At 36.0% G+C, this 60,948-nt stretch overlaps 1 long non-coding RNA gene across 1 annotated transcript; it reads right to left on the reverse strand.

Annotated features, from left to right (window-relative positions):
• Window positions 1–30,307: 30,307 nt before the first annotated feature.
• Window positions 30,308–48,321, reverse strand: LOC137850269 (uncharacterized). Its single transcript, XR_011092418.1, has 3 exons — window positions 47,920–48,321; window positions 45,906–46,060; window positions 30,308–31,893 (listed from the first exon to the last, which is right to left on the reverse strand). It is a non-coding gene; the product is annotated as an uncharacterized lncRNA (long non-coding RNA).
• Window positions 48,322–60,948: the final 12,627 nt, after the last annotated feature.

Here is a 60,948-nt window from a genome sequence, read left to right on the forward strand (position 1 = left end):
TGAAAAGAAAACTAACTGCAGGATTGAGTTCTACATTTTTCTGGGCCAAATCTTGATCTTATGGAATGCTAAGCTTGCTGTCACTGATCCAACAAAATAATTAGGCCCAGAAATTACAACCATGGGTTAGCCTCAAGGATGAGAGGGTTGTTTCATTGGATTCAGCTGGACAGTTACGGTGTTAGAGTCCAAAACTACTTGTTCTGCTGGAATGAGTCCAGAGCACTTAGCATATTGTTAGATAGACACTTAAATGAGCCACAGATTGATCTTGTCCTCAGGTTTAGGGCTGTGCAACTCATTTATTAGCATAGGCTGAAGTGGTGGCAGATAATTACAGAGAAGTTACTGCAATGAACTCTGTACATTGCATGTGTGACAAGACACAAGGAGGAGCAGGATTCCCAAAGTCTGTTGGCAGAAACCTGGCATAGAGGTAGTTAGGCCAGAAAATGTCAGACCACACCCTTCTCAGTGAGAACAGCACATCCATACAAAAGTATTTCAGCTGTCTGCTGAAAGAAGTATTAAGTACCATCTGTTGCTTACCTAGCAGAGAAAGTAAAGATTAAACAATTTCTTTCTTATGATTTTATATGTATCTTGTATTCAATTAGTCATTCTCTCTAAGAAATATACAGCATGTACATTCTCAATTGCTAACGATACTTTATTTATTTAAACAGGAAGTAGAATAAGAATGACAGGGAATAATTAAAATAGCTCAGAATTTAAATGGTAAATGGACAAGCTAGTGATGAAGTATATCTGATTCAGACTTCAAGAGTTTGCAAAGACATATATCATAGAATAGAATCATAGAGTGGCTTGGGTTGGAAGGGACCTTAAAGATCATCTAGTTCCAACCTCCCCACCATGGGCAGGGATGTTTTACAGAATAATTTTTTTTCATTATGTTCTATAGTTCTATTCACACTTCTTTGGGTATTTGAAAAGAATTGCATTTTTTCACATCTCTTCATTGATGCATTTTCTACTCTCATAATTACTCTCAAGATCTTTTCTTGAGCTTCTGTGGTGGTTTTACTCAGGTGGGCAGCCGAGCTCCACCACAACCCCTCAGTGGTAACAAGGAAAGGGGAAGGATCTAAAAAGTGTTAAGGTTGTTGTGGTTATGGCCATCTCATTAATTCTACTCAATATTATGCCTATGGTATAAGGCATATGATGCTACTATGAATATTTTGTCCCTTCCACCTTTCAAGTTTTCTTCTCCCTTTGCACAGAAGTTGAAGAATATCCTTCCTTACTTGCCTCTTTTTTTTTTTTTGTCTTTATTTCTTTTTCCTTCTTTTCCTCCTTTTTCCATATCTTATTTGAGTATATTATCCATTATACAAGATTAACTAAATACGTTTTGACTTAAGCTATCCAACTGTCTTATGTATTTGACTTTCAATATCCAACTGTATATCATTACAGCACAAATTATTGGGTTTTACAAGCACAAAAGAGTGTTGAACCATTAGGTCAATGTTCCCACAGATGCAGAACATTAGGTTACTGTTTCAAGAAAACATTGCCTACCATTCAGTAGTCTCAGACAGTTGTGTGTATATAAATTGGTAACCAGTGTTTGACTCGGTTTACAAAAGTAATCAAAATTGCTCATTCAGTCCATTTCCTGGCAACTACAGTGATTCAATAGTAGATTGTCTGCCTATAAGCAATCTATAAGCATTGTACTTTCCTCAAATTATTTGCACTGTCGAGATAAACTTCAAACTATAATAGGCATTTCATGAGATACCAAGAACTTACTCAGGTTTATTAGGTTAATCACAAGATACTATATTTTTATGGCTGTATATTCCAGGGCATCAAAAGGCTGACCCATTTTATGTCCTGCAGAGAAAAAGAGCTTCATACAGTTGTTTGTTTGTTTCTTTGTTTGTTTGTTTTCCATTAATCTACAAATCTCTTTCTCTGGGTAGATATAGGTAAAAGGTCCTGTAGAGACACACTTCCAGATGAAGCAGACAGCATTGTGAACTCATAGATGTTCATCAGGACACTTGTCTCCAGAATATTAAAACTCTGTAATTGTTCATGTTCTTAGGAAACATTGAACCTAACTATTGTGCTAACAAGCATTTTGGCGTGATGCTTGTTCAGAATAATTTCTGGCAGTTCTTCATGTATAATTAATTTTCAGTAGGTAATAGATAAGGATGCTTATGAACTATTCTTCTGAAATACACTTACCTTTCAAACACAACTTTAATAAAATGAAAACATTTTCATGAAGATGGACACGGTAGAAATCTGATGAAATTATAGCATAGTAATAGTAATTATCTGAAAAGGACGCCACAGTTTTGCCAATTTATAAGAAGAAAGTGATCAAAAGAAAACCTTTCTTTCTAGTATTTCTAGTATTGTTATCCAGATTAAGTAGGCAAGTTTGTTGATGGTACTAAACATGAAAAAAAAAAAAAAAAGAGAGAGAGAGAGAGAGAAAAAACAAAACAGAATGAATTACTGCTTCATTGCCATATATTGATTTCAAGAGCCACTTTCAATATGATGTACATAAGCCTTACATGCTCATTCTCTGATTTTCAACCTTGCCCAAATAAGGCTCATACACTGAAGCTGGAATGAAGGGACAGACCACTCGGGTAGAATACAGAAACATTGTCAGATAAAGCAAGGATTCCAAGGCCCGTTTAGAATGAAATTTAGCAAGAGACATCAAGGATAACAAGGATAGCATTTTTCAAATACATCAGCAGCAAATGGAAGACTAAGGAAAATGTGACTGTGCAGCTAAATGAGTCTGGTGCCTTGCTGACAGTGGATACAGAGAAGGTGGAGTCACTGAATGCCTTCTTTGCTTCAGTGTTCACTGCTAAGGCAAGCCCCCATGTGCTACCGAGCCTGGAAATAAGAGAGAAAACCTGGAGAGAGGAAAACTTTCCCCTGGTTGAAGAGGATTGGGTAAGAGGCTATTTAGGCAAACTAGACACCCACAAATCTATGGGCCCCAATTGGATGCATCCAAGTGTGCTGAGAAAACTGGCAAGCATTATTTCTAAGCTTCTGTCTATCATATTCCAAAGGTCTTGGAGAACAGGAGATGTGCCTGAGGACTGGACGAAAGCCAACATTACTCCAGTCTTTAAGAAGGGCAAGAAGGAAGACCCAGGAAACTACAAGCCAGTCAGCTTCAACTCCATCCCTGGAAAGGTGGTGGAGCATCTCATCCTTGAGGCCATCTCTAAGCATGTGGAGGAAAAGAAGGAGATCAGAAGCAGTCAACATGGATTCATCAAGGGGAAGTCATGTTTAACCAACCTGATAGCCTTCTACAGTGAGATGACTGGATGGATGGATGAGAGGACAGCAGTGGATCTTGTCTACCTTGACTTCAGCAAGGCTTTTGACACTGTCTCCCATAACATTCTCCTGGGCAAGTTCTGGAATTGTGGGATACATGAGTGGACAGTGGGGTGGATTGAGAACTGACTGGATGGCAGAGCTCAGAGGGTTGTGCTCAATGATGCCAAGTCTAGTTGGAGGCCTGTGGCTAGTGGTGTCCCGCAGGGGTCAGTACTAGGTCCAGTGCTATTCAATTTATTCATCAGTGACCTAGATGAAGGAACAGAGAGCATCTTCAACAAGTTTGCAGATAATACAAAGTTTGACAGAGTGGTTGACACACCAGAGGCCTGTGCAGCCATTCAGAGGGACCTGGACAGGCTGGAGAGCTGGGCAGAGAGGAACCTCATGAGGTTCAACAAGGACAAGTGCAGGGTCCTGCACCTAGGGAAGAACAACCCCAGGCACTAATACAGTTTGGGAGCTGACCTGCTGGAGAGCAGCTCTGCAGAGAAGGACCTGGGGTTTGTGATGGGCAAGTTAACCATGAGCCAGTAGTGCGCCCTTGTGGCCAAGAAGGCCAGGGCGATCCTAGCCTACATCAGGAGGAATGTGGACAGCAGTTTGACAGAGGTGATCTTCCCCCTCTACTCAGCACTGGTGAGGTCATACATGGAATATTGTGTCCCATTCTGGGCTCCCCAGCACAAGAGGGATGTAGAACTTCTAGAGATGGTCCAGTGTAGAGCAACAAAGAAGATTAAGGGATTGGAGCATCGGTTTTATGAGGGAAGACTAAGTGAGCTGGGCCTGTTTAGCCTAGAGAAGAGGAGATTTAGAGGGGATCTTATCAACCTCTATAAATACCTGAGGGGACAATGTGAAGTGGATGGGGTCAAACTTCTCAGTAGTGGCCCGTGATAGGACAACAAGTAATGGGTAGAAATTGAACCACAGGAGGTTTCAGTGCTATATGAGGATAAACTTTATGGTTCAGGTGACAGAGCATTAGAACAGGCTGCTTAGAGAGACTGTGGAGATATTCAAAACCCACCTGGATGCAATCCTGTGTAACATTCTGTAGGTAACCCTGCTTGAGTAGGGAGGTTGGACTAGATGATCTCTGGAGGTCCCTTTCAACCTCAACCATTCTGTGATTCTGTGAAAACAGTGTTCAAAACACACTTCTGTGTTATACAGTTAGTGTGGAAAACTGGGGGATTGAAAAGATCTGAAGGAAGGCAAAACTGTCAACAAGGTAAAGTCTATGTGTTAGACAGCTTTTCCAAATACCCTGAAATTCCAGCCCTAAACATACATATATATATATATATATATATATATATATATATATTTCGTCACAATAACATATAAAATCTATATTTTCTTACCTGCCTGCATAATTTAACCAGTCTTAATACTGTTCTTAAAATTCTGAGGTCCAGACTTTTCATTTCCTTTTTTTCTTTTTCTCTTAGTTCTCCACAATAAATCCAAGTTCCCATAAATAGTCCAGTGTTCAGTCTAGTTTTACCTGCATTTTACCAGGCTCAGCTGATCTGTTTGAGTCAGAGCTGAAACTATTTTCATGAGCAATTTCTTTAAAAAGACAAGGAAGTGAAATTAAAAAACTAAATTAATTTTCTCCATTGCCTGTTTCTTTTATCCCCAAATCATAAAAGCATAGAATCATAGTTTTGGATTGGAAAGGACCTCAACAATTGTCTAGTTCCACCCCTTCTGCCATGGGCCACCCACTAGACCAGGTTGCTCAGGGCCTCATCCAACCTGATCTTGAACACCTCCGGAGATGGAGCATCCACAACTACTCTGGGCAACCTGTTCCAGTGCCTCAACATCCTCTGAGTAAAGAATTTCCTTCTCACACCTAATTTAAATCTCCCCCCCCACTTTTTAGTTTTAAACAGTTCCCCCTTGCCCAAGCAAAAATTTTCTCTCCATCTTTTTTATCAGCCCCCTTTAAATATTGAAAAGCTGTAATAAGGTCACCCTGAAGCCTTCTCTTCTTCAGGATGAATATCCCCAGCTCTCTCAGCTTTTCTTCATAGGAGAAATGTACCCCTAAATAAATATATTATTCCCCCATTAAAAAAAAAAAAAAAAAGTCTTAAAATATAATTGTATCTAAAACTTTTCAACCAGATGATTAAGTGTGAAAGGAAATGAAACAAACAAACAAACAAACAGTAACAACAACAAAAACACTAATCTTTTGTTCCAGATTTTAGTAGTACTTCTACATAGTCCTTTGTAAAATGTGTTCTGCTTGCCATATCTGGGCTCACAGTTGTTTCAAAATAATAAATGTCTTAGACCACAGACTCTCGTTTTACTACAAATTTATTTGTGACTAGACAGACCATTATTGCAAGGAGAAACAAACAAAAAAACTCCTCTTTCCTAATACACCTGGTATGTGACCATACGGATCAGGAACCACAGAAATAGGAAAATACATAAAAATATAATTCTGTAGGCCTTACCCAAATGCCAGCGCTGGGATTGGGCCAGTTTCTGTTGGAAGTGGGCCTCCCTCCCTGCAGTTCCTTGTGCTTTGGAAGGAGTGCCAGCACATCATGACACTCCTACTAATGTTGCAAGAGGAGGAGGCTGTTGAATTGGAGACTCAGTGGCAATCAGGCAGCTGATGAAGTCTGCCATGTTCTTGTCTAAGCCCAGAAAAAAAGGTGTTGCCACTGCAAGTGACCTGCAGTCCTAAACCACCACATTGATCCTATATTTTCTTTCTTTCCTGAGCTCCATATCAGGCAGAGAAATATTGCCTTTCTCTTGTCCTTACTAAGACCAGCTAAGAAAAAATTATCTTAAGAATCAGAAGATTTTTTCATGACAAAAAATTATACTGTTTATTAATATTTTGCAAAGCTAAGTCAATCACCCAAATTCTGAACTTTAGACATTCCTGTTCTTATGTATCAGAAGGAAAACAACAACAACAGTAACAACTGCTGAAGAGCAAATATTTGAGAGTCCTATTTTCACTGATAAAAATCTTCAAAGATGCAGTCTGAATGAGAAAGAGTTTAGATGTCTGTTTAAATGAGTACCACACATATAGACTTATTGATAAAGGGTTTTTGAAGTTTGATTATTTAATAATCTTATTGACAGACAATAATGGTATGACTACACAGTCAGAGTCAGAACTTTGAGAAATTTTGTGAAATCCACTTTCTGATCAATTCTAATAACTTTCAAATAGAATAAAATATCACTAAAAAATCTAGATATGTTTTGAAATCCATGAATTGCATGCAGTAGTCTTTAATTATTTTAAAAATATTTTTGTTGTAAATTCTTTGCTAAGGAAGAGAAATCCAATGCTGGATTTCTGAAGAAGAAGGAAAAAAAAAAAAAAAAAAAAAAAAGGGTTATGGCCATCTCATTAATTCTACTCAATATTATGCCTATGGTATAAGGCATATGATGCTACTATGAATATTTTGTCCCTTCCACCTTTCAAGTTTTCTTCTCCCTTTGCACAGAAGTTGAAGAATATCCTTCCTTACTTGCCTCTTTTTTTTTTTTGCCTTTATTTCTTTTTCCTTCTTTTCCTCCTTTTTCCATATCTTATTTGAGTGTATTATCCATTATACAAGATTAACTAAATACGTTTTGACTTAAGCTATCCAACTGTCTTATGTATTTGACTTTCAATATCCAACTGTATATCATTACAGCACAAATTATTGGGTTTTACAAGCACAAAAGAGTGTTGAACCATTAGGTCAATGTTCCCACAGATGCAGAACATTAGGTTACTGTTTCAAGAAAACATTGCCTACCATTCAGTAGTCTCAGACAGTTGTGTGTACATAAATTGGTAACCAGTGTTTGACTCGGTTTACAAAAGTAATCAAAATTGCTCATTCAGTCCATTTCCTGGCAACTACAGTGATTCAATAGTGGATTGTCATTAGTAGATTGTTCATTAGTAGTTTATCTATTCAAACAAAATAAAATATCACTACAAAATCTAATCCAGTTATGTTTTGAAATCCATGAAGTGTACACAGTAGCTTTTTATTATTTTGGCAATATTTTTCTAAGAAATTCTTCACTGAGAAGTAGAAATTCAATGCTCAGAAGATGAAAAAAATAATCAAAAAAAAATCAGAAGCTCAGGTATTGTAAGACCTGTTGTGATATACGTTTTCTACAGGATTGTTCTATATTCTGTTTTTTTGTTTGCTTGTTTGTTTTGTTTTTCAGATCTGATTTTAAAACTGATAACAGAACATTAACTGCATAGAGACAGACTTTTCTACAATTTATTCAATACTATTATCAGGAAATATTCCTTTAAATGTATCAAGATCTCTTTTCCCTTTCTCAAGTGATAGTTCAATTTCATATGTGATTACAGTACTCCGTGTTCTATGACTACCCAAAACTATCCCTGTGCCCTCATACCTCCAATCTTCAAATAGTCAGGAAGTTATTATATATAATAATTATTGAGTTTGAGTGGGGTGACTGTGGCTACTTCAAACATCCAGTTGAAAGTAAAAAAGTTCATATAATTGTATTCTGCATTTATGAAGTTTATAATATCAACATATCTCTATGCATCTCAAAAACAAACAAAAAAACATGGTCATAACATTTTATTTAAGATATTTTCTCCTTTCAGTGTGCTCCATCTTACAAATGTATTATTCTCTAAATCTGTTTCTGGACATAGTTTCCTACTGTAGGCAAAGATATAAAAAAATGACTCAACTGACAAATAAGATTTTCCGTATCCACTCTTACATAATGAAACAAAAAATGTTGAAGTTTTTAATCTCCAAATTTAAAAGCTTGTTAATAGGGTTTCATTTTAGATCTTTGCTGAATGTCATGTGACTAGAAGGATCTTCTAAAAGTCTTTTCTTTACAGCCTTTGAACCACATATGCCCAACATGACTATTTAAAATCTTAATAGAGCACAAACACTGTTGCTGTAGTACATTCATCAGACTGGATATTAGGAAAAGGTTCTTCACTGAGAGGGTGCTTGGGCACTGGAACAGGCCCACCGGAGATATGGTCACATGCCAGCCTCTTGGAGTTCACGAAGAGTTTAGACAACACTCTCAGGCATGTAGTTTAATTTTTAGGTAGCCCTCTGTGGAGCCAGGAGTCATAGTCAATGACCTTTGTGTGTCCCTTCCAACTCAGGATGTTGTATGATTCTGTGATTCAGAAAGAATCAGGTCTGAAGACCTATCTGAGTTGAACCATCATCACTTCTTGAGGGGAACAACATTTCCATGCAACATTCTCCCACTCTCCCTTTTTTTCTTTTACAACCTTCTTACTATTTTTCTTTCCTCTCTGCCTCTCTCTCTCTCTTTTTTTTTTTTCTTTTTTTTTCCCAGTTAAATCACAGCCTTCATAGATCTTCTTTAATTCACTGAAACTGATGATTTGTACATCTTTATGTATGTAAGTTACAAGCACCAAACTCATTACATTTAAGTGTCGGAAGTTAAGCTTCAATGAATAAAACAGGCCAAGCACAATGGCTGATCTTAAACTAAACTGGTTAAACACTTCAAAACAGAGTGCATTATGCTTTTTGTGAAGCACTGTTCCTTGCAGGACTCCAGACTATGTTCATGCACTTCCTGAGAGAACACTAACAGACCTATGTGTTTTATTTTTTTTCCCCATTTCTTTTTTTTAAGATACTGCAAGAGCAACAAATTCTAAAATATTTCAACCTGTTCTGAAACTGGAAAAGCTAGGTTGACACATACAGACTTTAAATGAAAGGATAGTGTAACAGTCTGGGTGCTCAGAAGGCATGTGTTTAACACCCTGTTCCATTACATTTTCTGTGAGACTTGGCTTGTCTACATTTCATTCCCACCGCTTCAGAGTTGTACTTTCCATTCTTCCCAGGGGTATTGTTAAAGATTATAAGGCTGGTTGACTTTCTGGCAACTGCAACTCTGTCACAGTGCACAAATAAATAGGGAATGATTGTTCCTATCTCTGATCATTAGAACAAGTTTAGTCTATAACTGTCTTGACTATTTTGGAGTTCAAAAGCTATTACCATAGAAACATTTTTAATAACTTCCAAAGTGCACAAAATACACTAGAATTAGGTTAATTCTGTGGTTAGGCACTGCACATAATATGCAACTACCTGGGTCCCCATGGAGACTGCAAATATTGCACATTCTAAATAGGAGCTTAATCACCAGATCAAAGCACCATACCTGCCTATGATTTTTTTCCCCTTGTTTACAAAATGCCTTTATTATCTGCAATGTTTCTTTAAAAGGAGATTCTCAGTTTTAAAATGTTAGTGAAAACAATACTGCGTACAGAAACCCTTGGCACAGAAACTCTATCCCATATCTGGAAAATATTTATTATGCCTTAGGATTAAATAAAAGGTTCTTATTTTTCTACATTTTATATACCACTAAATACTTGCACCTGTGTGCAAGTGTCTTTATAGCATTTGTATATCAGGAAAACAAAAGGCTCTCTAATAAGAAGTGAAATCAGATTTAATTGAAGCACCTTTAAAGGCTTCCTTCCTCTCAATTTATACAAATGTATATGTAGGATACAACATACTTCTACACTTTTCCCCTCCCATTCTGTGATTTGTAGAATCCAGTTTCATCCAGTTTCTAGCAATGTGGATTTTCTTTTTTTTCTTGTAAAAGTTCTTCTACCAACTACAGAATCAGTTTAGTGAGGAACACAAAATGGCATCTTAAAAATTCTTCATGTACATGAAATGTACATGAAGAATGTCTTCATGACATTCTTGTCATGAAAATTCTTCATGTACATGAAATGTCTTCATGACAATCCATATGACTAATCTCACATTCAATTTCAGGTAAAATAGCAGAAAAAGTGTAACACGTGGCTGTATCAGTAAGTACAGAATATGTGCAGACTGCCTTGTTAAAAATGCTAAATTCTTAGACAAGACTTCAAATATTGAGAGTAACTATATTACTTGCAGGTTATACAATTACACTTAATAAAGCCTGAAACTCAAAACTTCATCTTGTAAACATGGCATATTACCTCCTTCCTTTTAATTTTATTTCATTAGCCTCATGATATGTAATATCAATATGAAAAGAGGCTTAAGGGCTTACCTTATCAGTCCTTCTGCTGTGCCAAAGAGTTGACATACAATTTCATACTATTTCACAAAATCACAGAGTGGTTAAGGCTGGAAGGGACCTCTGGAGGTCATCTGGTCTAACCCAACTCAAGCAGGAAAAACTAGAGTAGGTAAACCAGGACCATGTCCAGGTCAGTTTTGAAGAGCTTCAAGGATGAAGACTCCATAACCTCTGTGGGCAACCTGTTCCACTGCTCCATCACCCACACAGTGAAGTGCTTCCTGATTTCCATCAAGATAGTCTGCACTGCAAGGTGGGGAAGAGAATATTGTCATGTATACCTCATGGGATCTACAGCTTTTATCTGAAATGTTGGTAGACTGTTTTGATGGTTGAACATACATGAGGAACAGAACCCAGAACTCAAGTTTGAAGTTATGGGATGTGTAAATATTGAATTGCATTTCAATAACTATAATGACGTATTTAAATATTAACACACACACACACACACATATATATAAGATTTATTTATGAGAACAGCCCAGCTGCTGAGAAGACAAATTCCACTGTGTATCTCACCAAAGTTCTGCCACATTACATTGTCTATGTCAAACTAGTTATTCAAAGAGTAAACCTAGTTTTGAGCTCATGATTTGGAGGGCTGGAAGCAGGAGAGCCACTTGGAAAATGTTCAGTCTTCAAAGAGGTCACTTTTACACTGGTTACTTTCTATAAATGAGGGTATCCTTTTTTTCTAAATCTGTGCTGAGTTTACCGTCTCAGGCTGCAACTGTATGAAACCGTATTTTTTTCTTTTAATGAACTTGATTGAGATTTTCATGAAAATACTGGCCTGACAAGCCATAACAATGCAAAAATTTCCTAAGCTAGTGCACCACCCACTAAGAATATTGCTCTATATCTGAATCAGACATGAGTCAACGTCTAAATTACTTAGAAAGGGATAAGGTAGAGTAACAAAATAAAACTCATTCTTTTCAGTAACTAGAGAATTAAAGTAATATTTTAGATCACTGACATTTCGTTTTCAGTCTGTTGTGATCTCAAGGACTAGAGGATGTGGGGCAAAAAGTGTTATTTTTGTTTATTTCATATCATCAACCTTGGATAGCCAACACAGTTCCCATCATCAGTCAACAATGACTTTGAGGTTTTGTTGCCTCACCCATAGACCCGGGCAGGTGTAGACTAGAATGTTTGTTCTTACATTTAAAAATACTTCAGAAGATGATATTGGGCAATTACTGACTCTGGCCTGTAGCAGTCCACTCTGCCACCCATCTTGCTCTGACTTCGATGTGGCTGAACTCTGGTGGTGAAGAAGAAACATTGCTGTTTCTTTGATTCAGTTCTAATAATACAGTTTTTGTGCTTTATAAATACTTCAACAACAACAACAACAACAACAAAACTAAGTTTGATCCAGAAGAGTTCCTGATAGGAAACAGGACTAAGTTTGATCCAGAAGAGTTCCTGATAGGAAACAGGAACAGGAAATGAAAAAATAGATGTATATTCATAGTATTATTTTTCTGCCTTCTCTTCCTTTCTTTCTAGTGGTAAAGCATACTTTACCAGTCAAAAGCTGAGTTATATCAGAAGGTGTTACAGTATGAGATGAATTTTATCTTATTGCTCCCCACAGATAGGGGAACATCATTCCAATACTTCTCCTGGTTAACAAACTTCAATTGCTATGACATTGCTATGATGTTCAAGAGAAAAGTCAAAATGAAAAAAATATTTGTTTTACATATATTATATGTTACTGTGTATCTATTAAACAAATATTAATTATTAATTAAATTTAAACAAATAGTCAAAATAATTTTGATACATATTGCTTTATATAGCTCTTTACCTATTTTATCAGTTCTATCTTTCCTCAGTCTATATACAAGTCAGCTGTTGACATGCATAGTGGAAATATTAAGCAATATTTTCTTTCTTCCTCTGGAAATCAATTTTCTCTCATTTTAGAGATACTTAGCATTAAAGTTGTGTGACATAATTAGGAGGGATGAGAACTGGAGAAGAAATTAATTCATGTGTAATTAATGGTCTTGAATGTTAAGAAAAACAGGACAAATTGCATCGATGTGATACAGCAATTTACAGTAATTTAACAATAGACTAATATGATTTACTCTAAAATGAGGTTGGTCTTCAGTTGCAAGAGACAAAAGAAACAAGAGGTGAAAATTGTGGTTTCACCTGTGAAAGGTGAAATGAGAGGTTAACTGGATAGAGGGTAGGAAAAGAACTGTATGTTGTAAAAGTCACCAAGGAGATTTGATATAACATACCATACATGCTTTAGGAAATGTGAATGCAAAATGGAACCAGCACTGGAAGCAGTCAGTGAATTGGTCAGAGCAAAGAAGGATACATTTGTAAGAAGAAACAAAGACAGGCATATCAATGCTGTAAAGACTAGAATATATAATGCATATATAGGTTCTATATATAAATGCACAATAAATATACACATATGTATATACATATATTGTATATTACTTAGGTTCTAGATATAAGCAATGCATACCTTAAAGCTGTAAAACACAAAGGTTTACCACACTAAAGTATAACTCTATGTGAAAAACAAAACAAAACAAAACAACAACAAAACAAACAAACTAAAAAATATTAAAATAAGATTAGGAACTGCTTTCCCAGAACATTTTGTGGTAGAACAGAAGGGAGGAAACAACCGTTATTAAGATGACAATTGATGTGTTTATGATATGATCTTGATACATGGTTCCCTGATATAACAGATTACTAGGCACAATGACCACAATATTTGTAGCTGTCTGAGATGTTGACCTGACAATGCTGCTAAGCAACATCTTATGGCACATCTTATGCTTCATGACTACTTTGAATGCTGAATGGCCCCCTGCCAGACAAAGACTCAAGATTCAGTAAACATATTTCATCAGCCATTCAAAGGTACATAACTAAGCAGAAATGTCAAAGGAAGTGATAATGAAGGTCCATATTTTCATTCAGTCAAGAAATCATTAATGATCCAGGAAATCAAATTTAAATATCTTTACTAGATTACTTTACTCCATCCCAGATGAGACACAATAACTAACTGTCTAGAAGACCTTATTTGAAATGCAAGGTAAAACAGAGTAAACTTTAATACCTGTGATTGAAATATATAATAACGGAGCATACTATTTAACATTACTTTTAGAACTTTATTTCTTTCAAACCTACAATTGATTTAGCAAAATATAGGATTTATTTTTCTATAAATAACAGATAAATAAAAAAATATATATATTTCTGTATGACAATGACCTGCGTTAGCTTCACCTTAATATAAAATCACTGATGGAAGAAAAAAGAAAAAAAAGAAACAAGAAAAAAGAAAAAAAAAAAAGAAAAAAGAATAAATAAAAAAGGAAAAAAAAACTATACTTTCAAGTATATTAGGACTATAACTAAGTAGAATAGAAAAAACGTTAGTAAAAATATCTGTATATGTTACATATGTAGCATAACACTAATATAATATTAACATGTGAAGTAGATATGTTTGAAATCCCAGGTACCTGTTAAAGTCTTTTGTTACAGAGAAAACTGCAAAGGACCATGGTAGACCTACATAAAAAGATTCTCTTCATAGTTCTGGTCATCTTCAAGCTCAAACAAGGTTAAAGGTTAGCTGAAGGGAACACCACTGTCTATCACAGTGAACTGAAAAAAAAAATCCCAAGCACATGAAGTTTCTTCCCAAGAGTAAATGTTATTTTTAATTGGTGAAAAATAGAGCGTGCTAATTCTATCAAATCCGTGAATGAATTACATATGTGACTATGTTCACCTGATTAGGGTAATGATGAATTTGAGAAGGGAAATATAAACATCTAAAGAAAATTATTATTTGAACATGATTTGTGCAGCAAACTCTATAAGAACTGTACTCTATTAACATTGGAATATTTCTCATGTCAGTTTTTAAAACTCATGTATTGCTGAATTACTCTCCAAAATATCTTCTGCTGTTGTCCATAGCCTTCAAAAATTTATTTTATTTTATTTTATTTTATTTTATTTTATTTTATTTTATTTTATTTTATTTTATTTTATTTTATTTTATTTTTTTATTTTATTATTATTTGCCTAGCTACCAGCGAAAATATCTACATATCCTGTCCTATAACAAACGATTAGTACCTTTTTGTCTAATTTTTTTGCCTAATTGTAGTTAATTTTGTGTTCCAGTTCTCTTTGGTAGAGAAAAATAGATAAACTCTCTTTTCTTTCTTCTTTCTTTAAAAGAAGCAAGAGAAACTAAATAAATGCATATATAAATAAATAAAAAATACACACACACACATATATATATATATTTCCTGTGAGATTGATCAACATTGGCACAGGTAGCCCACAGAGTTGTTTCATCCTTGGACGTTGTCCTGGGAAACCTGCTGTAGGTGGCCTTTCTCGAGCTGGGGTGAGTTGGAGAAGAGAAGAGATACCTGTCAAAATTTTATGATTTTGTGATAATACTGTATATATATATATATATATATATATTTGATTGTCTAAATCTGTTGCAGTTTTAAAAAGCCACATGATCACAATGTTGCAGACTTTCATGCTAATATTTTCAGTCATGTTAAGAATTAGTCTTGTCCTACACTTAATAATATTATGCAAAAAATATGAGAAAAAGATATGCCTCAGTGATATTAGAGAAGAGAAGAGAAGAGAAGAGAAGAGAAGAGAAGAGAAGAGAAGAGAAGAGAAGAGAAGAGAAGAGAAGAGAAGAGAAGAGAAGAGAAGAGAAGAGAAGAGAAGAGAAGAGAGAGAAGAGAAGAGAAGAGAAGAGAAGAGAAGAGAAGAGAAGAGAAGAGAAGAGAAGAGAAGAGAAGAGAGAAGAGAGAAAATTAAAAATTAAAAATACTTTTAGTACTACATCATGAAAGTATACAATATATCTTAATGTCAACTTAATTCTTTTTATTTGAACTCAATCTAAGGTGTTATTGTCTAGGGTTTCTGAGCAACTCATTCTCTGAACTGCTTATTTAAGTCAATGTGCAAAAGGTTATTCATGCTTCAGTGCTTCTATATCAGCTTTTACTGAAAGGTTGTTTTCAGGTCTATTTTTATTATGTTTGCTGACTGATTAATATTTCACTTCTTAGCAGCAATTGAAAGAAAACTTGGGATGATAAAACAAATTAAACTGTAAGCCTTCATCATACTTGGATTGCTGCCCAAGAGTTATGTAAGTCAGACAAATAATCAACATGCAATATGGACTTTATCAACAGAGATTTTAGGTGAGTGTGTTATGGAAATAAATTTATGTTATTTTATTATTTATTTATTTTTAAACTACATAATAACAATAGTAATTTAATAACAATTTCAAAAGTAAGATCTACAACATCAAACATCAAATCAGATGATATCCTCTGATAATAACAGCATACGAATAGACTTATTTTCTTTAGCAAAAACAAGAACTTTATATGAATATGCCTAAGAAGTAGTGCATGCAGATGAATTGGCTGAACCTCACAATAATAGACCCCTGCATTCAAACTTTAAAGGCAGTTCTTGCATAATCAAACAATATATATACCGTAGTAAATACCAATAAGCAGTTCTACTTGCATTCAAAATGTGTTAGGTGGTCCACTTCATCGTGATATGCCGTTACAGTACAACACTTAAAATGCAGAATGGGACATAGCTTTAATTTGAATAGGGTAAGAAGAGAAGTGTACGTGGGTAAGGTGTACTGTGTGATTAGGAATATTCAGCCAGTCTGGGCAGTTGTCTTTAAGAGCAAGACAGAAATCTAATGTCTGATTAAATGTTCTGCTCCTGGGAAATCACATCCTGAAGACCAACTTTCACACACACACACAAACACACGCAAAAAAAAATAAAAATAAATAAAAATTAAAAAATAACAGGTAAATAAACAGAAAGTGACAGGTATGCTTTAAAATATTAAATGTATACACAGATAAGATCAATTCTACTATATCAACATATATTATGATATATGTTTAGAAACATATAAACAACTACAGATAAAGACTAATGTATGATTTTGAACTGCTGTTTCTCTCATACCAACATGAAGAAGCCTCTTTTTAGTGCAAGAAAATAGATTTTTTTCTCAAATGTTCCTTCAGTGAAAATGGCAATATGTATGTAGAACTGACACAAAAACCTCACCATACTGCTGGCAATCACTCATCAACTTAGCACATTGACATTCACATCAACTGCATTATCGCTGTTATTCTGGGCCTTATCTGTGTATTAGATGGTGCACTATACTATTGTATAGAAAGATGAGTATATCTAAGCAGTAATTATGTAAATGATTATGGAATTTTCCTTTGCCTGAGAAAGACATTAATATAGAAAACTGTGTGAAAGGAGCCTTTTGCTGTATGGAGGATGTCATAGAATAATAGAATCATAGAATAACCCGAGCTGGAAGGGACCCATAAGGATCATTGAATCCAACTCCTGGCACCACACAGGTCTACCCAAAATTTTAGACCATGTGACTAAGTGCACAGGCCAAATGCATCTTAAACGAGCTTGGTGCAGTGACTACTTCCCTGGGGAGCCTGTTCCAGTGTGCAACAACCCCCTCAGTGAAGAACCTCTTCCTGATGTCTAGCCTAAGCCTCCCCTGCCTCAGCTTGAAACCATTCCCGCAGGTCCTATCACTGGTCACTGAAGAGAATAGATCAGCGCCTTTCCCTCCACTCCCTCTCCTGAGGAAGTTATAGATCGCAATGAGGTCTTCTCTCAGCCTCCTCTTCTCCAGGCTGAACAGGCCCAGTGCCCTCAGCCACTCCTCATACGTCTTCCCCTCTAGGCCATTTACCATCTTTGTAGCCCTCCTCTGGACACTCTCCACCAGACATCATTTGTACTGTGGTGCCCAGAACTGCATGCAGTACTGGAGGTGAGGCTGCACCAATGCAGAGCAGAGTGGGACAATCACTTCCCTCGATCATCTAGCAATGCCGTGCTTGATGCACCCCAGGATATGGTTGGCCCTCCTGGCTGCCAGGGCACACTGCTGGCTCATATTCAGCTTGCTACCAAACACATCCCCCAGATCCCTCTCTGCAGGCTGCTCTTCAGCATCTTGTCGCCCAGCCTGTATGTAAAGCCAGGGTTTCCCCGTCCCAGGTGCAGGACCCTGCACTTGCTTTTGTTAATCTTCATGCGGTTGGTGATCGCTCAGCTCTCCAATTTGTCCAGTTCTCTCTGCAAGGCCTTTCTACCCTCAACAGAGTCCATAACTTCTCCAAGTTTAGTGTCATTGGCAAATTTGCTCAGAACACCTTCTAGTCCTACATCCAAATCATTTATAAAAACATTGAAGAGGACCGGCCCTAAAATGGAGCCCTGGGGGAACCCACTAGTGACCATCCACCAGCCTGATATGACCCCATTTACCACAACACTTTGATGCCTGGCCATCATCCAATTGCTCACCCATTGCACAATGTTTTTGTTTAGCTGTATACCAGACATTTTTAAATTTTGGACAACTGAAAAGTAAAAGCAATTTTAATAAGCTGAATGTAGGCCACAAATCCTTCCCATATTTATGAAACTGATCTGTGGCATATTTTGACCTGTTATTCAAGCTATCCTGATTCTTTTTGTTGTCATGTTAAGTGTCTTAAATGAATTAGAATGAACAATTTATGCCCATTTATTCTTTTGGTTTATTATGATTAAAACCACAATAATTTCTGGATTATAGTTAAAATACATTGTTTCTGTCTTGACAGGAGCTGACTTCATAAAATCTCCATAGTCTTTATATATATCTTCCTACTCAGTTTGTTGTTTTTTTTTTTGTTTTTTTTTTTTTTTTCTGTTTTGCTTATCCACAAGAGGATAGGTACACTATCACATTAAGATACCACATTTATAGTATTTTTATCAAGACATTTAAAAATGTATAACAATGAAAGGGACAATGTTAGATCCCTTCAGACTTACAATTAGTCACTGAAAAATGAATTGCACATACATATAAATTTGACATGCTGAATTAAAATGATGTTGATTGCATGTTTGGCAGACATACATAAGCTGTAATTCTTTGGATTCACTTTCCTGACATATTGTTCTATTTTATTATATAAAGTTTGGATGTGATGGCAAATCCTGCATATGTTACTCAAAGGACATATAGATTTATGTGCTACTATAAAAAGTAATGTGATTTTATCTCAATTTCTTCCCTAATCATTCCTAACTTCCCACTTTCCATTAGATTTTCCACTGAACATGAAATATTTCAGACAGCTATCTGCAGTAGCCTATTTCCAATACTGTGCTGATAAAAAGCAAATCAAATCCTCTGCATCCAAGTGCTTACTTTCCCTGAAAGACTGTAAAACTGTAATCTAATATCTAAAACACAAGCAGATATTTTTAAGTTTTTAGAATAACTTTTCCACTAAAATGAAGTCCATCATTTCCTGATTCAAAAAAATGAACTACACAGCTATATATTTGGGTAAAATATTTAATGCATTTTAACAGTACAAAAATAAAATAAAATAGTTTATCTCATTATGGACTTGGTGCATTCTGACTAATCTATTATTTTTCCAATAGTTATTGGAATATTCTAGGCACATTTTGGACTGCACTACTTCTGACAGCATGAAACTGAATCCTTGTAAAAATTAATGCTGTTGTTGAAAATGTTTTTGTATCATAAGGAGTAGAATTAGTGTTTCCAAATATCTACATTTGGGGGTGAAAACTAACATCTCAGGGTTCTTGAGAAATGCATGTTTTCAGTGGGCACAATTTAAATGAAAATCAATATTTCTAGGAACAGAATAACTCTAGAGGTAACAGAGTAAAATAATTATAATGATTAGCATTGGCAGGTTACATCTCTGATGAGCATCTACCCTAGAAAAAGTGTTCAGCATAACAGAATGAAATATAGGAGAAGTTCACAAAAAAACATTTCACTAGAAATACCTATTTAATAATGGGAAGCTCTGAAATCAGTGGTGAAAATCAATGGAAATCAGAGACTAAAGACTTTCTCTAATAACAGTTACTTGAAACCTCCTAGCACCCCTTACTGGCAGGATATTTTTCATAGCTATGAAGTAAACTAAGAAAAATAAATAAGCCTTTTAAACAGGAGCTCTACCTGAGGAAAGGCTACATAAACAGAATCTAAATAAGCTTGAAAGACAATCTCAGCTGATATAACCTAGCATAGATTGAGCAGTGCCACTTCAATTAACTGTTGAAGTTCTGGCACAGGGTGTTTAGTTTCCAGAATATGGTCTCAGCTTTGTAATTTAGAAACCAAACATGCCTTAGTTGAAACAAGACTTGAATGAGGATCCTTCTAGGGTTTATTCTGTTAGTATCAAGAATACTGAAAGACCCCAGTTCTAGGATAAGTCATTACCTGTGATTTCCTAAACTCATAGATTAAATGGAATATAAAGGGCCATTATGAATCATGCTGTTTGACCTCATGTTTAGCACATGTCAGAGAATTATGCCAGCAGAAGTACAGTGATGAGCAATTACTGTTGTTCTCTATTTAAATGTTTGTGATGCTTGAGCAGCTGAAGACTACAGATATCAAGGCATAAGAGAAGACACACTGAGGATGCAGAATATAATTTCTAGGATCTTCCTTTTCTACTGCGGCACAACAGAATTACAATGGCTTTGCTGTAAGACTGCATCTCCTGGGCAAAAGAAAAGGAATAATTTTTTCTGTTTATCTCCCTAGAGTCTTTATTAAAACACATATTTGGAAGACATTATGTTATTAGCTGATTAGTAATGCAGAAATAGTTTCTAACGGGAACTTGATTTTCACATATGCCAGTGATGAGCATTCATTATTCACTCCTTATGGTTTTGTTTTGTCTTTTTAGACAGTTACTTGACAGCAGTAATGTTTTCCTTTTGAGAAATTCTGACAATTTCTTTTGAAGAACTTTTCTGTAAGAAGCTGCTGTGCAGGGAGTCAAAGCAATGATGCGTTACAGAAAGAGAAATCATCCTACTGACTCTGGGGGCTGCACACACCTCATGCACAAAAAGTTGCCTTCCTGCCAACAGTCTACTGGGCATGTCTGAGTTCTCTGATGATGAAGCTAATCTCCATGTTAACACTTACTGCTGTCAGGCCAAATAGGGTGACCAGTGCAAAGGAAATACAGACAGCATTGCCCAACATGAAGCTGGTTGCCAGCTGCTGTTTCAGCCCTGGAGGACACAGAATCACAGAATTTCTAGGTTGGAAGAGACCTCACGATCATCGAGTCCAACCTCTAAAACATATAACTTGAGTAATTTAGAGCAACTTTTTTAGACAGATCTGAACAATACAGGTACAGCTTTGAGAGAGGAACACTGGTAAAACAAACCTCTTGTGCTGCTACAGCACTAACTTTTGTCAGGTTGGTTCTTCTTTGCTTTAGAGAAATATTTCCTAACTGATACCTATGGGGAAAGCATTGCGTCTATAGTACAGATTTTCAGCAATGGTTCTTTATACTCTCATTCCTAGAGCAATGTTCAATTATTCAGATTAATTTTGGATCATTGTACTTATTGTATGTAATCATTCTATGAATTCTTAACTCCGAATTTTTCAATTATTTGTAAAGATTTCTCTCAGTGTGTTCATCCAATGTCATTCTGCTATTTCTCTATAAAAATAGAGATATAAAACTGTCCTTGAATCATATAGGAATATATAAAAAGCCTTTCGGGAGAATCGCAAGCATATACTATGTACATGAATTTTCCCATTGAATGATGGGCAGATCTACTGAAATGACTGTAGTAGTTTTTCTGTCTCTTGTTGCCATGTAAGAGCTGCAACAGGACCCTCTTCAATGGGTACTGAGTTAGAAGCCAGAGCAGTACTGGGGAGCTAACAGATAGTGGTAGCTAAGCCTATGCTTCTTCTTCAAGTATGTGGATATAAATACAGAGGCAGTTGTATCACCTTCTGACATATACATAATCATCTGCATTCATTATAAATGATGACTAAATATTTCAAGTATTTTTTATTCTTGAATAAATAAATATATATAATAAATATAATAAATATATATTTTTAATTATTTCTATACATATTTTAAGCATAAAAAATATTGTACTGGAAAGGTATCACTCATAAAATAAAATAAATACAAAAAAAAAAAAAAGGAAAATTATTGGACACATGATGTAAGCTGAAGTCAAGCCAGGTTTCATATCACAGAATTGATCTCCTTCACATGTCATGGATAGCTTCATTAATGCTAAGAAATTAATCTGACATAAAGAAACTGTGAAACCTATGTCTTGCCAAATGGAAATATGATCTCTAATTTCATTCATGCTATAGGTTTATTATTTGCAGTGTCTTCACTTCAGTGGGATAAAATAAATTGGAAAAATTCTTTAAAACCCACCACTTCGGAAATCAAATTATTTTCTTTTATATTTCACAATTATAAAATAATTATACATTTAGTTTTTAGAAATTTTGCTTGTGGGAAACAAAACTGCATTTATGAATAATGTTTCAGGATGTATTTCTTAGACGTGTAACATAAACGTGCAAACTGTTCCTCCTTTCTGTTTCTTTCTGTTTAAAACTTGCCTTGAAGTGCTTTATTCATCCCTTAGCACATAAATATTTGATCACAGATTAGTGGTGTTTCTAGGAAACAGCTCATTGATTCAGAATTTTGAAAAGTGAATAGCGACATAATATCAAATTCTAGATTAAGATGATAACAATTTGCTTTTCACAGAATTTATTCTTAAGTTTGGTGAAAGCTAGGCTGTTTATTGCTAGCAGTTCTACATCTGCTTATTATATTTATAGTACATTAAAGCTGTAACTTGTAGAATTAATTTTCATGAGAAAGATTATCAAAAGCATTGGGAAAAATATAAAACAACTTTCTGCATTTCATTTATTTTACAAATCAAACTATCCATAGCTATTTACTAGCCATTTACTTCTTGACTAGTTAAATGGAATGTAACTTGCAGATTACCATTCCACTTTTCTAATTGGTTCATGTCATGAAACGATTGTAACTCAGAAATTTCAAGTTGCATATTACATATAACAGAGAAAACATATTGTCTGTCTTTTAGTAATAATAACAATAACAATAACAATAACAATAACAATAACAATAACAATAACAATAACAATAACAATAATAATATACTCCCTAGCCTGTACTTCTGCTCTGAATTATCACCTAAATGTAGATCCTTTTGCCTGTCTTTAGTAAGTGTAGCTTGTCATCCATGAGATTATCTGTAAATTTACTCCCATTTATGTATAAATAATAAAAGTAGTTCTCATTAAATAAAATATCAGCAAGTATATCTCCAGAACTAAAACCTGTTGAAGGTTGATCCAATTAATAGATTATTGTGTCATGAACCACTGGTAATATTTCTTGTTGTGATCATCAAGCTATGAACTCACCTCTAAGCAGCTTGTTCAGACTATCCTCATCATTATAAGTCTTGTCAGATGGATTTTTATTTATTTATTTATTTTTAAAGTAAAAAAAAAAAAAAAACAAAAAAAAAAAAACAGTGCAAACAAATTTATAAGAATTTAGATACTGATTTTGCTACTACTTTTCCACTATCCACTGAAGATGTTGCCCTGTCATACAACAGTTGCTCAGCAACAAGTTGTGCCAAAACAGTGCTGGCTCATATTTGTCTCCGAACTTGCAAACAGTTTGACCATTTTCCACTATTTTTCCATGAATGATTTACAGTTTTCCAATCTTCCTTTCCCCTTTTTTAAAGAAACTAAATATATTTCTCTTTCCCAGCCTTCAAAATATTACTAATCTCTTTGTTCTGCAAAAGCAATCAATATTTTCTCTGAGATCATTTCAGACAGTTTTATGCAATCTTTAGATTAATTTTATCTAGGTTCTAATCTCTAGACTATTTGTTGCCTGTTCTAGATAGAAATTTTATCCTTTTGATTTATTTTTGGTTGAATAGACTCTTCATTATAATCAATCTAACTTTACTGAAGGCTGATTCAAGAAAAGCATAAATTCTTTGACCTCATTATCTATACTCCTTAACTTCCATTTTGAATTTTCCTTCTGTTTGTATACTTTTGTTCTGTTCGTTTTGTTCTGTTTGTATTCTTTTATGCTTGTCCTTACTGTTTGAGATTGCAGTTAATGAAAAATTTGTGACTCAACTTCTCATTAATAAATTGATCCTCCTATTAAACTCTTATATTTTCCTTGTATTGAAATATTGGTTGTCATGTAGATAATTTTTAAAGGATTTCCGTGAAGCTTTATGAGACTTATTTCAGTTCTGTTTTGAAAATGAGGTATTCTGAACTGGACACTAAAAACCTTTAGAAATTTTGCACTCTTAGCTGAAAACTGGGGATAACAAATAGATTTCTGACTGAAACTCAGATGCAGATTCATCCCAAGTAAGTCTGTTTTGATGAGATTTCTTTTTAATTCCATCTCTTTTTAAAAACAAAATGTGCTTAGCAAATTGAGACAGTGCAAATCAAAATTCACTGCATTACTTAATTTTTATGTAGTTCATTACTTTTATTTTATCTTTTCAGATGTTTCACAAATCTCTGTGATATGTTCTAAATAAAATTTTACAGAGCAAAAAGAAAAAAAAAAACACTATACGTTTAATATGTTTTCTGAAAATCAAAAATATCTTGGTAATCCTCAAAAACAAACATTACAATTTAAGTGGGCAATTTTAAAGATATTTTATAATTGAAGAAGTCAAAGAAAGACACATTACTACATTTAACATACTATGTACATCCACTTTTCTGTTTAGGCTCATGAGTTTTTGTGACTATTTCATTTTCTCTTCTCATCCTGTATCAGTCTTTTCAAGCATTGCAGTCAATTAATTGTATGATAAAACTGATATTACTACTTTTAGTTTCTAATCTTAACAGGAATAAAGTAATCAAGAAAGGTATTGAAGACTGCATTAGCAGGGGATTGGCTGTATAAAACAAACACTGCTATGTTATCATATGTTTTAGAACATTATGGTATCTATGTTTTAGAACATTATCAAGTTCTAAAAAGCTTGATAATGTCCATCAGGACCAGCATGCACAGCACTGATAACCATCCCATAGGAAGGAAGCTACCTCAGAGAAGGTATAAGTGAGGTATAAGGAAACACAATACAATATTGCAGAAGCCTGCTTTGACTTTCCTAGCATTGAGGTTGGGTTTTCAGAAAGCAGAAGTATTTTTCAGAGTGATACAAAAGAAAATAAATATATGAGTTACTTGTACTTATGTTCATCCATCCCAGTAAGAATAAAAGCACATTCTGCATTAGTAAAGTGTAGGATAGCAGTGGGGTCCTTGACGATTCTATTAAAAAAAAAAAAATAATCAGATTTTTTCATATGAGCCAGGAAGCAAAACAAAAGTTGTTTGAAAAGATGACTAAAAAACTTAAAGAGCATGCTGCAGCTTAGTAGGAAGCTATAAACTACCCTAAGCTATATACACTAATTTATAAAATTAGTATATATAATATTATATATTATAAATATATATGATATATTTCTATATTTATATATATATATAGAATCATAGAATCATAGAATATCCTGAGTTGGAAGGGACCCTTAAGGATCATCAAGTCCAACTCTTGACACCGCACAGGTCTACCCAAAAGTTCAAACCATGTGACTAAGTGCACAGTCCAATCTCTTCTTAAATTCAGACAGGCTCGGTGCAGTGACCACTTCCCTGGGGAGCCTGTTCCAGCGTGCAACCACCCTCTCTGTGAAGAACCCCCTCCTGATGTCAAGCCCAAATTTCCCCTGCCTCAGCTTAACCCCATTCCCACGGGTCCTGTCACTGGTGTTAATGGAGAAAAGGTCTCCTGCCTCTCAACACCCCCTTACGAGGAAGTTGTAGACTGTGATGAGGTCTCCCCTCAGCCTCCTCTTCTCCAGGCTGAACAGGCCCAGTGCCCTCAGCCGTTCCTCGTACGTCTTCCCCTCCAGGCCTTTCACCATCTTCGTAGCCCTCCTCTGGACACTCTCCAACAGTTTCATGTCCTTTTTATACTGTGGTGCCCACAACTGCACACAGTACTCGAGGTTAGGCGATAATATATAATATATTATAAATATATATATAATTAGTATATATAATTTATAACCCTAAGCTATATACACTAATTTATAAAAATATATATTTTTTGTCCATGGTAAGGGGTTTAGTGCATTGTGAGGGTAAACTCTCCTTTTGAGATTTTAATTCAGTATTGCCAGCCACAGGCACTTAAAAGTTATTTTAGCACCATGCCTGGTGCCCACCCCACCCAAACAATGAGATTTGGAAGAGAGTACCAAAAGAAGTTACTGAGTTTGTTTATTTTTCTACCTCATTGTGAATGTTTATCCTCCAACTAATCTTAAATCTGGAAGGCTAGAAACTTTTTTTGTTTTTGAATGAAAGCTGAGGTTTCTTAGGTAATAGTTTGTTTTCAGTAGCACAAGTTTCAAACAAAAAAAACAGAGAAGACAAAACCAGCAAAGAAAAACCTCACCTATCATACAATTGATGAGAAAATACTCTTCTATCACAACATTTTCTGACACTATTAATGTTTTCCATACAGGAAATGAATAGTGAAAACACATGGAAACATGTGGCCAAATAGTTTTCAGTATTTGTATTATCCCTCTGTGCTAAGAAAACAATGATCTATATAACAAGTGTAATATTGTCATATAATACAAAATCTTGGCAACTTATTTATTATATTTTGAGAATAAATAGTCACCACCATTAGAATGATGATAATTGGAAGCAGCACCATTTATTACAGAACTTTCAGTTTTCTCATATTAGCTAGACAGTGAAATGGATAACCCATTAGAACTTTTTCCAACTCTAGCATATGGGATTTCAAATCACGTATAAAGTACATGGCTATGTCTATAAAATAATCACCATCATAGGTAACTTAATATCAAGTTACTACTTGTGGGTGGGTAGGTACCTTATGTGTAATTTATACCAGAGTTAAGAACTTCAGAAAGGGATTCTCAAAAGTCAAGAGGCAGAACAAGGTTGTCTTAAATACCATTCGTCCCTCTTTTCTTTGCTGCTCTGTACATAGCAGAGTCCTCCTGGGTTGTCAGAAGTCAATATGAAGTACAACATTCATTTCAAGTAGATAAGTGGCAAAGTCCTATAAGAAGAAGACTACACAAAGTTTATTTATTTATTTATTTGCTGTATGTGATAACACTGAGACAGTAATGTTGACAGACTTAAGGTTTGTAATGTCTGGAGAAAACAGGTCTAGTTGGAGTTGGACGATCTGACAACCAGAGGTCCCTTCCAACCTTAACAATTTTGTGACGATAATACTATGGTGTCATTCAGAATAACACTAACTTCTGTTGTCCTACTGTTAAGCTTATATTCAGTATAAAAGGAAAATAGGAGTGAAGTCAACTATTCTAGCCACTGAAATTCAAACATCAGTATTTGCTTCAGTGCAATCAGGTTCAGGTTAGTAGTAGGCTACCAAAAGCCTGTGGGGCTAAGTATAAGCTCTATAAGAGGCAGATATCCTCTGTCTCTGTCATCCTGCACTTCCCTAAATGCAGAGCGATGAAAACAGCTGCAGAACATGAACTGAATCTGCCTGCTTTTGCTTCAGTCCTTACCTACTGTTTAGTGCAAAGGTGTAAATTAAAAGAGCCCTTTCAGTGAGTTGTGGTATGCAGAATCGCAGAATCACATAATCAAAGAATTTCCAGGTTGGAAGAGACCTCAAGATCATCGAGTCCAACCTCTGACCTAACGCTAACAGTCCCCACTAAACCATATCCCTAAGCTCTACATCTAAACGTCTTTTAAAGACTTCCAGGGATGGTGACTCCACCACTTCCCTGGGCAGCCTGTTCCAACATCTAACAACCCTTTCGGTAAAGAAGTTCTTCCTAAGATCCAACCTAAAACTCCCCTGGCGCTACTTAAGCCCATTCCCCCTCGTCCTGTCACCAGGCACGTGGGAGAACAGACCAACCCCCATTTCACTACAGCCTCCTTTGAGGTACCTGTAGAGAGCGATAAGGTCGCCCCTGAGCCTCCTTTTCTCCAGGCTGAACAAGCCCAGCTCCCTCAGCCACTCCTCGTAAGACTTGTTCTCCAGGCCCCTCACCAGCTTCGTCGCCCTTCTCTGGACACGCTCAAACACCTCGATGTCCTTCTTGTAGTGAGGGGCCCAAAACTGAACACAGTACTCGAGGTGCGGCCTCACCAGAGCCGAGTACAGGGGGACGATTACCTCCCTAGCCCTGCTGGTCACACTGTTTCTTATGCAAGCCAGGATGCTGTTGGCCTTCTTGGCCACCTGCAATAGTCTTAATGTGCGTTACCTGTAGGGGCATATATGTTAATATCTAATAGGTAGCTTGATGATTCACCTTTGCTGCTGAGAGCAAAATGATCATTCGCTTAACTGAAGTGCAATTGGTTTGTTATATAAATCTATAAATCCTTTTGTACCCTAAAAGAGCTGTGTTTTTACAGAAATTCAAAGATTGTAAAAAATGCTAATTCCTGCGTTGAAAATAAATAAATAAATAAAAATAAAAGAGAGAGAGAGAGAGCCTCAGAAATGTAGAGCTGATACTTTAGAGATGGGCAAGGGCAAACCAATATCTGTAAACCTCAAAATTCTGTTCTGATAAATAGTCAGACGAGCCCATTCTCATGTACAGGCTCTTCATAGCTAGCCTGGAAAATATATTAAGATAGAAACAGTTTGATAGACAATGCTTCAGAATGACACCTGTCCCTTAATTGCAAGCATAAAAGAAAGAAACTGGAGAGGGCTACTGCTTCTTTTGTTTGTTTTGCTTTGTTTTACTTGTGTTCATTATGCTTGCTGCTCCCTTAAATTTCCTCCAGCAATGTTCAAGGAGAGAATCTTTCAATGTTCAGATATTACCGTGTGTTTATCCATATTCTTATCTTTTTTTTTTCCTCTCTTTTTCTGTATCTAAGATTATGTACATTGTTGCATAAACTTGAAGTACTTTGGAAGGTATTCTAGAGAAAAATACAGTTTATGTCTGGTGAAAGAAGGGGCAGACAACTTGGAGAGTACAAGGAAGTTGCCAGCAGATGCAGAGATAAAATCAGGACGGCCAAAACCCACTGTGAGCTCAACCTGGCCACATTGGTCAAGGATAACAAAAAAATGTTTTTAGAAATAAATTAATGGTAAGAGGAGGGCCAAGAAGAATCTCCATTCTTTACTGGACGCAAGGGGGAAACATGACTACTGAGGATAAGTAAAAGGCTGAGGTTCTTAATGCCTTATTTACTTCTGTCTTCAGTAGTCAGACCACTTATCTTTGGGGTACTCAGACTCCTGACCTGGAAGTCTGGGACAAAGAGCAGAAGAAACACCCCACAGTTCAGGTGGAAACAGTTAGAGGCCAGCTGCTCCACCTGGACTGCCACAAGTCCAGGGGGCCAGATAGGATCCACACGAGGGTGCTGAGGGAGTTGGCGGTTGTGATTACTGACTTTCCACTTTCCATCATCTGTCAGCAGTCATGGTCATCTGGAGAGGTCCCAGATGACTGGAGACTTGCTAATGTGACACCCATCTATAAGAAGGGTCATAAGGAGGGCCTGGGGAACTACAAACCTGTCAGCTTGACCTTGGTGCCAGGAAAGGTGATGGAACAGGTCATCTTGAATGCAATCATGCAGCATATGCAAGACAAACAGAGGATCAGGCCCAGTCACCATGGGTTCATGAAAGACAAGTCCTGCCTGACCAACCTCATCTCCTTCTATGTCTGGGTGACCCACCTGGTGAATGAGGGAAAGGCTGTTGACGTAGTGTACCTAGACTTCAGCATGGTCTTTGACACAGTCTCCCGTAGTGTTCTCTTGGAGAAGCTGGCAGTCTGTGTCTTGGACCAGTACAGTCCTTGCTGAGGTAAAAACTGGCTGGATGGCTGAGCCCAGAGAGTAGTGTTGAACATAGTGAAATCACAAGTGGTCTTCCCCAGGGGTCGGTGTTGGGGCCCGTCCTCTTTAATATCTCTTTTGATGATTTTGATGAGGGAATGGTGTGCACCCTCAGTAAGTCTGCAGACAACACCAAGTTGGAAGGAAGTGTTGATCTGCCAGAAGATAGGAAGGCGATGCAGAGGGACCAGTGGTCAATGGGCCAATGGGATGAGGTTCAGCATGGCTAAGTGGAGGGTCCTGCACTTTGGCCATGAAAACCCTATGTAGAGCTACAGGCTTGGGGAAGAGTGACTCAAAAGCTGTGCAGAGGAAAAAGATCTGGGGGTGCTGATTGGTGCTCCCCTGAATATGAATGAGCAGTGTTCCCAGGTGGCCAAGAGGCCAACAGCATCCTGGCATGTATCAGGAATAGTGTAGCCAGCAGGACCAGGGAGGTGATTGTCTCCTTGTATTCTGCTCTGGTGAGGTCACACCTCGAATACTGTGTTCAGCTTTGGGCATCTCATTATAAGAAAGACATTAAGGCCCTAGAGTGTGTCTGAGAAGGGCTATGGAGCTGGTGAAGGGCCGAAAACACAAGTGCTGTGAGGAATGGCTGAGGAAACTGGGGTTGTTTAGTCTGGAGAAGAGGACGCTCAGAGAAAACCTTATTGGTCTCTACAACTGCCAGAAAGGAAGTTGTGGGGAGCTGGAGGTCAGCCTCTTCTCACAGATAAGTAGTGACAGGATGAGAGGGAATGGCCTCAAGTTGTGCCCGGGGAAGTTTACTATGGAAATTAGTAGACATTTCTTCTCAGAAAGAGTAGTCAGGCATTGGAACGGGTTGTCCAGGGAAGTGGTGGAGTCACTGTCCTGGAGAGTGTTTAAGGAGAGGTTGGACCTGGTGCTTATGGTTCAGTGTGTAACATCAGTAGTAGAGTGATAGTTAGACCAGATGACCTCAGAGGTCTTTTCCAATTTTCACATTTTCTATGATTCTATGATCAAAACAGAGAGTATAGTGGGGACTAATACCACCTTTCCAAACACAGGGAAGAGTGAAAGAATTTAAGACTCAGCAAAACTAGAAATTTATGCTGAAATTTTTATTTGAGCATAACACTATATATCATATTGACTTCATGCTCCTTATTTTTTTATTACTATTATTTTAATAAGGATGATATTTTTTCTCTTAAGTAGTACGTTATTTTTGTAATTTATTCCAATTTTAAATTTTATTTATTGTTTCATTGTAAATAAGTAATCTCCTTTATTATTTCTTTCCTATTAACCTCAACATAACTTTGAAAGTCCTTCAAGATCGCCCCAAAAGACAATTTTGAATAATATTTTATACAACATCTCTTTCTGAAAATATATCTCTGTATATATCACTCACAAAGTTCACCTAACCTTCCTGGATTCAAAATATATACTTCCAACTTCCACTTGAGTAGCAAATTTCTCTCTTCATGTAAATATATAATCCCATTAGCCAACATTAGCATTGTTTAATTCTATTTTGTACAGTGTATTTACACCTTATTACTGGAAAAAAATAAATAGAATAAAAGTAGGCATTTTCATAAGTTTTTTGAAGAAACTTAAGTTTACCTTAAAATTACCAGTTAGAAAATGTACTTACATTTCTGAAAATATACAAGTAGGGGTGTGTGTGCAGCTGGAGACAGGTAACTTGCTTTCAAGTCATTTTATGTATTTAAGAAGAAAACTTCAGAGTTCTACTCTAGGGCAATACTGTGAAGTTCTGAAGATTCATATTTTTTTCTTGAACATATAAAACGTTTATTCTTCCAGTCTTCATTTTAAACAAATCTTGGAAGTGTTTCCTACAGTTCTTTTTTTTTTTTTTTTTAAGTGCTGTCAAAATAACTGAGAATAATGGTATGAAACTAAGAAAAAGTAAATATAGGATATAGGCTGAGCAACAGAACAAACGAATGGTGAGGAAATAACCAGAACTCCCAGCTGGGGAAGATAAAGCACTTTGATCTGAGCATCTGAGTAATTTAGAACTCAGAAAATCATTTCAGAGAAATATCTTGCACTGGGCAAAGAATGATGCAGATGAGTATTGGTTGCTTAAATTCTTCTCTGAAGCTGACTTCTTATGGTAGACTATCATTCTACTATCATTCAACTACATTATCAGGAGGTAGCAATAAGAAGTAAACCTTCTTATTGCTACCTCCTGATAATGTAGTTGGTATCATATAACACCACAGATTCATCTCTGCAACATTTTTACAGAGCTGCTCAGGCAGAGTTTCTAATAGGGCCACAGTCCCACCTGAAAAAAAAAAAAAAAAAAAAAAAAAAAAAAAAAAAGTGACCATTGCTCAAATTGTAAAAGGAATCTATGAATTATTTATATAGGTATATGGGTTTGGGTAAACTCTTAATATATACATCTATAATAATGAACAATTATCTTATACAATAAATAACATATCTATTGATTATATTATATATATGCTATGTATATATAGTGGTATATATATTTAATATCACTATAATATTTAAGAATATGGCTAAAGTTAAAATTGTATTATACATCTTTCTCATTTTCATTTTTGTATAGTGATATTACATCTGCTTTGGCTATGTATTTTTGCGGATAACACACACACTCATAAATGCACACCACACAGACACACATACTTTGTCTGAACATTTTGTAAATATTCTTCTATCCATCAAAAAATGGTATAAAGACCAAAACTGAAGATTAATAAAGAGATTAAATCTTTTCCAGAGCAGTTGGGATGTGACTACAGAAATCTGGTGTTCAGCAGTAAGAATTCTGGCAGTTTGCTGCATTGCAGGATTATTTGTTATCTCAGGAATTCTACTTCCTTCAGTGCTCACTACCACCATTTCAGTTTCCTTAATAAGAGCTCCATCTTTCCCTCTCTACCAGTAGGCAACTCTCTAGCCAGCTGAAACTGTCAACGAGATCCATGAAACTGAGAAATAAGCCATGGTATAATATAGTTGCCTTTCCAAAATGAAAGCCAAACAAAACAAAACAAAACAACAACAACAACAACAACTAAATCACTTTCAAACAGAAGAATATTTGATTGCTTGTGGTTTTGTTTTAATATTGAAGTATTATTTCTTTCTTCCAAGAAGCTATATCAGATTAATAACCACAGCTGTAATGCCTCATGCTAATTCATGCTAATCTTTTCCAGCATTTTTCCCTTGGATAAGTCAGTCAGGACTCCACAACATTCAATAAAATATTACCCAACTGCACAGCAGCAGAAGAAAATTTCCAGAACCTTGACAATACAAGTTTAGTCATCTGATGATCTTTACAAATTTATAATTTTGACTTGACATATCTAGAACATTGAAGAAAGAAAATATGACAGAAACAAAGAGTAATTTGCAAATGTCATTCTCCTTCACACCCAAAGAACGAAGATGGGAAAAAAAAACACATGATTGTGACTCTGAATCCTTTTGGACCCACTGACAATCAGGAATACCAAATATTCCCTCAGTTAAAATAGATCAGTAAGTCATTTCTTCAGGCATCAGTAACAGATGGGAATGGACTAAACTGTGTTCTTATTTACACACTTCTGTGAAATTTAAAATTTTGAATCAATAGATTTTTCTCATGATTCCTGTATTCTCTTGAATATGTTTTTCCACACCATTTCATGCTATGACTTCATAACAGTACTTAACACTGATGAAGAAATAGTTGCTTTAAAGAATAAATCTTGTTCACCTTAATTTTAAAGCCCTTGACTCATTTTTCTCAGAACACCTATAGAATTAGAGGATTATTAATGCAAACCTGTGGTTTAGCCACAGATTTTCATCTCATGCTGATCTCTTTCACACTACTTACTTTAATTTCATATGTATTATTCTCCAATTATTTTAGTATAACTGATTAGTCTTTATAATATGGAGATTGATATACATACAGCAATTTTCCAATATCATTTTACAATTGGATATAGTAAAGTATGACTGTGGCAAAAAATATCTATATTCATCTTTACTTTAAATTCAGCTGAATAATAACAATAATTAATGTTCTTTGTTCTGACAGATTACTAGCTTTTTCACTAAACTGTTCCTGAACATAGTGCTTTCGCAAAATATTAATGGGTAATATGTACAAATGGAAATGGATTAGCAATGCCATGTGTTAGTAGAACTTCAATTCTTTTTATGAATTTTATTTCAATAACATAAAATTTCTGTAAACATTAATGTTAAAAAACTAACAATGTTTCTAATCTCATTCATCTTTTGACTCTATTTGGAAACCAAAAAGGACGCTTTTCTGTCCCTTTGAACTATTCACCGCACAGTAATGCAATATTGAAGAGGGAGCAAACAATTGGAATCAGTGAGGTGTAACCATAGCTATATCTATTCAGTAATGTGGATCTTGAGTACTCTTTTTTTTTTTTTTTTTTTTTTTTTAACCAGAAAATCTATATTAGATACACTTCCAATGCTTTAGAGCACCATCAGACTTTCTATACCCTGAAGAAATTCTTCAGAACAGTAATATATTTTGCATGGTGGCAACCTATTTCCCTGCTGAGTCTTTTACACTAAAGCTTAGAAACGTCAAGACAAGAATAAAGGATGCATTTCAGACTAGTCACAATCTCTAAGGCTTTTTTTTCAGAGTCATTGCAGGAGAAAAATGTCTGACTGTCCTGTGGATGTTTTCACAATAAAATTATCTAAAAAACCCTAAAATAGGCAAAGAATAATGACATTTCTCTCAGAACACTTATGCCTCATTTCAAGGTGGATGATGCATTGACAATGCTGGAAAAAGCAGTGAGAAGGAAATTAAAAACAATCAGAAAACAACAACAAAACAAACAAACAAAACCCCACCACCACTGCCAACAATGAAATAAAAACAGAAAGACCAGTGAGAAGCAAAGAAAAAGGCAGTAGGGATCACTTCAAGTAGATTTCCATAACTTTTCATGTTTGTCCTTGAGATTGTGTGGGTTGCTCTGCACTTTCCAGAATTTCATATCTTATTTCTGAAAGCTGCAGATTATGAGAAGCTGCTCTGATCTCCTTCTTCTTAGGCTATTAGCTTAGATTCTGAGGCTTGCTTGACCTGTTGCTGTTGGATTTTGGAGATGGGTACAATAGGTCAGCATTGTACAGCATGCTGCGTATGGCAGGCACCAACATGCCATCAGAATGTGTTAAGCTCCAAAGCTATTGTTTCAATATGAAACTCAATTTTCTTGAAGTGACCAGCTAAACAAAATCAAAGTTAACATACTTCTCTGGTTATTTCTCTATGAAAGATACACACACTAATTTAACTATATTTAATAAATAGGAAAAATTCAGATCTGATGAATGGAGCAACACTGAAGACTTGATTCATACACACACACCTTCCCTCTCTCTCTTTCCATCTGCAGCTACTATGTCTCTGTCCTTTTTACAGTTAGACTTCTTCTAGTCATGTCTAATGTTTGTTGCAACACCTTTTTGAAGAGGCCTTTCATACTAGATGATCCTTCCTTGCTATGTCTGTCTGTTTTTGCCTGCACTGCAGAATTTTTTCCTGTCAGAGTATACTCATTTCTCAGAGACAGAGTAGTTTATCCCTATCTCCATGAGTCTCTGCATTGCCCACCCACATCCAGAACACATAATCTGGCATCTGCCTGGCAGCACCATCTTAAACAAAACATTCAGGAAATGGTACATATACCCTGGACTAAGAAGAAATAGATTTAACATTTCTTCTCTCACTTAGTTCACACCCTCCTTTTATCTTACTTGCTGGACCTGGTCTTATGTTGATGACTGACAGTCCTAGGTTCTGGGATAGATTTTCAATATGAAATAACATGACATTGGAAGATTCCTTGTTTACTTGTTTTCTATCCACTTTAGTAATTTATATAACTGATTTTAAAAGTCTGGGAGATGATAGTGTGATTGAGTGGATTTCCAGAGTAAAATAGTTTGAGAGATGAAGACACTGGGCTGTGTGCATCATTGTTGAATGAAATGACATCAACATTTAGCTGTTTTAAAAAAAAAAGAGGTTTTTTTTTTTTTTTTTTCTATTGAATTTTATCACTTCACTGCAACTGAAACATAAATGAAATTATACTCAGGAATGTTTGACTTCAGAATTTTTGGAGGTTGTAAATGAAGGTGGTTGTTTATTTCAAACATCACTTTGGAATGTTTTAAGATTTATTTGTTTATTTATTTTTTAATTCAGAGTATTTAAATAATATATGGGCACTTTCCCAAATATCACAGATACTTGCATGCCTCTGATTAGGACTGATTTTTGCCAACTGCTAATACACTTACTATGATATCATATTACCACACAGAAGGAAAAAAAAAAAAGAGGAAAAAAAAAGAGGAAAAAAGGATTGTCTACAGGAAGTCAAATGTAATACTTAATTAAGACCATATGGAACATATTGTGGAAACAAATTTGGTAAAATGCAGGATTTTGTCAAAGCAGAAATATTTTGTAGGCATGCATCTATTCCAACAAAGTTTTAATGAGAAAACTCTAGGTTTGCAACACATCCAGAAAGTGAAGAAGATAGTGCTTTCCCAGTATCTCTGCATGTAAGCTGACTTCTACCCATGAACACATAGAATGTGACTGACACATGTATTTCAATATTTTCGTATGGATGGACTAGTTGTCTTATGCTGCACATTATAAGAAAAACAATTATTTCAGAGGAATTCAATTAGTTTTAGAAATATTTGCATTGCATCAGTATTTAGATTTCAATACCTAAGCATGTTCGTTTGTTTTAAGCACAAAAATATTTTTCCCACTTTAGTTTCAATATGTGTCCCAGATAGCCTGGCACCTTCCATAATTATTCAGTTAATGACTGAAATTAAATGGATATATTTGTATGATCTGAAGTTGAAAGGCTTTTTTTTTTTTTTTTTTTTTTTTAATCTTTTAAATTCAATCGTTGTTTTCAGTTTTAATTTAAGCCACATTAGAGGGTATTTTTAAATTATGCTGGAGGAAGAAGCTTATTACAAAACTGGTGCCCTCGTGAAAAGCTATGTTTTTATACCTCAAGCAGCTGAACAGTTTGGAATACTTTTACTGCTTTAACTTTCCTGGAAATACTGGAGATTCTGGGTATTAAGTTCAGTTTCTGTTACATTCCATTCCTTTCACTGTAGACAAGTAATTAATTTTCTCCTTGCAGCCTACCCCATTGAAAACATCTAAAAGTATATTTAACTTTCACTTCTTGTCTAGTTGTCTTGGAAACTATCACAGGAGAGAACTGGCTCTAATTTTCAACATCTATTTTGCTATTCAGAATTCTCTAGTTTAGATAGTTTAGATATCAAGTGATTATTGAACACATAAAAGAATATAAAGTACTTACTGACAGGCCAAAAAAGAGTTTATCTAAGTTTTTTTTGCAAGTTTGCTAATGAAAAGAACCTCAACTCCAAAGGAAGAAATAAAGAATCAAAAGAAAATTTGGTTATGTTAAGTTAAAGAGTGAGTACAATAGTTATATAAATGGGTATGAATTGGAATGTCTGATTTTGATATTTTAGGGAGATTTAATTAGTAATGCTAATTAGTTAAATTAAATGAGATTCCCAAGATCAAAATGGGGAAGCTTCATAATCAAATTTTCATTAAAATATAAGCTTCTGAAAAGTCACAGTCTGGTGTTTCTGTTTAGCATATGTTTGTTCCAATTTAAAAAGCACAAATGTTTGCTTTTGTAAACAAAAATTAAAATATGGTCAAAATTCAAATCAACTAAACTGTTCATTCCCATGTTCTTTGATTACCAAGTAAGGTAGCACAAATTGTATAATGATGTACAATTTAGCATTTTGCTATCTATTCTAGTGTCTCTGTCTCTTGCCTGTCAGCAAATTTGGCAAGTTTACTAGCACGAAGGATAAATTAGCTACAATGTGTTTTGTTTTGTTTTCACTTAATTATGCTACAGTTAAAAGTAGTTGGTGACTGATATCACTAAAATTAATCTTTTTTTCTTTTTTTTCCTTTTTTTTCTTTTTTTTTTTTTCAGAAAAGATTGCAAGAAAAAAAAAACAGAACATTGTTGATCATCTTTTTAAAGGTTGGGTTACTGAAATGAGAAAAGAAAATGAAAGTTGGAGATGAAGCTGAATGACACCAGTAAATATGTCTGCATTCTCTGCCTAGGCTGAATATTTTAAATATTCTGCAAAGCAAAATAGATAAATATAGGAAAGGGTGACAGATGTATATTATGATTACTCTAAGAAAAGACAGGAATAGATCTTAAATACCATTATTTTTCCTGACAGTAGAGGTTTTCAAACTTTATCACAGTGACTTAGCTCTTTTTTAATGTGATCACAGCTTCTGCTCTTTTTATAAACTACAGAATTTCACACCTCTTAAAATCCATTGTGAATTTGGGCAATGCACAGATATTCTTTTGGAGAGCATACAAAGAAATCTACAAACACCTGCAGAATCACCTTCCTGATGACTGAGGTATGGGTAATCCAGCTCATGACATGAAAGAGTAGAGCATGGAAGTGATAGCTATGAAAGTGCTTCAGACATCTTAAGGTAGAACAAAGAACAAATGAGATCAAAAGCAGCAGTCTCATATTCCAAAAGAAACCACCCAAATGCACAGAAAATACATGCTAGTACCAAACTAGTACAGTAGAATGCAACATTTGAAATCTGTTATTTAACAAAATACATTAGGATATTCAGGATTTAAAATAATTATTATTAATAATAATAATAATCTGTTTAAATTTATGTTAAATACTTGAATTTTCTTATAAAAGTAAAAGACATAATATCAACAACCATTTCCCTTTGGAGTTTTAAATCAGGACAATCTAATGTTAAACTGTTTTCACATGTATTGTTCTACATATTTACACTGCACTAACATGAGCAGATGCATAAAAAAGCGACAGTTATTGAAAAAGAGTAGGAATCAAGCACATTCCAAGTCTGGAGCATAAGTGAGTTGTGACCTGACAGTACAGATAATTAGCTTTAGGAGAACTTTTTTTTTTTTTTTCTTTATAAGAGCAAGAAGTAGAAAAAAAAATTGAAAAATTGTAAACCCTCTGCTGAACAAGAAACATTTTTTTTAAGTTTCTTACATATTTTTCTATAGTTTATCTGGAAATTCACTGACCATGAAAGAAAGATACTCAGTAGCCTTACACAGTGCCATTTAATACATCAACAACACATTTTGCAGTATTCCTATCTCAGTTTTAGTACATATTGAATCTTAAAATGTTTTATTTCCATTTTATTTCCAAATTATTTCCATTTGTGTTATTACTCTTGTAAGGAAAATAATTCAAAGTTTGGCCATTTCTGGGGCACAAAGAACCATGGAATAATTAATATAGGCAATCATATTCTGCCTACTTAAACTTTCACACTGGCATTCAGCCATTAGCTTTTTGTAACCAGGTTACTTTCAGGCTGTGGGGTGTGCCTGCTGCTTCATGAGACAAAAGGTCAACACAGTTGACAGCATAGACTTTAAGAGAGAAGACTTTAAGCTTCCAGGGGAGCTAGTTAGCTGTGTTCCCCAGAAAACTACTCTAGAGATTTTAGGGATCCGTAAGAGCTCGTTGCTTTTCAAGAACCACCTTTTAAAAGCTCAGGAGCAGGCAATCACACTGTGCTGCAAGTCAAGCAAGTGAGGTGGAAGACTGGCCTGCCTGAACAGGGAATTCCACCTGGAATGAAGGCAGAAAAAGAATATATGTGACCTCTGGAAGCAAGGTCTGATTTCACAAGGAGAGTACAGAGCTGCAGTTTGCATCTGCAGGGAGAAAATGAGAAAAGCCAAAGTCCTAGCAGAATTGACACTGTAGTGTCAGACAACAGAATAAATAAAATAAATGCTTTTTCATTTACCTCAGTGGAAAGAGGAGGTCAAAGGAAAACATCAGACTGATTCTTCGATTGGATGGTCACCTAAAAAGTACAGAGGAGCAAGCGGAAGTTTTTGTTTGTTTGTTTGTTTGTTTTTTCCCTCAGTGTTTAATAGTAATGACAGATCTTGGACTATCTGGACCTCAGAGTTGGAGGACCATGACTGGGGGAACAGTGACTTTCCACCTGTGGTCAACAAAAATGTAAGGGAACAGTTGCATCAGATCAAAATTAGTAAGTCCCTGGGTCCAGAACAGATACACCTCAGAGTGCTGAAGGAATTAGTGGATGCTATAGCTAGACACCTCTCAGCAATTTACCAAAGCTCATGGAAATCTGTGGAGGTCCCTGCTAACTGGAAACTAGCCAACATTATATCCATGTATGAAAAGGGCATGAGAGAAGACAAGGAAACTATAGAACTACTAGTCTAACCTCTGTCCTTGGAAAAGTAATGGAGAAGATTGTCCTGAAGTTCTCCTTGTTGAGCTTCATAAGGTTACTATCAGGCCATTAGGCCATTTCTCCAGCCTGTGCAGGTCCCTGTGGATGATATCATGACCTTCTGGCTTATCAGATAGTCCTTGCAGTTTTGTACCATATGCAAATTTGCTGAGGGTGCCCTCTGTCCCATGATCTAGACCATTAATGAAGATGTTTACTTTTTAACCCCAGTGTGGACTTCTGGTGTACGCTGCTAATTACAGGCTTCTAATTAGACCAGAGATCACCACTCTCTGGGCCTGGCCATTCAGCCAGTTTTCAGTCCACTTCACTCTCTGCTCATCCAGCCCATACTTTATCAGCTTGTTTACAAGGACCTTATGTGAGACAGTGTTGAAAACCTTATCAAAGTCAAGGTAGACAATATCTACTGCTCTCTCCTTGTCTGTCAAGCCAGTCAGCTAATTATAGAGGGTCACAAAGTTGGTCAAACATTATATAAAAATATCTCTTAATAAATTCACCACAATTCTCTTTGAAATTATAATGATTATTTTAAGTCTCAGAAGCTAAACAAAGGTAGAATAACAAAGAGAACATACCACTCAAGTTTCAAAGATAATGAAACACAACTGCAATATAGAAAACTGAAAAAAATATATATATATATAATTTTTATCATTAATTACTGAAAATGAGAGAAAAGGTTTTACTGAAATCACTAAAGAAAATATGACTACAGCCTGATTCTGATGTACTTAGAGTTTTCAGATTTGTGAGTTATGTAAGTTCATCACTAACCTCAAGCCATTATATGTCAGGTATTCCAAGTATAGGATTTTCTTTTACTGTTTCCTTAATTCCCTCCCAATGATTCACCAATTGGTCTCCAATGTCCAACCACAAACATATTCTTACTGCTTGATATAAAAGTAAAATAGTTTTTGTGCACTTCCATGTTTACACTTAAAACAATTGACTTTTTTTTCCCAGATACCATTTCAGGTTTGATCAACAGGATTCCTATCTACAGCACTATAAGTTCAAAGCAGAAATTCAGTAATGGAGAAATGAAGTACAGTTGCCCTGGTAAGATTACAGACAATGGGATGGAAATGGAGAAAAGAGGGGTGCAAAACCAAAAACCTTACAGATGTACTTAATGTTTCTGTGCTACACTGTGCTATACTTTTAAAGTATGGCAGGGTATCCATCTGGTAATTAATTGTCAGATTTAACTTGTAGTGGAGAAATATACATGAATATCAGATTTCTGTTATCAGGGAAGATTTGCATATGAAGCAGTGAAAGATAGTTCTGTTTTGTTTACAGTCTATGATTTATCTGTTCAGCTTTATCACATATCATATGTATATTTTTGGAAAATGAGTCAGTCCTTGCAACTGCCTGAAATTCACTCTTTCATTCATTAATTTCAATCCTATGTACTGTATGTTATCGTAATCAATGTTTTTTCAGCGTACTTTATGTTCCCTTCATCATAATCAAATCAGTAAAGTGACAATCCAGACGACTCCTACTTAGGAGAGTGGTTTTAATTTCTCAAAACTTATGTAATTAGTAGATGTCAGTCTGTGAGGCTGCAGGTATTAGTACCTATTCTGTATGTTTAATTATTTTTGATATTGTAAGTAGTGATACTATTTTTTTTCTGTAATTTCCAAACATGTTCTCTACTTGTTTTCATTACTGTACTTAACTTTGTAACTGTTTTATACATAGGGAAGAAGCATGGCTGAAAATAATTTTACTGAGAACTTTTAAGAAAGCAGGAAAGCCTGTCTTCAGGTCTTAGGCCATGATCCCAGCAACTGGGCTATCTCCCCTCCATTCTTGTCACTTATATTTATTTTAAAAAAATAAATAAATCTCAAGATTTTGTCTTCAATGAATTTATTAGGTTACCTATTTCCAAATGGTGTTATAATCAATAGTTAGTGTTACTATATGTTGGTGTTTCTTTATTTTAGATTATCAAAGCAATAATACTCAAGTAACCTTTAAAGAGATGAAGTGCGCATGGTACAGCCCCCTCCCCCCACCTTCCCAGATACACACACATATACTGCCTCAGCCATTCTCTCCAGGAAAAACTAAATATTCTTTGCTTGAGACATCTTTCTAACTCTGGAAAGGTAGAAGTAACTCTTTCTACTTTGGAAAGTAAAACCTTTCCAGAGTGGAACATTTCAGTCCCTGAGACAGCTATTTCCAATGTACTTCAGCTCACCTTGTAATTTAGAGTGTTCATTTCATCTCTTCTAACCACTATTGAAACCTTTCATTAAATGTCTGAAGTTTTGAGGTCAACCATATTTTCTTTAATTTGCACAGCAACATTGCTATTAGTGGTGATCAATAAAGTCAACAACAGTAAAAAATGTTTTGGACTACTTTCTCAACTCTCTTTATTTAATATCACTTTCCATTGGAGAAGTTTTTTAAAGAGCTTTTTAAAGAGTTTTTTAAACATCTTATAGCAGACATCTGTTTCTGTTTATCTGCAAATAATGAAAACCTCCTTCAGCCACAACCAACAAAGTGTTCTAGGGATTTTGTATTTTGACCAATTAAGTCACCTCAAATGCCTTGCTTTACCTTCAGCAAGTACTTCAGGTATTCCCACCAGATATTTTGAGAGATAATTGCTATAAAGAATGTCTGCAGGAAAATTCCAAACTAGATAGGTAGCAGCTGAAGGGAGGATAAAATCAACTTTAAATGCTACTGAAAAGTTCAGCGATAAGGGCTGGAGGCAACAAAATGGAAAATTCTCTACTAACAAGCTAAGTCCTTCATATGAAGAGGGGATATATAAAAGACACAAACCCGAGGCATAAGCAACTGTTTTTTTTTTTTTGTTTGTTTGTTTGTTGTTGTTGTTTTTTTTTTTTTCATCTCCTTCATATGGAACTCAGAAATATTTATTTATTTATTTATTTATTTATTTATTTATTCTGAAATAATAGTACACTTTCCATACCTTTTAGAACTAACATACCAGATTTTCTCTTAGGTTGAAACTGGTCAGTGCTGCAGTTCATCAACTTTCATGGGCAGATCTGTAATCAAATTATGTCTGATTTCACTCTATCTGAAAATGTGTTCTTAAGTCATAAAATAAGTTAGTCAAAAGCCAGTCAAATTGTATTATCATATGTTTACCACAGGCTAAAAGGGTACCCACAATCAAATGTTTTGACTTGGTTTATGTGTGATAACATGTGCATTATTCACACCGAGTTAATAAAAATAAAATATTAAAGCTCCATTTGATGGGTCTGGAAACTACTTTAGGTACCTCTACACATTAAGATTCTACAATATCAGCAGAGCCATTTGCTTCTGACACTCTTAACATGTGGCTGGAAAACTATGGAGAGGAAAAAGGGTCTGGGGGTGTTGCTTGACACTCGCATGAACATGAGCCAGCAGTGCGCCTAAGTGGTCAAGGCCAACAGCATCCTGTCTTGTATCAAGAATAGTGTGGCCAGCGGGACCAGGGAAGGGATCTTCCCCGTGTACTCAGCTCTGGTGAGGCCGCACCTCGAGTACTGTATTCAGTTTTGAGCCCCTGACTACAAGAAAGACATCAAGGCCATAGCCATTTCCAGAGAAAGGCTGTGAAGCTGGAACACAAGTCTTATAAGAAACAGCTGAAGGAACTGGGATTGTTTAGTCTGGAGAAGAGAAGGCTCAGGGGAGACCTTATTGCTCTCTCCAACTACCTGAAAGGAAGTTGTGGGGAGCTGGGGGTCAGCCGCTTCTTGCAGATAAATAGTGATAGGACAAAAGAGGATGGCCTCAAGTTGCATCAGGGAAGGTTTAGGTTGGAAATTAGTAGACATTTCTTCTCAGAAAGAGTGGTCAGGCATCAGAATGCGTTGCCCAGGGAAGTGGTGGAGTCACTGTCCTTGGGTGTGTTTAAGGACAGGTTGGATGTGGTATTTAGAGACATGGTTTAGTGTGTAGTATTGCTGGTAGGGGGACAGCTGGACTTGATAATCTCTGAGGTCTTTTCCAACCTTAATGATTCTAAGATACTATGAAGATGCAAAATCTGAAAGAAAAGAATGAAATCCAGAGTCCCATATTAGAAATTTCACATTTGCATACAGTAAGTGGAAAATCAAGTGCTTTAGAATGGAATATGAAATTCTCAGGCCACAAAGAGTGGGCAAAGAAGGAATATAAGTTAGCTTCTTTCAACTGGGATCACCAAAAACCCTTGCATTACTTAAATCTACATTCGTATACAGGAGTGGTAGAGATGTTTTGAGATGTCTGTTTATTCTCAGAAACATCACGCTCAAAGTTTGTCTTTCAAAAAATAGTTCCTTATTGCTCTCTCTCAGAAATGAGACTGGCCATTCTTGCTCTTTATTTATTTATTTATTTATTTATTTATTTTCCCAAGGCATTTCAACACTTGAGATTTGTGTCTCAAGGCACAGTGTGCTTAGACAGTGGGAGATGTAGAAGCTATTTTTGGGAATGTTTCTAGCACAAGAAAATATTGTTATATATTTATATATAACATAAATATAGCCACAGCCTTCCCAGGTGAATGCTCCCAACACAAAAACATACAGCCTGGTGGTAAAGCTACTCCTGAAAAAGGAAGAGGTGTAGCCTTAAAATCCCTCAGTTGAAGGAAGTCATTGAATACTCCGTATACCTTATGCAGGTCCTCCAGTCCTCTACAGATACAGCAGTTTTAACAAATAAAACAATATTCTCTGGCTAATGTGGATTATCTAATTAGGCTGGGGCTTTTTACTAGTAATGTTTAAAATAATATGACTACGGCACCACAAAATCTGTGGGTAGGTAAGATACAGGCACTTCAAGGTCAGTATTTGGACAGTGAGGTGGTGCACCACAATGCTTGCCATGCCTTACATAGTTCTCTGTTCTACTTTCCACCAAACAGTGACCTATTTAAATAATGAGAAAAGAACATTAGTGTTATTCAGTATTTAAAGTGTTAATCTTAAAAGATATCACAAAGACCTTTCATTAATTTATGAGTCACCACACAGCACTGCCCACTTTATAACTGGTTTGCAAGCATCTTGTTCAAGAAACACAAGCAGCTCCTCCTGTTTTAAATGTCAGTCAAGCAATGTTAACATATGGTCTTTCATAGATAAATCTTCCAGCATTATCATGGACACTAAAAATTATTGTTATAGAGATAACTCCCCTTCAGTTTTTATACTCAATTCAAATCTCTTCCACAGCATATTCATCTGTCCCAGTTTCTGGCATTAGTTTGATTACATGAATAGCAATTATGTAGAACTGTACCAGTTTTTCAGCATGACTAATTTTCTCAAGCAGGCAGAGAGAGACAGCCACACCAACAACACACCCACCATCAGTTTGCATAATGTGTACTTTATACTTGCCAATCTGTTCACATATAGGGATTTTTACTTTTTTTCATCTGTTGTAACCAAGAACTTTAAAAAGAGAACCAAGAGCTTTAAAAAGAGAACATTTAAAGAGATAACATAAAAAGTCTGACAGTAAGAAAAAGCTGGACAAAATTTAATTCAGCAAACGGTAATCCCAACTTCCATTATTTCAGAGCTATTGAAACATTAATCAAAAAGGGTGTAGACACTTTACACATTCGTGCATTTCCTGACTATATCCTTTTTAAGATATACTGAACCATGTATCATGAGTAAACTAGAGATAGCCTGGAATTTTCACAGGTAATTTTACAATATATCCCACTTGAATGCATGAATTTGTTAAGATTTTTTTGTTGGGTGAATTAACACCTGGACTTCATCAAAATCATCAGTACACATTGCCTGTCTTGTTCTTACAATTCAGCACCGAGCCATAGAAATTATATTCACCAGTTATATGCATCCTCCATTGGAGCAGAAGCTGTGCTGGAACCTGGAGAGATCCACAGAAGAGAAGTGTTGCTTTGTACAACATGCCAAGGAAGAGGTCAGCATCTAATGATTCCAGGTACTTATGATCCCTAAAGGACAGTGATTCTGTGGGACTGCAAAGAGCAGGCAGAGAGTCACAAATGGTTTCTGAAGATCACAGAACTTCTTTGAACTTTCCTCTTTAGCTCTGACTACTTTTATTTCCTCATTAATGGACAGGATCAGAGGGAACCTGGTCAGTATTATAATTAAGTGTATATGAAGTTTAGTTAAGTTTAATTTGGACAGCATTTACTCTACTTCTCATTGCTTGTCCTGGAGTACTAGGAAGATAAATTTACCCACTCATCTTATTTATCGTATTCCTGTTGTACCCTTTGCTTCACAGTCAGTAAATTAAATTACAGAAAGAAAAAATCTTTTTGAATTTATCTCAAGCTGAGAAATTTGAAATTTATTTAAAGCATTTCCTTTCTTCAGCTAGCCAGCCAGCATTGTTCATAAGAAAACAGTGAAAAAGAGTAAATTATATATTTAAATGTACGTATATACTCTGCTGTTCTCTACCTCTGAAACTCTACCAGAGTTGCCGGTCTGTGATCTGGTTCCTAGAGAGGAGGGAGAAAGCTGTGCCAAATATGTGAGTGTGTGTCATTATAATTCAGACCCAAGGCAGATACACTTGCAGCAGTACACTGCTGCCACAAATCTGTGCTTCATCCAGGTGAGGTCAGGTGTCATTTATTGCCCATTCTCCACTGATGGCAGCTGAGGTTACCTTTCTGGATGTGCAGATTGCATGCGACTTGAAAAATGTAGGAGACATATTCATATTGTTTGAAAGTCAGAACTGGAAACTTACTGAAAGAGGTGACTGAGGTCTCTCTATTTAAGTGCCTATTCCCTTCTGAGCTTTTGTGCTGAACAGAGATAACCATCTGTGCTCAATTGCTACTTATGGTTTTGTAACATCAGCATCTGCTGATAAAGAAAATATGGGAGTCTGTGCCCACAATAACTGAAGCTTCATTTACCACATCAAAACTCACTTCCTAATTGTTCAGTTTTATTTTAGTTGAAGTACAGGTGTTGTCACTCCTTCTGACATCTGAAATTATTTAGAGTAAGATTCACTCATAGAATTTGGTGTTGGCTTTTTTCTTTTTTATATAATAATAATAATAATAATAATAATAATAAGAAGAAGAAGAAGAAGAAGAAGAACAAGAACAAGAACAAGAAGAAAAAGATTTTTATACACGGATAAAAAGTAAAAATAAAATGTTCTTTATGTTTCTCAAATAAATTAAAAGAAAAATGTGCTTTCTAAGGGTTGTTTTTCTGTGTAACCAAATGCTCTCAATCTAAAATTATAGTTTTAGATTAAGGGGAAATAAAAGTGAAATCTCCTCAAAGATCATAGAACATATGTCTCTTTTGTGCCAGCTGTAAAAGATTAGCCAAGAATGTCTGCCTGTCTGCTACTGATGATTCTCAACAAATTTTCATGTTGCAGCACATGAAATATTAAATCATAAAAAATCAGTCTTACAATTAGCACAAAGCCACAGACCAGCAGCAAGCACAGTGTGTACCCATACCATTTTTATATGACATATCGATTTGATGTGGAGTGTTGTATTTCAGATTGTCAAAATCCCTGTTAGTTTTGAAGATAACAGTGTGAAAGTTGTGGATGACTTAACATAGGAAGCTGGTATATATTGTTAGTGCCTGAAGTGGGAACTTCTCTATCTCACATCAAGGGAACTTCTGTGCCACTGGAACTGCAGAGTATTTGCGTGTCTGTGGAGAGTGAGGCTGGTGGGCTTGCAAGCTGTAGCTCATATCTAGCTATGACAGACTGGAGATGGTTACATATAGAGCAATTCAGTTGTCTACTGTGCTTACAGGAGCCACAGTAACTGAAATACTACATGAAAAGACCTAAATGGGCTTCTATAAGACTTACCTGGAGCTCCACCTGGTAGGCAACCATCTGCATTTCTTCAGGGTTGACGTAGTCATCAAACTGTTTTATCCACAGTTGTGCAACATTGCCTGGCTGTCCACAAGCAGCTGTACCCCAGCAGGAAGCATACAAAAGTATCTCCAGCCTCTGCACACACAGCACAACTAATCTGAAACTGAGTAAATCTTTAACAGGTAATTGGGTTTATGTAACAAACATTCTAAAAAGAATTACAGATAGATTTTACATAAATAAGAAGCTGAGTTTCAAGAAGGAGCTGGAGTTATGACCAAAGACTGTCTCTACAGCAGAGAGGCTTCATTTCTGTTTGACAAAACAAATAAAAACTAAATAAGAATTGAATTACTTTGTGCATAGACACACAGCTTGAGTAAAAAGACTAGAAACCAGTCCCTCTCTGATAAGTTAAGTGCAGGCAGTGTTCTGGGATGTCTGAGTTTTCAAGGTCAGTTGCTGGAGTTGTGAGGTAGGGACCCCTTCTGAGTGCTTCAGGAAGTACCAGGTTACTTTTGCCACAGCAAGTAAGCCTTTGTGATGGTTATATTCACTTTGGATGTGGACCTTTCCACAAAAACTGGGAGTCTAAACAGATTCATATTACAATGTTCAGCAGCCTAGAGGGTCTGAATCCTGCCCTTCTTCAAGACATACTGGATCTGAACCACATGCAAAAACTTTTCCTTGCAAGATGATAAGAAGTATTATGAAACCATTAGAAATTAAATGTTGGTTTTACTGTTGCTGGAAGCAGGGAGATTGTTTCTTCTCTACATTAAGCAAAAAATTGTTTATGTTTGCATCCTCTGCTTAATACATATCTATATTTGCTAAGTTGAATGAAATCAACAACACCTGTATACTTTTGTTTAACCAAAATACCAAAATGTTCTATGCTGTTAAAGTAGTAAGTTTGTATTGCAGGTATTATGCAAGTTTGTTCAAGATAAACTTATCACTGATACAATTATTGTTAAAGTTAAAAAATGACAATTTTGAAAATAATCATTGAACGTGACCTATATTCAGTTTCAGTTTCTGTAACTTCATCCCCCAATAAATTGTTTGGCTTTGAGCATCAATTCAATGACCTAGAAAGGTTAAGAGGTGACACTTGCCAATACTGACTTATGCACAAACACAGACCTAATTCTGACCATCTGGAAATTTTACATTTTAATTTTATGTGTGTTATTACACTGTATGTGCCTCCAAAATAATTACAGTGTTATGGTATAAACAAATATTTACACTAGACAAAATAAGAAAGAAATGCCAATCAACTCACCTGGAGAAACAGGAATAAACCTACTTAATTATATGTAACAGTTGTTAAGCAACAAGTCAGGTCAGAGTGTAAGCTTAATTTAATTTTCTTTGATATATATATAATACAACAATTAATGAAATATGTGTATATAAATATATATATATATTATTTTTTTTGGGGGGGGGGGTTCCTTTTCTAGAGAAGAGGGGAGGGGAGGGGAGGACCTTCAAATATCACCTAGTCCAACTTCCTGACCATTTTAAAGCTAACCAAAAGTTAAAGTGTATTATTGAGGGCATTGTCCAAATGCTGCTTGAATACTGACAGGCATCAGGCATCAACAACCTCTCTAGCCTCTTCCAGTGTTTGACCACTCTTGCACAATGATTTTTTTTCTAGTGCAGTCTGAACGTCCCCTGATGCAGCTTTGTGATGTACCCATGTGTCCTGTCATTGATTAATAGGGAGAAGAGATCAGCACCTTCCTTCCTCTTCTCCCTCCTCAGGAAGAGAAGGCCACCTCTAAGCCTTCTCTTCTCCAGAGTAGACAACCAAAGTGTTCTCAACCTCTTCTCATAGGACAGGCCTTCCATCTCTTTTCCCAGTTTTGTTGCCCTTCTCTGGATGTTTTCATGGACCTTACTATCTTTTCATATTGTGAAAGCAAGAACTGTACACAATATTCAAGGTGAAGTCACAGCAATGCTAAATATAATGGGAGAATTATCTCTTTTGACCAGCTGGTTATACTGTGATTAATGAATCCCAAAATGTAGTTTGTCCTCTTGGCTGCAAATATATAGGCACTTTGCAAAAAGAATGCAAATATATAGGCACTTTGAGATTTCTGTCCAAGAATGAGTTCAAAGAGAAGATATGAAGTGATTAGGTAATTGTAGCAGACTTTTCACCTCCAGATCTTTGTTTCACATTACAAAAAAAAAAAAAAAAAAAAAAAAAAAAAAAAGTTATTGCAATCTGAAGACTGAAATAAATTTGCTTTAAATTTGCTTTTCTTAGTCCACTTGTTCCAAGTGAACATTTGTCCACATCACACTTATTCTGAACACAGAGGATCAAACTGGCTTTGTTCCTGGACTGCCTTTTTAATGCAAGGAAATTTTTCCTCTAGGACAGGATGTGCTTTACATCTATGAATAGAACTCTTCTTTTGAGAGTAATCATTAAATATGATCTCACCAAAAAACGGAAACAGAGGACTGAAGGATTAAAATGAAAGTTCAAAAAGAATAAGACTCCATGTAACTCAGTAACTCAAGATAAATATAAGACTTATAGACAAGGATCTACATGGTTTCAGGAGCATCTATATAAATGGTGGGATTTGGTTAGCTAACAACAAGGACAAAGAAGATCATAGAAACCTCAAGGAGTTTCTGCTATCAAAAATGCCACAGAAAATGGACCTGTCCATGCAATGATACATACAGAACTGCATAAATAATTAGAAACAAGCATTTTCACAGTATATTTGTTTTCTAGCTTACATCAAATGATCTTATCTCTTGTGTTAAACAAGTGTTTTCAAGTATCTTAAATTGGGCCTGTGGTGAAAGCATGCTAGTTTTAAAATTTCAGGATATACATATTATTATACCCACACTGGACTGGCCTTTGTCAGAACTTTATTCTGAGACTGTAACCTTATAGAATCATAGAATATCCCGAGTTGGAAGGGACCCCTAAGGGTCATCAAGTCCAACTCATGAATACCTTGCACACTTCTCCCCACTATGCCTTCCCTCTGAAATGCAAATGCAACTCTTGCTCCATCAATGCATAGCTGAGACTGCAATGAGTATATCTGACAGCAACCATAAACAGAACTGTATGTCAGGTCAAATATTTTGCTTTCATTTGTGAAGCAGACAACTGATCAATTTTGTCTGACTTGCCAAGAGTTCACAAGATTAAACAGTTATCTAAGGGATTCCAGTGCTACAGCTGGTCAGTTCAGACACATTTGAAGTACTTGCAACTCCCTAGCCCCACCCAGCCACACTTAATCCTAGGTATGTTGAGGAAAGATGAAAAAAAAAGAGAGAGAAATTATTTTTCTGAAGGGAAAGGGAAAGGGAAAGGGAAAGGGAAAGGGAAAGGGAAAGGGAAAGGGAAAGGGAAAGGGAAAGGGAAAGGGAAAGGGAAAGGGAAAGGGAAAGGGAAAGGGAAAGGGAAAGGGGAAAGGGGAAGGGGAAGGGGAAGGGGAACAAGAAAGGGGAAAGGGGAAAGGGGAAAGGGGAAAGGGGAAGAGGAAAGGGGAAAGGGGAAAGGGGAAAGGGAAAAGGGGAAAGAGGAAAATCTCAAAATACCATCTGCAGTTGTTCTCAGATAAAATTTTCTTTTTCACTTGGGAAAATGGAGAAAAATAAATATGCTGAATTGATGTTGAGGATTGTTAACTATTTAAATTTTGGATCTTAATTTCTAAGAATAGGAACTGTTATCACTATTTCAGCTCAATAGAAATGTTGCTTTGCTTTCGACTTACATGTTATGTTAGGACAAACAGACCCTACTAAGAACTGTTAACAATCAGACCGACTATATACCATGTATTGTTGTTATGTGATTTTTAAAGTAAAATTACCATGTAGTAAGTTTCTTTCATGGTAATCGCAAAAGCTCCTGTTTATTTTATTATTGTTCTTATATTTTATATGAATACAGGGCTTTGTTCCTAGAAATTCTGAGTTCTGACAAGGAAAAAAAATATGAATAATTCTTTATAAATTATTGTTATTTTAGTTACTATAAAGCAAAATTCATTAAAACTATCTTTGTCCATATGGTCATTTGGTAATTAATCTTAATTTCACATATTCACTAAATTGTAAAAAATTATTTCTCAATTTTTATAATACTTGTCTGTTCACAAACTGATCAGCTCAAATATTTGGCACTTGATTTTGCATAACAATTATTTAATAATTTATTGATTTTGCATAATAATTCATTTACACCATTCAATACACCATTACTTGTATTATTAAATTTGCATTTGTAATGTTTTAAATAGGAACTTGCTGAATAACACAATTAGCATAATCATTTATATTTGCAATACTTTAACTTGAGACTCAACTAAAACTTGCACACCAGAGTAAACCAGACTAAAATTTATGGGCAAAAAGGATTCTTTACAACTCCTTTTATTCGTTAAGAAAAAATAAATAAAAAAAAATCATGCTTTTGACAAACATAACCTAAATGGGAGAACTTTGAATCAAGTTTGTCTTTTAACTTACTACTGCAGCTAGGGGAGGAAAGACAACCTAGGGATTGTTGGGGTTTCTCTGGGAAATAAATAATTAAATAAAATAATAATAATAAAAAGCCAAAACTATTATTTTCTACTTCACTGTAACTTTCTATTTAAGTGTTTAGTTTTTGTTCAATGAAAAGACAAAACAGTACTGAAGGTGATTTGCCAAAGTGGCAGATTTTGTTCTAAAAGTTTGATTAAAATTATTTTAGCCATCAGTAGTAGTACAAATATGTCTAAGATAAAAGAATGTCTGAAGTTACTGTATTGCTGTACTAATATCTTGCTACTATAGGTAATAGAAGATGAATGTTTTAGATATTTTATCAGAAAGGTTTAGATTGGGGTGATCAAATAGTTTAACTCAAAGTGTAACAGCTTCAAACACATTTCAGCATAGGCAGATCTGAGAATTAAGAATGTGTTTACTACATATAATTAAGCAGGTCTTGAGCTTTTTTTATAGTACTTGGCCTAGTTTTCCCCATCTTTTTAATTTCCTCAGAAGTATGGCATGCCCACAAAATATTCTTGTTAAACATTGATACATATCATCTACAACCACAATATACAGTATACTTGCAAATGAAAATGATGAAAGCAAAATTGTACTTCTCTCTATAATTTGCCTTGGGACACACTTACAGGATTCTGGAATTCAAACTTTATCAGAAAACATTTCAGTGAAGCGGAGAAACAAGCATTAGTATTAATGGTAGCATTTTTGTGTATTGGTATATCACCTCTGCTGATTTCACCAACAAACACAGGCCCACATAAAGAACTGTATAAAAGAAGCACACAGGTGTATCAACATTATGATACTAGGTGCCAATAAGTCTAATAGTTTGACAGACATATAAAAGAGTGAGATCATAAATATCCAGATCCTGAACCATGTTATATGCACAGGAGAAGCACACTGACGTGTCCTATAAGAGAAAACTTGGGGTTCTAAGGCTGCCACAGCTCCAAAAAGATGGTAGATGCAGGGCCTTTGGGTATCAAAAGGCCAAGATCCCTTTGAGAGCTTGCCACTCTCAGTTACCCTGGTTCTTCAATCAGTCTGAATTTGGTGTATATATAGGAAATATGAATATAAAAGTGCTTGGATACAGGTATCTTAGAAAATGCTGAAATATTAAATTGTAACAACTAGTGCTTTCCTTTGACTATATTTGTAATAAATTTTCTAGTAATTGATATATATATATAAATATATATATATTTTTAAGTATAACTGTTCAGACTGTTTACCCGGGCCTGTCAGTTTGACCTCAGTACCAGGGAAGCTCATGGAGCAGATCCTCTTGAGAGTCATCATGCGGCACTTGCAGGGCAAGCAGGCGATCAGGCCCAGTCAGCATGGGTTTATGGAAGGCAGATCCTGCTTGACGAACCTGATCTCCTTCTATGACAAAGTGACGCGCTGGGTGGACGAGGGAAAGGCTGTGGATGTGGTCTACCTTGACTTCAGCAAGGCATTTGCCACCATCTCCCACAGCATTCTCCTCAAGAAACTGGCTGCTCTTGACTTGGACTGGCGCACGCTTCGTTGGGTTAGAAACTGGCTGGATAGCCGGGCCCAAAGAGTCGTGGTAAATGGAGTCAAGTCCAGTTGGAGGCCAGTCACTAGTGGCGTTCCCCAGGGCTCAGTGCTGGGGCTGGTCCTCTTTAATATCTTCATCAATGATCTGGACGAGGGCATTGAGTGCACCCTCAGTAAGTTTGCAGATGACACCAAGCTAGGTGCGTGTGTCGATCTGCTCAAGGGTAGGAAAGCTCTGCAGGATGATCTGGATAGGCTGCACCGATGGGCTGAGGTCAACTGCATGAAGTTCAACAAGGCCAAGTGCCGGGTCCTGCACCTGGGGCGCAATAACCCCAAGCAGAGCTACAGGCTGGGAGATGAGTGGTTGGAGAGCTGCCAGGCAGAGAAAGACCTGGGAGTATTGGTGGACAGTCGTCTGAATATGAGCCAGCAGTGTGCTCAGGTGGCCAAGAAGGCCAACGGCATCCTGGCTTGTATCAGAAACAGTGTGGCCAGCAGGGCTAGGGAGGTGATCGTCCCCCTGTACTCAGCTCTGGTGAGGCCGCACCTCGAGTACTGTGTTCAGTTTTGGGCCCCTCACTACAAGAAGGACATCGAGGTGCTTGAGCGGGTCGAAAGAAGGGCGATGAAGCTGGTGAGGGGCCTGGAGAACAAGTCTTAAGAGGATTGGCTGAAGGAGCTGGGCTTGTTCAGCCTGGAGAAAAGGAGGCTCAGGGGCGACCTTATCGCTCTCTACAGATGCCTTAAAGGAGGCTGTAGTGAGGTGGGGGTTGGCCTGTTCTCCCACGTGCCTGGTGACAGGACGAGGGGGAATGGGCTTAAGTTGCACCAAGGGAGTTTTAGGTTAGATGTTAGGAAGAACTTCTTTACTGAAACGGTTGTTAGACACTGGAACAGGGTGCCCAGGGAAGTGGTGGAGTCACCATCCCTGGAAGTCTTTAAAAGACATTTAGATGTAGAGCTTAGGGATATGGTTTAGTGGGGACTGTTAGCGTTAGGTCAGAGGTTGGACTCGATGATCTTGAGGTCTCTTCCAACCTAGAAATTCTTTGATTCTGTGATTCTGTGAAATATTGTGCAGAAATCACCTACAAAGGAGATGGAAGTTAAAACTTTTAATGTGTTTATTCACCATAATTCAATCATGTAACCTGGTAATCTAATTATTGAATCTCACTTTCTTTTTTTTTTTTTTCAGTCTAAAGTTCGTATTTGCAATCAACAGAAAGAAAAAGTAAATGATACATAAAGAGTACAGTACTGCAGTGTTGAATGTAAATGAATCAGAGACTCACTCATGTCTGCAGTATTCTCTTGAGGCTAAAGTAAACACCAACAACTCCAAGGTTAAACACTAGTTTGATAGCAGGCCTGTTTGACACTATTCCTCTCCTTTCAAGACACCCATTTTACATCAATTTTCCTTGTACATATAATTCACCAGTGTATTGGACAACTTCTTGCTTCTTAGCTTCCATTTAGCAAATAGATATAATGACCAAATCAAAAATATCAGTCCCTCTAGTGATTCCCTGAGTATGAAAAGGAAGACATGATGACCAAGCTGGAACAGAACTGCAACTTCTTCCTCAAAATCCCACAGTAGACATTTCACAATCTTTCGACTGTGAAAAAATCACTGTGAAGACTTTGAAAATATATTTGCCTCTGCCAGGGATCTTTTTTTAAATAATTGGTCATTATTTGTCCATTTGTTGGAGAGGATTTCTCTTTGCCTTTCTACAACCCAAGAGAAAGTTATGATCATCATGCAACAGCTATGATCATTGTGCAGCAGATTAACAGATTATTTATTTTTTTGGTCTGTCTGGAACATTTAATAATTCAATATTTCTATGACAGTTATAATTAAAGGTGAGAGATAGCCACCAGAATGCTGAAGAGTTTGTATAAATTAAGTAATGTGGACTTCTGAATTGGGATTTCACTTACAGACTCATAGTATTTGTAAATGTACTAGCAAAGATGTTTAGACTGTGTCTGCTTTGTTTGCAAGGCTTAGTCCAACAGGAACCTTCTGAAACAGCTTTAAAGTTGGATGAGATGGAAAGGAGAACACATAATTAGTGGAACAAACATATAATTTATAGAACACATAGAATATATCAGAAAACAGCATGTAGAAATAATATATCTAACAGCAAAAAGGATCATGGAGTGACAAAGTTTACAAAGTTTTGCCAGATATAACAGAAGGTAAAGTTTTAATTACTTTTAAAGAGTCAGCACACCTATATTCTGGGGAAAAAGAAAAAAAAAAAAAAAGAGGAATCTTACACACCTGAGTTTTAAAGCTTTTATTTTAGTACTTCTCAATAACAGGCTCAACCTATGCTAATCTCATTTTGTTAGTTAAATGCCTCAGGCTTTCACTTAGTCTAAAATTCCAATTAATATAAAATACCACAAGATAGCATCAGGGTGGGAAAAGTTTGGCAAGGATCTAGTTTAACATACAAGCTGCACACAGTAATGAGTCAGTGGCAATCTTACCAGCTAGATAAAACATGTAAGACTGACAGGCAGACAAATGGAAAATGAGTTGCGGATGTCCTCTTTAGTGCAGTATTACAAATTGCTGATTTAGCTCAGAAAATGGCCAAAACACTTTGCAAATCAGAGAAAAACAGTAACTTGCATGGCAATATTTTCAAAAGTGATGATTTTTAATGCAGATATTGGAAAGATACTTGCGGGTGTCTTCTCTTCTTTCCTTCTTGCCCCTCTTTCTCATATGCATGCTCCTCCCTGAACTTCTTAGATGGAGTCTGGAGGTTGTGGTGAGATTGAGCAGGCCTCTTCAGAAGAAAGTCAACAAGGCAGCAAATGGTTGTGGGAATCTGCAGCTAAAGAGAGGACAGGAAAGCTTCCTCCTGTGTTTCCAGTTTGATTAGAATAATCACAGTGGTTCCTGAAATTGAGTTGCTTCCATAGTCATTACTCCTACTACTTTCATCAACAAAGTCCTTACTGTTTGGACTCACTAGTGACCTCCATTATGAGTCACTTTCCCCTTTCACAATTTTATACTGCTCTTAGGTACATTCCTGTTGAAGGTGCACCATCTCCTTTTATTTCTGGGCTTGCTTATGTTGGCTTCAAAACTTCTTTTGCAGTTGAAGCTGCTTCAGCATTGTCAGGTAACATAACAGGATGCTTTCTGTATAAAAATTACTATTTGTTCATCATTTCGGAATCCTATTTAGTTTGCAGGGAAGATGGTAGGTTGCAAGGAAGGCCAGAAGCTCTCTACATAATTTGTGGAGTCATAGACAGAAAGCACAATATTTTCTAAAGAGCTGTAGAAGGCTACAGAATAGCATATCTATAGCCATCTTCACTCTGAAATCAACAGCCAACATTTTCCACTGTATAATAACATGCATAGGCTAGAATTACAGATGTTGTCAAAGTATGACTTCTAGTAAAACAATTTTGGAGAAAATGTCCCACAAGTAACCTGAAAATCTACCTAAACCTTTGAAGAATGATGGGATCTTGAAGTTAGCTGCAGTTATATGTTTAATTCTACAGTAATCTGCACTTGAGATTTCAGCAAAAGTTGTTTGACAAGTACAGATAAGCAGGTGAAGAACAGAGACAGAGTCATCCTTTCTGGGTTTTTGTAACCATCTCTGAGTGGTGATTAAGAATGTTACGGTGCTTAAAGTACCTTTATAAAGAAGATGAGTTTTGTGAAAGTGGCTGCACCATCCACTAATTCCCATCCTAACTGAGAAGTGATCTAGCCTAGTATGTAACTGGAAATGCTTTGATGTGAGAGAAATATCCAAGAGGATTTGGGGTGATTTCATTTATTTATTTGTTTATACCAATATAAGGCCAGAAAAATAGCTTTTCTTTTTGCTGTAGCTGTTCTCTGTAATGGAAAGAATTTTCAGTTTGAGCATTTACAGAACTGATTTTTTCCCCATATCATATCCATATCATATAATCTCTTCCCTGTGGAAATAGTGGCAGGGGCTGCTAGGACCAGTTTTCTTTGGCAGCTGTGGCTGCAGGAAAGGTACACCACAACTATGGTCCCTTCTGGAGGAAGGCAGAGCAGTTACATTATTGTTGTTGTCCAGCAGCGTTGTCTTGGTGGAGCTGAGCGATCAGGGAATAAATTTTGGAAAGCTGCCAGTTAAAGGGACCTTTCCTCCTGCTGATTACAGATAGCACTAACATGGAGAAGCAAGGCAAGGCAACTGAAAGAGCAGCAGGTTGGCAAAAGGTGCTGACCAACACACAGTCTTATTCTTAAATCATAGCCTGTGTCCCTTTCCTGGAAATCTGTCCTAGTGTGGTGAAACAGGAATCATCACTATAAGATGTGGACTCGCTTTGGGTCACAGAGCCTAGAATTTTGTGGAAGCTGTGGCCAGGGAAAAATGCTGAAGGATGGCTTACCAAGCATTTTATCAGTCTCAACCTCAGAAAATTATAGTGGAACAAGAATCCTAATTTTCTTCTATTTCTGCCAGGATTCACATGTGACAATGAGCCCATATTCACATGATATCAACAGATATTAACATGGTATCAGAGAATTGTCCAGACCATGGCATTCCCTGGCAAAAATATTGATTCAACTTGTCATACTGTGAACACACCTGATAAACTGGACAGCTTTTAGCTTTCATATAGGTAACTTTCATTTTAAACTCAAAAATGCCCAGGCCCCGTTTTAGCTATCAGAAGCATGCCACACATCAACCTCCTGATTGAATTGGTTGGAAATTTTTCAAACAGCAAAATACTGTTTTCTCTCTTAGTATTGGCAGTTCAAAACAATGGAGTTATCTGCTCCTGAGGTCATTCATCTGTATTGCAATTTCCTTATCCTCCTGATGGAAAGAAATGGTAAAACACACAAAAGAAAAGGTCCAAAAAAAAACTCTGGAAGGACTACCTTACAAAATGTGAGACTGAGGCCTTTATAGTAGTTCTTGTGAAATGTAAGATTTTTTCAGGCATTGCTTCTTTAGGAGGTGTATTGGGAAATGTTAGGGTGACTTCCATGAACCAGTAGAAAGGGAATTTATTGGTTATAGTACACATCCACATCACCTCTAGGACAACTGCAAAGAATAAATTTTCAACAGTAAAATAGTGTTGATTAAACAGTGTTCTTTTGTCTGTAATAAACTTTATTTTTTTGACTCCAAATGGTTGAATAGCATTCAACACAAGGTTCCAAATACCAGGCAGTGCCATGCCATCAGGGACCTAGCTTATATTTTATCCTGGTTTTAGCTATCTCAGCTGACTACATAGTTCTGAATTGATTTAAGTAATTCATTTTGCAATTTTTTTCAAAGGATGAGTTTCACTTCACCAGCTGCGATAAAATAATCCATTATTTTTTCTTCTGTGTACAATGTCACAGGAATGCTTCCCAGCTTCACTAAACAGTTGTATTTGCATAACTGAAATTTGCAAATGAGGCCTCTTGAGATTTTAATAATAGGAACATGATCTAGAAGTAGATGCCATCACATTTTTTTAGGTAAAGACATATTATTAGTCACAATTTCAGATAGAACAGGTTTTTTTGTTGTTGTTGTTTTGTTTTTCTGATGACTTTCATGTAGTCTAAAGTCCTTTAAAAATATATATATAAACTTACTTTCTTATAATTCATCATGAATATCACAAAGAGCTATGAAGCTCTATCACATTTTCTATGACAAGTATACAATCTGAAATTTTCTGTTGATCTATGCTGATCCTGTGTTCTTCATAAATTAAATAAAAAATTTTAATTCCTTTCCTCACATCCCAGGGAGGCAATTGAACTGCTATTAAATTGATTGTCTAAGCCTGAAAATTAGGCTTTAAACAAAAGTCTTTGGTTTATTTTCACTGATATGGAAAACAAGAATTATTTAAGAATTCAAAAATTATTTAAGACTTTTATGTCATCTTTACTTCGTGAATAATGTACTGATAATGAAAAAAAAATTTAGATTTTAAATTATATTGGAAGTTAATGTCTCAAGAAACATAAAGTAATTAGTATAATCTTTCAAAGATTGTAAAGAAGCACTGCTGTCAGATAGATTTTGTTTGTTAGGGCTTGGTTACTTCTAAATGCTTTATTTTAACTGCATAAATAAAATTTATTTTTAGACAAGGCAAGTCCTGAAGTACTAATCTACCTGCAGTATAAGTAATTTTTCATTTTCCATGGTATGAAGATGCATCAGACAGTATGAAAAGCTAGTTAGATTAGCTCTAAATTAAGATGAGTCATGTCAAGAGAGGACGTCTTCTGTGTTTACATTCTTGCCTCACAGTGACTTGGCTGAGGAACAAGGGCATGTCATACTGGGAAAGGGAAATATAAAATGTTATGTTGTGTTGTATGCATTTTTCAGTGGCAGCAACAACTGAGAACTTCCTTTTCTGGGGAACCTCCTAAGCAACTACATTGCACTGGTCCTGCAAATGGACCAGCTGCCAAGAAGCTGGCCAGAACGTGGTGGCTCTGGACCAGCTGAAATCACAGTGAAGAACTATCTGAAAAGAACCCTAGGTAGCCACTCTTTTGAGGCCTGTACAGCCTCCGAGGATGGAAGTCACAACACAGGACTATCCTTTATGCCATGAAATCCCCAAGCGAGAATGCCATGTTAGGGGCACAGTATGCTGCGATATCTGTTTGAGTTTGCTGTACAGATAGGGATGAAGTTCAGGCAATGCCCACATCAAAGAATGAGATCTGGCAGTGTACCTTTCTGGTACTCTTTGTACGACTCAGGCTGACCTTATCAGCCCTGTGGCTTTATAATCTCCTGATTATCCTGGATGTCAGAGAAAATAACATCTTTAAAAAATAAAAGTAAATAAAACCTGAGAATTCTGATTAAATTTTCTGCT

This window comes from Anas acuta, chromosome 1, assembly GCF_963932015.1.
Source record: "Anas acuta chromosome 1, bAnaAcu1.1, whole genome shotgun sequence".
NCBI classification, from domain to species: domain Eukaryota; kingdom Metazoa; phylum Chordata; class Aves; order Anseriformes; family Anatidae; genus Anas; species Anas acuta.